Below are 72,089 nucleotides of genomic sequence, written 5' to 3' on the forward strand. Positions count from 1 at the left end.
GTGGTTGTAAGGAGCGGACTTCCCGTATCTGAGAGCCTTATTGCCGTGTTCCCGAGATCTGGATGTTGGTTGTTCTATTCCTCCGTATTCTTTCCTTTTGGCATTTTGACTTGTTGCTTTTCTTGGTATTCTGCAGGTGTGGGGTAGATCTGGAGTGGATCTGAGGTTGATCTGGCGTGAATATCCCCCAACGGAGGAGAAAAGCTTGAAGTGTTGGCGCATAGAGGCGAAGTCGTCAGCTCCTGATGTTTTGCTTTCCCTTTGACCTGCTAAGAAGCAGTTTTTGTATTTGTTTCTCCCTTATCCTGCTAAGCAGCAGTTTGTATTTTGAATTTGAAAATTGGGGATTACGGGTGTACACCCTACTCCCCCCTCTGGTGACATGTGCAATGCTCTGCATGAACATGTTAAATAGCATATGTAATGTAAGAAAGCAATAATTGAAATAAACGAACACAACACCAGGGAATTCCCTAGAACCACATATCTGTTTTATTGATATCATGGCCCCGGACCTCGTTAAAACCCCTGTGGGGAAAAAGAGTATCCGGTCTACAAGTGATTACTCCTGCTAAGTAGCAGTTATACATAGAACTTTTTGAGTGTGTTTATATTCCATGGCCTGGGGAGAGCTCTGCCGTCTGAATCCGACAATGTGTACGCTCCGCCACCCAAGACCTCTGTAATGATGAATGGTCCTTCCCAATTTGCTTCAAACTTGCCCACTGCCTTTAATGCGTCTGCTCTTTTCAATACTAGATCGCCCTTGACCAGCTTCCTTGCTCTGACCCTTTTGTCGTACCCTGCTTTAATGACACTTTTATATTTTGCTGCTCTGATTTGCGCTTCTTCCCGCTGTGCTTCCACAAGGTCGAGCTCAGTTCTTCGAAGGTCGGCGTTATGCTCTGTATCATAGGTGATGATGCGGTATGATTCCAGTCTGGCCTCCGCTGGTATCACTGCATTGGATCCGTATACCAGCGTGAAAGGTGCCTCGCCCGTTGCTGTCTTCGGGCTAGTTCGGTAGGCCCAGAGAACGGTGTCTAACTCTTCCACCCATTTCCCTCTGCTCTGATTCAACCTCTTTTTAATCCCTTCACAGATTGTTCTGTTGGCTAACTCTACTTGGCCATTTGCTTGTGGATGAGCCACTGAGACGAAACGCTGAGTGATGTCCATTCGATCACAGAAATCCGCTATCCTCTGCCCTGTAAACTGAGTCCCATTGTCAGACACAATGATTCTCGGTACCCCAAATCTGCAACAGATGTTCCTCCAAATGAAACGTTCCACTGTCACTTCATCGATCTTGCCCACAGCCTCAGCCTCAACCCATTTAGAAAAATAATCTACTGCCACGATAAGAAAGCATTTTCCTCCCGGTGCTGTAGGCAACGTCCCGACTATATCAATGCCCCATTTGTCAAACGGACATGCCGCGTACATGACACCCATAGGCTCCCCTGGTACATTGATTCGCCCAGCATGTCTCTGGCAAGCTTCGCACTTGCGGACGAACTCTCTGGCTTCCTTGTTGATGTGAGGCCAGTAGCACCCGGCCCGAATAATTTTTCGTACGAGATCCCGAAATCTCGTATGCCCACCACAGCAACCTGCATGAATTTCTTTCAAAGCAAAATTAGCCTCTTCTGGAGATAAGCATTTTAGCAAGGGCTGAGTAAAGGATCGTTTGAAGAGTTGATTAAGCAGTAATTCTCATAGCGAGCCCTCTGATTGGATTCTCTGCTTAGCCGTTCCCCTGTCTTCAGAAAGTGTATAATTGGACCTCGCCAATCGTCCCTGATTTCTACCGAGAAAACCTGCGAAGTCCCCATCTCTCTGGTATCACAGAGTAAAATAATTTCATCATTCCAAGTTTGCTCCACCGCACTAGCCTTGCGCGCCAATAAGTCCGCTTTCATATTTTCCTCTCTGGCAATTTGCTCGATCCTGAATTCCATAAACTTTTCTTTCATTTCACTGATTTTGGAATGGTATGCTCTCATCCGCTGATCCTTGATGCTATAAGTCCCTGAAAACTGTTGGGCAACCAATTGGGAGTCTGTCTTTATGATGACACACTCGGCTTTGAGCTCTGACAAGATGTGAGCCCCTCTGACCACGGCCTCATATTCCGCTTCATTGTTGGACAACCGACAAGTGAATTTGATGGCGAACTGGTATGTCCCATAACCCGGTGAAGTGATATAAACCCCGATCCCACATCCCTCTTTCGTCACGGATCCGTCCACAAAGGCCACCCAAAACTCTGGTACGGGACGACGAGTTGTTTCTTGTATGAAGTCTGCCAATGCTTGCGCTTTGATCGCCGTTCTCGGTTCATACTCTACATCATACTCCCCTAATTCCACAGCCCATTTAACCATTCTTCCCGACAAATTCGGGCGCCCCAAAACTTGTTTGAAGGGTAGAGACGTGCGTACTACCACTCGGTGTGAAAGGAAATAGGGCCTCAACTTTCTGGCCGTGACCATGACTGTCAGAGCAGCCTTCTCAATCTCTGTGTAATTTTGCTCAGGCCCTTGTATGATTCTGCTGACAAAATAGATAGGCTTATGGTGACTTCCCTCTTCTCTGATAAGCACAGAGCTGATCGCATCCTCCCCCACCGCTATATACAGATACAATGTTTCCCCCGGGACCGGTTTGGTCAGAGTCGGTAGCTTGGCTAGATACACTTTAAGATCCTCAAATGCCGCTCTGCATTCCTCTGTCCACAGAAACTTAGTTCCCTTCCTCAGTACTTTGAAAAACGGCATGCTGCGTTCTGCCGAGCGTGATATAAATCTGCTCAGAGCAGTGATGCGCCCATTCAGAGTCTGCACTTCCTTGATTCCTCTGGGCGGTGTCATTTCCATAATAGCTTTGACCTTTTCTGCATTAACCTCAATCCCTGCAGGCGTGACCTTATATCCTAAAAACTTCCCTGTTGTGACTCCAAAGGTGCATTTCGCTGGATTCAGCATAAGCCGATGATCTCTGACCACCTTGAAGATTTCTTCCAGATCAGAAACATGATCCTCTGCCCTGATACTCCGTACAAGCATATCATCCACGTATACCGAAATGTTCTTGGCCAGTTGTTCTTTGAAAATTTTCTCCATCATCCGCTGATATGTAGCTCCCGTATTTTTTAAGCCAAAAGGCATACTTCTCCATCCATATACCCCACAACAGACGGCAAATGCCGTTTTGGCAATGTCTCCTTTATTCATCCTGACTTGGTGATATCCCTGGTATGCATCCATCATGGACAATAAAGCACACCCTGAAGTGGTATCCACCAGCTGATCGATCCTCGGCAGAGGATAATGGTCCTTTGGGTAAGCAGCATTTAGATCTCTAAAATCCACACACATCCTCCAGGTGTTTGTTTTCTTGGGTACCATCACCGCGTTTGAAATCCACTCCGGGTATTGCACTTCCACAATGTGCCCCGCTTCCAACAATCCGTAGACCTGTTCCCTTATTGCCGCGTCCTTCTCTGCCCCAAAATTCCTTGTTCTCTGCTTTACCGGCTTCACCTTAGGGTCCACGTTGAGGCAATGCTCTGCCAACTTTCTGTCAATCCCCTTTAAGTCGGTGGTACTGAATGCAAACACGTCTGCATTTCTTCGAAGACAACCAATGAGTTCCTCTCTGACCTGATCACTCATGGCAGACCCAATCTTTGTCTGGAAACCCTCTTTCCCTGGAAACAATTCTATCATGTTGCAGACATCACTGGTGGACACCAGCGCGGTTTTTTCTGTGCTATCTCTGTCTTTTAATAAATCCGCCAACTCTTGGCGTTCCTCTGCTAAGGCGTGCACCTCGCCCACCTTTCCCCTCTTCCGTGTATCTGATCCCTCTATCACTCTTTCCCTCTTCTGGCCCGATGAGTGTGCAAGCATTTGGACGTGACATGCTTTCGACGCTGTTTGATCCCCACAAACTTCTCCTACTCTTCCCCCCTCGACTGGGAATTTCATTTTCAAATGGAACATAGAGATCACGGCCCTGAATGCCGTCAAGGCAGGTCGTCCGAGTATGACATTGTACGCAGGTTTGGGCATGTCCACAACTAAAAATCGTACCATCCTTGCTCTGCTGCTATTGGCTGCACTGCCGAGGATCAACGGCAGCTCCACATACCCTAACGGCATGACCATCTCTCCCCCGAACCCAAACAAAGGAGCGTTTGTGGGCTCAATGTGCACTTCTATTCCCATGTTTTGGAGGCATTCCTTGTATAAAATATTCACGGCGCTCCCTGAATCGACGAAGACACGGTGAACCATGCAGCCCGCTATTTCCGCCATGATGACCAGCGCATCATCATGCGGGTACATTAGTGTACGTATATCCTCTGCTCCAAAAGTAATCGACGGCTCTTCTGCCGCACCCGTAATTTCCATGACCCTTTTATGATAATACCCTGTTTTTACTGCTCTGACGACCTGCTTTTTAGCCCGATTTGATGTGGGCGTCCCGTTCTCTCCGCAAATCATATGCACTTCCCTTCTGTATGGTGGAGGAGGGGCTTGCCTCTCTGCCCCCTCTCTGCGATTGTCCCGGTTGTCATCAAGCCTACGATCTATGTTGTTCCCCTGCTCTTGTCGCTGATCCCGGTTATTTCTCTGATCCCTCTGATCTCGCTGATCCCTCTGATCTCTTTGATCCCTCTGATCATTCCGCCTCTGACCCTCATTCCCTCTGTCAATGAATTGATCAAGGAGTCCCTGACGCACTAACAGCTCCAGTTGATGCTTAAGATGTCCACAATATTTTGTAAGGTGACCGAAGGCATTGTGATACTCACACAACTTGTTATTGGACCCCTCCTGTGGCGGCCCATTCCGGTAGTTTCCGGTGCCCGAAAGAACGGTTGGTCTTTTATTAGTTGGAAAATTTCATCTTACGGTTTATTCAAGGGCGTGTACTCAGTAAACCGCGTAACCTCATTCACAGTGCGTTGTTGATGGGACGGCATTCCTCCCTGGGGTGGCAATACCCTAGGAGGCAACCCTCTGAATGGGGCCCTATCTTGATGCCTCTGTCTCTCAGGTGCTTCATCGGCTTTCTTGACCCTACGTTTATCATTTTCCACCTTTCTCGCCATCTTGGCATCCTCCAACTGCAGGTAACCTGGCAACCTTGCCATAATGTCATCAAAATCCCTTGCTGGTCGGATTTGCAATTCATCAAAGAAGATCCCCGGCCTGAGTCCTCTGACGTAAGCGCAATTTTTTATTTGTGATTCTGCCTCTGGCACTTCCAGAGCAGCGAGGTTAAATTTCGCTGTATACTCCCGCAACGTCTCACCCTGATCCTGCTTGATATCCATCAGCGAAAGAGCTGACTTTCCTACCCTCCGCGAACTCGCAAACTGACGTAGGAAGCGAGTCCGTAGATCTTCGAAAGAGTGAATAGAATTCGGGGGCAGCATCCCAAACCATAGCTGAGCTGGTCCAGTCAAAGTAGTTGAGAAAATACGGCACTTGATGCCCTCAGTGTACATGTGAAGTGTGACCAACCCTTCAAACCGATTGAGGTGTACCTCCGGATCGGTAGTGCCATCATAATCCAGTGAGATGGGCTTGTAGCTTCTAGGTAAGGTGTCTGCCAAGATATCGTCAGAGAAAGGACTGCGATCGTTGATGGGATGAAACCTTGAAGTCTTAGCCCTCTTGTCTTCCTTATATCTTCCCTGCTCCCTTCTGTCCCTTGGTATGTCTCGGTCATGACGTTTGTGAGCCCGGTGCCCTGGCCTGCCAGAGGAAAACTCCAGCTCCCTTTCTTCTACTCCTTCGGTGTACCGTGATTTTTCCATGCGGTGAGACTTCTCTACTCTGTAGGACCGCTCAGATCTCTGTTCCTTATCTTCCCTCCGGGATTTCTCCCTCAGCGATTCTTCCAGGTTCTCAAGTTGATGTTTCAATTGTGACACTTGTTTTTTCAACCGTGCCTTCCCCTTCGGTCTCTCTTCCTCAAACACAAGGGAGACGGATTGACTGTCAGACTCATCCACCCGTTCTCTCCTGACAACACTGTTAAGCCTAACGCGGCTCCCCTCTGGTATAGCTAGTTCTCTGTCAACAGCGTCCCCTTGCCCTTCTCCAGGCATCACAGCCTATTTGTTGATTGCCAGTATATTTGCCTCCTGGGCAGCGGGAGGTGGGGCCTCAGTGCCCTGCAGGTTGGCTGCTCCAACCGGGGTAGCCACAGTAGGGATGACGGACATCATCGGAGTTCCCAGTGCCTGCCGCATGTTAGCATAGCTGAGCAAGGCCATCATTTGCTCTGCCAGCCCAAAGTTAATCGATCCTCCTCCAGACGCGGGGGCCAGATTTGGCAGATCAGAACCCGGTGTGACCAAAGCAAACCTCTGTGCGCTGACATTCAACCCTGTTGTCGGCGTGGCTGAGATAGCCTGAAAACCCGGTGGCACAGTGAAAGTGGGATTACCCTGAAGGCCAGTGAACAACGAGGTAGGCACCTCAGTAGTGACAGCAGCAGAGTCAAACTCCTTCTCCAAGTTCCGGTGAGCATCAGAGGATCCCATGGTACCTAGTACGGATGATCGGAAAGAGCAAAGTAACGATCGGAGAATTGAGCACGAGGGCAAAATATAACTGTTGTATTCAAAAGCGAATGATAGCGTAATTACAATGCACGAATGCGAGATCTATTTATAGAGTACAGGGAAGGGTAAATTGGTAAAATTGGTGTAAGCGCATGCATTTGGCGTGGTCGGAGGGTATATCAGGAATTTCATCTTCACGTGGGAAGTCTTCCGCGTTTCTGGCGATCCCTCTGATGGAGGTGATCTCTCTGGCGTGGATGACTTCTCTGGCGTGGAGGACTTCTCTGGCGTAGATGACTTCTCTGGCGTGGAGGACTTCTCTGGCGTGGATGACTTCTCTGACGTGGATGACTTCTCTGACGATGATGACTTCTCTGGCAAGAGCCATTCCTCTGGTGGATGAGTTGTCTCTGATGGATGAAATCCCTCTGGTAAGAATGATTCTTCTGACCAGTATAATTCCTCTGGTGAGGATGATTCCTCTGATTTGTATCCTTTCTCTACTCTGCACATATTACTCCTCATCACAGCACAAGAAGTACACATGGATGGAAAATATGAGAGATAGTGAATCTGCCAAAATTTGGATTATAGTGGGGGGTAATAACACTCACTTTATGCATGATTTGATTGCACATAAAATAATAAGAAATTATATATATACCAATTATTTGGAAATTCATATATTCGGAAATGAAATAATATTCTATAGCCAAAAAGTAAAGTACCCGCCATAAAATTGTTTTTCGCCATCAGTAGCCGCGTACAAAAAGAGAGGGCGGCTACTGGCTCCGTTGAACGCTTTTCTGGCGGGTATTGGGTTTTTTGGCAGAAAATATTGTTTTGTGTCAAAATATGTATAATGTTATAATTTTTCGGCTTGTTATGAATGTTTCAATATAACATACGCATTCCTCTTTTGTATTTGTTGTTTTTTTTTTTGTTAATTTTTTAGTAAAAAATTAAAAGTACATACTGAGAAGGTGACTCTGCAAAAAATTTGGTTGTAGTGGGGCATTAATGCTCATTTTATGCATGCGTGAGGTGACATGCAATTATAGATTGAATTGTAGTGAATGAACACTATACTTCACGTGAACTTGTACTAAGGAATCAAGTTTAGTCCTTATAAGGCTGCATTTGTGAATGAGCAAAACACAAATTGAAAAACTCACCCTGAATTTCAGAAAAGAAATTTAAGAATATATACCCTAAAGATTTGAGTGGTTTTGTGCGAGAGAGGCAATTTGTGTTGAATTGCAGCCTGAAAAGGTGATTCTCCTGTATTGTTTGTATAAATTATAGTTTGCATGTTTAATCGTATGTTGTTTTTAACGTTGAGAGCCTGTTTTACGTTATTTTAATGAATTTATTTATTATCTGAAATTTAAAAGCATGTTAGGGAAATATTAAACCTGTTTCTAATATAATTTAATGTTTTAAACACAAAAAATAAAGTAATCGCCAGAATTTCATTATCCGACGACAATAGCCGCCGACCCCACAAGGTCAGCGGCTACTGGCGACGGCTAACAATATTCTGGCGGCTACTTCATTTTTCGTGCTTATTGTGATGTTTTGAACTTTTTAAGCGTATTTTAATACTATATTTTATGTGGTTTTATAGATGGAATTCGTGAGATACATATATGTGAGATACAACGGAGTCATCGATGGTATATACTATGTTGGCGGGGATACGGAAGTCCTTCCCCTCTTAAATGAAACAGTTGCGAGCCTGATATACAGCATCAACAATGTAATGACAACGCATTCGTTGAGCCCGAACTATCAATTGTATTATTTGGCGACCAATCGATTTGGAAGGGAGACGAAATGTGGCTTGATTGACGACGATGATGTGCAAGGCTTGTTGGAAACTGCCGAATATCCCATGGTGTACGTTGAGCACAACAACGACCCGGTCGAAAAAGCGTACATCCCTACTTTTGATTTTGCCCAGGCTTCGGGATACGGAGATGATGAAGCACAATCTAGTCAGTATGAGACGTCGTATCATGGTCGCGAGAGCGCGCCTCCAACACAATACTTTTCATGGGATGGGCAACCGTTGGACGAATCCGCATGGAATCTGAATGAAATATGCGGGAGATTCAACCAGGTGCGGACGGATGAAGCCGTACAACCTGAAGACGAAGCCGAAGAACCTGATGATGATTCTGATGAAGAAGATGAAGAATACGATCCAACGAACGAGTCGGGCACAGATTCTGCCGCCTCTGAGGATTTATTAGACGATGATCTGATAGAGTTCACGGCGACCGAGCGAGCAGGTTGGATCCGACAAAGCAGAACCCGTCACGGAAATCCGACGGACTCGACCGGTGATCTATCTAATTGGATAGTTCCGTTGATTCCAGTGGACGCCACGACTTCGCTCGTTGCTCGCGAGAGTGACCTGTCCAGAGTTGCTGATTTGGGGAAGAACTTTTTTTACAACAGTAAAGAAGAATTGGTCCTTGCTGTTGGCTTCTGGAATATGAAGCAAGGGGCTGAGGCAAAAGTTGGACGCTCAGATCAGGGACGCCTCTATTACAAGTGCAAGCACTCTGATAAGTGCAAGTTCGATGTGCGTGCATCTTGTCACGGCGGAGGGATGTGGGGAGTGCATAAGTTTAAAGAGCACTCTTGCCAAGAAGAATTGAGCATTTTGAAACGAATAAAGGCACATTCGAATGTGGTTGCAGCTTATGTGGAAAAAAGAATACGCGATGACGGAGAGGTCATTAAGCCGAAATCTATTATGGCGGAGTTGTTACGTGAATTTGGCGTCAGAATCAAATATGATGTCGCGCTGCGTGCAAGAAATCTCAGCTTAGAGAAGATATACGGTCGAATTGATGATTCGTTCCTTCTTCTGCCCAAATATTTGTATGCCCTAAGTCAAGCGAATCCAGGCACCGTGATGGATTTGGAAGTAGACGAAAACAACCGGTTCAAACATCTATTTCTTGCTCTTGCGGCTTCCATCTCACCTTTCTACTTTTCGCTTCGACCAGTGATTGTGGTCGACGGCACACACTTGAAGGGGAAGAACAATGGTATTTTGTTCGTCTCCATGACAAAAGACGCAAACGAGCAAGTTTTTCCGTTGGCATTTGGTGTCGGGCCGATCGAGAATGATGAGTCATGAAAGTGGTTCCTGTCAAATGTGAGACAAACTTTTGGTCAGCCCGACAACTTACTAGTTGTCTCTGATGCGCATGTCTCCATTGGTAATGTTGTGAAGAGCGAGTTACCAAATGCTACTCACGGTCTTTGCTACTACCACTTGCAGAACAAAATTAAGGGCTACGGGCAAGCTGTTGTTGAGCTTTTCCGCCAGGCTGCATACGCCTACGAGGACTCAGAATTTTCACGTGCAATGTTGGCTATGGCTCAATTGAAGCCGGCGACGTACGGGAAGTTGATGCGCGTAGGCCCTGAGAAGTGGGCACGATCAAAAAGTCTGGTGACCCGTTATAGTTTTCTTATATCTAATGCTGTCGAGGCTTTGAATGCCCGTTTGTTGTGGGCCAGACGTCTTCCTATATGCTCCATGCTGGAGGCAATCAGGATGGTTCTGGAGCAGTGGTTCAATGACAGACTTGCGTCTGCGGAAGAGAGCAATGATCTTTTTACTCCAGAGGCAACACAGAAGATGAGTGCAGAGATCTCAAAGAGTCGTCGTTACACTGCGAAGAGGACCTCCGAGAGAAAATACAGGGTTCGTGCTGGTGATCGTCGCTTCATGGTTGACCTTCAAGTGAAGAGCTGTGAATGCAATGAATTCGACCTGGACGGCATGTCGTGTTCTCATGCGATCGCAGCCATTACGTATGCTAAATCTATTTTATTAGATGCCTACTAAATATAATCATTCTTTTCGCAGCGAGGCGAAAGAGCCAGTGGAAGATTACGTGGAAGCTTACTACCTGCGGAGTTCACTGGTTCAAACATACTCCGGTTCAGTAAATCACTTGCCTTCCTTAGAGCATTGGGAAATTCCGTTTGAAGTTGCAACTGATATTGTTTTGCCAAACCTTTCTCGGCGACAAGCTGGTCGACCAAGAGAATCTAGAATTCCTTCAGCTGGTGAGAGGCCGACTCAGAGGACTACTACAGCGGATGCATCAAGTAGTCTGGGAAAACGAGCACCCAAAACCTATGGTCTATGTGGCTCGCCTGGCCACACACGTAGAGCATGCAAGGGTACGGGCTGGGAGCAGTAGTTTAATTTCTTGTTATATTATATTCGATGGATATTGATGTGAACAATTCCAGTAATTGATGTGCTGAAGTTGGCAGCATTGGATTCAATAAGTTTCGATGCGATATCACTTGCATAATATATATGAACTAGCAAAAACAGCAAATTTTTCAATACCCGCCGGTAATACATAATCTAGCACCAGTAGCCGCCCAAAAAAAACCTCCGCGGCTACTGGGCGCGGATAATCATTTTATGGCGGGTACTTAAAATTTTAGCAGTTTTTTGATGTTTTAGAAGCTGTTATGTTGTTTGATTTGAAATATTTGAAGCAGAAAACACACGCCTTTAGTAATGACCAACATGGACATGTCTAAACAATTATGAGTTGAAATTATGAATGAGACTTTGGAGAAGTGAACAATGTTTTATATAAAAGTTTAGTTAATAGCATAACATAACCAGATATAGTTGGGTTATGCATTAAACTATAAAATAAGATGAAATATCCAAGTACCCGCCAGAAATTCATTATCCGCCGTCAGTAGCCGCTGACATTTTTTCGCGCAGCTACTGATAGCGGCTACGTATTTACTGGCGGGTACTTGTAAATTTCATCTTATTTCATAATTTTATGTAGGATGCAAGTGGAAACTGATATAAACATACTCAAACAGATACTCCAACATCTAATCAAAACGTCAATGTCCATAATTATCATTTAAAAGTAGAAATACATAATATATTGCTCCGGGGGGATGCAAAACTCGTAGATGCTACTGCCTATCTTGCGCCTATAGTCGGCAGCGTGACCATTACCCCACGCAAGGCTTGGCGAGCCTGATATCAGACGCTCCACATACATGCACGCATAAACACCGAAGCTGCATTGATCTGGCTGCTGAAACTGCTCATTCTCCTCGGCATATTGGATTTTCAACTTTCGCCATGAGAGGTTTTCCAACGGGTTTTGGACAATCTGTGTCCTTTCGAACCACTTGGACACGTCAAGCAGCCTACCCAACAGGCACTGCAGCGGATATAGAGCGACGATCACATCGAAGCGCTTCTGCGCCAGGGTCTTGAACAACTGCGAATCGAAGATGTCGCAATAACCCCTCAGCAAATCCACTCGGCATGTAATGTAACGTCCCAGCACAAATATAGGCAAAATGAGCTGCACACGCAAATACAATTGGTGAAGAGGAAATAAAAAATGAACTACTCCAACATATTTATAATGTAGATATATATGTGTACCGTTGTGGCATGCATCCAATCGCCATGAGTCGAAGAGATTTCATGCCCATACACCAGATACATCTTCTTGGGATGCAGTACCCACGAAGAATAAACTGCGTCGGACCTCGAAAGTCGTCCTTCTGCCTTCGAGGGAAACATAGTGCGCCATGCTGACAGCAACTCCTTGAATTCTTCATCCAAATATTTCTGTAGCAATTAAACATTATATTAAAAGCATATTTGATTATAACAGCATAATATTTAATTAAATGCTTACGAAGAATTTTGTATCCAATATGATAGTGGTCCTCTGATCAACACCGTCTATCAAGTCAGCACGCGCAAACAACCTCGATCTCATCGTCATCATGTACATATCAACAGCCTGCACGTACTTAAATGTTAGTAATAAGTAAACAGACTTACATGATGAAAACTGCTTCATAAATTAACCAACATTGCTCGTGAGGTCAATCCTCGTGTTTTGCATCCCGGTCCAAAAGTTATATGGGAGAGGGTGCTCGCTCTCTGCCATCACCACCGGCTGGTAGTGTCCACGGTAGCTAGCTTCCATCATACGCTCAAACCCGTCAACATACTGTTGCTCGACGGATTTCGGCACGACGCTGTGCACGTATGGTGATCGAAGTGCAGCTGACTCAACCCAAAACACCTAAGGGATTGACTCGCAATCGTACGAGGTCGTCCTAGTGTAATAAGCTAACCCAAGTCGTCTCTCAAGGAAGGCTAAATAGGGCTCTGATCATGCTACGCACAGAAAACAGGAAATAAACCTAAACACTCTAATCGGGTAGTTGGGTCTGACACTCTCTCTCCGATTAACTAATGCGTAATTTAAATAAAACATATAAATCTATCTAGACGAAAGATAGGAAGTAGATTAAGAACGCAGGAAAACCAATAAACCTAGGGTTCTAAACTAGCAATCTAGAAAGCAATAGTTAATTCAATCAATCATGAACAACGATTATCTAGGCGAGATAAAAGAACAAACAATTCATTAAATAAACTCGAAACAACAATAATCTACGCAAAGGAAATAGACTAGCATTCAATCCTATAGAAAACATAAACTAAGTTCTTACAGCGAGTACGATCTAAATCTTCAATCCAATGTAATGAAACTAACGTAATCTTCAATCCACCAAGCCAAAAGATGTTTGTTGATATTTGAACTACTCTAAAACTAGGAAAACAAAGGTAAAATCGCCTGGAGGCTGCTGGGGTCGAAAAGTGGGGTGAAAAACCCTAAAATGGGCTTTTAAAAGGAAAAAAACGTAACTGCCGAACTTCCAGGGACGGCGGCCGTCGTGAGTGGCCTTCGCTGAATCTTCCACGGACTTGCACGACGCGCGCCGTGGGGCGGCGGCGCCGTGAGACGGTGGCGGCCGTGAGCTCCACTTCCAAAAGTGCTCCCAAACGATGCCAAACAGCTCGACCACCCCCGATTCCTGCACACAACAGTAACACCACCAAATAACATCGAGCAAGTGAAGGATGGAGCAAAAAGACACGAAGCATGCTCGAATGCACAACAAAAAGGCCCATAAAAACATCACAAAATAGGGCTAAACAACCCCCCACACTTAAATCCTTGCTTGTCCTCAAGCAACAATCACAACATCGAAGGAAAATCCACAAGCGATTCTTCTCACCAAGCAAAACACCAACCAATCCAAGTCTTCCAAGATATCAATGTCCCCAATCAAGTGTTCAAAGTTAAGGTTTAAAAATGCAACAACAAGATGAAACCACTCAATCCGATCAGACCCAATTCTCCGCTAGGGGTGAATTTCCTAATGCAATTTCCTTTACAATCATATCTCGTTCATTTTTCACATTCTTTCATTTTTTCACATCTCACTTCTCTGTTTTCTGTTTTTTTTTTTTTTTTTTGGGTCAAGTTATTTTGGCTCTTAATAGATAGGCCGTAATTCACGAGATTGAACTTTTGGAGGTGATCCAAAATATTCTCGTGTGGTTTCCCATGCTCATAATGATGCCATCAGAGGAGCAGAGACCCAAAGCTATCAAAAACTCAACAACCAACCATACATTTCAACACAGAGAAAGATATTAGGATATTGCAATGAAAACACTCCCCCTAGCCTCTATCGGACAAATCACATCAAGAGTTGCTCATCAAGGTGTTGCATCCAAACATTAAACTACTTACACCACATTGGGAACAAATCAATCACAAAGGACAAGGACAACAAACCACTCGAAACACAAACCAGAATCGCTAGTGAACCACCATCAACATGCGAGGTGCACTTAAAAACAAACAAGAAATCAAGACAAGGGGACCATTCGCCCCAACACAAGAAAGCCCAAGAACACAACAAGAAGACACCCACAGGATTTACAAATACCAACAAACACCCCCCCCCCCCCCACACTTAAAATCTGGCACTGTCCTCAGTGCAAACAAAAAGAGGGGTGAAAGAGGAAACTTCCCTAAATACCGATCTAGTGGTGAGTCTGTAGTGTCCCACGATGTCTGCCAAGCTCTCATCTATAAAACAAACAGTCCCCGACGCACCAACCTGCACCAAACAACAGAAACACAAACTCAAACAAAACGAAAGAAAAACGAAAACAAGAAAAAGCAAGAAAACATGGGTTGCCTCCCATGCAGCGCTAGTTTTTAAGTCGCCAGCCCGACTTAGAGGATCCCTTAACCAAAATCCGATTGAAGCGTCAGCTGCTTAAGTGCCTGTGTAAACACGTCTTCGTGAATTGCAGCTGCGGGTCCTCCAAATGAGCGCTCCCTGCTCATATCATGAGATGGTCTTCTATCCACACATCCAACGGGATTGAGTGCCCCAACCTCATCAAGCTTCTCTTCCAGTAGTGATATGATCCTTGCCGATCAATCGAACACACGCAAACGGAAGACCTGAAAAACGAACAGAAGATGGAATCCCAAAACCTCTGAATCTAACCCACGGAATGATTTAGGCGAACGGATCCCTAAACCCCAACGTGCAGTTGACGCAGCAACTCGGGGACGCTGAATGACACCCGACGAGAAATGGTAGACTCGTCGTTACGTCGATAATTGAATTCGTCTTGGAATAATCAAGAGGAATTCGGAAATCTCAAGAGAGAAATAAAACTCACAAGTTTATTGATAAAAGTATGCTGATTTTCGTCCAACATGTAGCAGCCATATATATAGGCAAAACTAAACCTAGTCTAATAAGAAAACAACTTAAAAACAAGCCCTAATAAGCCAAACAAGGCCCTTACTACTAAAATTCGAAAATAACAAGGCCCTTTAAACTCATGGGCTGCGAAAATAACAAAGCTAAAATAAATAAATGAAGTCTTTAAAATAAATTAAATCTTCAAGCTTCGGCCCACTCGCATGTAATGAGATTAATTAGACTTGGGCCGACTCCACCATCTCCAATAGGTCTCTTCATCAACTCTTGAGCCCACACTTCTTGAACTAAGCTCATCAAGCTCTCCTTGAACTTCTTGGCTCGTGCTCTTGTAACCGGACCAACAGGAACATGCACCGGGTCTTGCACCAACGAACCTTGGGCTGCATCAAGTAGCAAGGCACACAGAAGGCCTTGCTCTTTATCATCTTCCTCTTGCAGCTTATCTAGGAATTCTTGCTCAATCTCATTTTCATCTTGCAGGTTAGCATGAAATTCTTCCACGATCTCGTCCTCCTTCTGTAGCTTATTAAGAAATTCCTGCACAATACAATCCTCATCCAAAGCATCAAATGTTTCAACATAAGAGCAGTTTTGAATTAAGGAAGTTGGGGTAGTAGGTTTTTTATCAAAAGCTGAGAATGTTACCGCTCTACATGCCCCTACCATACTTACAGTTCCTGCACTCACATCGATGCGAGTATGGGTGGTAGCCATAAAGGGTCGGCCAAGCAGCACGAGATGCCCATTCTCGCCTCTAATCCCTTTTCCCACATCAAGTACAATAAAATCAGCCAAAACACTAATCCCCCTCACAACCACCTCAACATCCTCAACAAGGCCTCGTGGGCTGCTAATGGAGCCGTCAGCTAGCTCTATCTTAATATTCGTGCATTTCAGCTCTTTATTTCCCAATTTCTCAAAAATATCAAGCGGCATCAAATTGACTGCCGCGCCCAAATCAAGCATTCCTAAAGCCTTTTCAACCCCACCTAAGCTAATATCAAAAATAAAGCTACCTGGATCTCCTTGCTTGGGTGGTGGTTGTTCTGGTGCAACAGTAACAGGTGGCAGTGGCTCACTGGGGCGTTGGGTAGCCTTGATTGCTTGCACGGTTTTGCTTCTCCATTTCCCTGTGGTTATTGGGGCATTCTCCTTGATTACCGCCACGGCATGAGCTTGATGCGGCTGTTGGTCCTGGTTTGGGAACTTCCCAGTTGGTTGTTCTTGCTGCAGCTGAATCAAGGCTCCTGTTAGTTGCCCAACTGTAGTCTCGAGGCGCTTGATGGTAGCACTCTGAGCCTCCATCGCCTGTTTGCTAGCTTGCATGAAAGCTTGCATCTGATCTTCAAATAAGGGGCCTGGAGGTTGGTGCTGCGGAGGGAATGAGGACTGTGGTTGAGATGGGTATAACTGCTGCTGGTTCTGATACCCCAATTGCTGTGGAGGTCGGGGGAACTGATTGTCTTGGTTTGATCCCGACCCTTGGCCCGGAGCTTGGTTCCTCCATCCCGAATTCTGCTCATTTCTCCAACCCGAGTTGGAGCTTTGTTGCCCTTGATTAAAGATGGGCCTCTGTTCAAATTGAGGCCTCCCTGGGTAGCCCTGAGCAGCATAGACCTCTGCTTCTCCTTCAGGTGCGAATTCCCCCATTCGATGGCACGCATTGATTCCATGGCCAAATTCGCCACATATGCCACAACCTTCCGTTGATGGTGCGCGAACGGGTGGAGCCTCCACCTGGTTCATCGTGAGGTGTTGTACTTGCCTCATCAAGTCCGCTACCTGCTTCTGAAGCTCATTGTTTGGAGCTACTGCATTCGCTTCAACCCTCCTTCCTCTTACCGACTTTTGTTGAGGTGTCGAAGATCTCCTTGAGCTCATTGGCTGTCTTTCGGGCAATGTTGCCCCCTGCTGTACTGTCCACCATAAACTGTGCCGTCTGTATCAATCCGTCATAGAAGAACTGCATCAACATCACGGGTGCTAATTGGTGCTGTGGGCACTGGCAGAGGAGCTCTTGAAATCTCTCCCAAGCCTCGTGGAGAGGCTCATCAGCTTCTTGCATGAAGTTCATTATCTGGCTCCTAATCTCCTGTGTCTTGTGATTAGGGTAGTACTTGAGCATGAACTTCTCACATGCCTCTCCCCATGTAGTGTTGGAGTTCGGCGGCAAGGACAATAACCACGTTCTCGCCCGGTCCTTGAGTGCATAAGGTAAGCACTTGAGTCTCAACTGATCCTCGGTGAGTTCCAGCAGTGGGAAGGTCTGCACTTGAGTGCAGAAGTCACGGATGAACTGTAAGGCATCCTCGCTCGGCATCCCATGAAAGAGCGGCAGCAGGTTTGAATCGTTGGGCTTCAGATTGTAATTCCGGACTACTGTAGGAAGCACTATCGCTGAAGTGCTAGTGTTCCCAATAACCGGCGTGGAGAAATCTCCCATGTATTGTACATTCTGCTCCGCCATGGTTTCTTGGTCAGGATTGGGCTGAGCTTCTTCTTCTTCTTCAGAATGCACTGAAAGTGTCTCCTCAACGGCTTCCAGAATGGGGTTGGAAGCGATTCTCTCTTCACAGTCTTCCTCTCGAGACTGTGATTCCACAAGGTTTCTCGAACTGGACTCGGACTCCTCCTCCAGGCTTGAAAGAACCTCACGAGGTCGGTGTATGTTGTCGTAGTAAGGTGCAAGCTTTCTCTTTAAGCTTCTGCGTCCTTGCATACACAACACGAGCAAACAAATCAAACACATCGGAGGGAGAAAATAACCGAGTTAAAAGAAAGAAACAAAATAAACACGGAAAACAAATGCAACACAATCAAATGCCTAAAGCCTTCCCCGGCAACGGCGCCAAAATTTGACTCAACCCAAAACACCTAAGGGATTGACTCGCCATCGTACGAGGCCGTCCTAGTGTAATAAGCTAACCCAAGTCGTCTCTCAAGGAAGGCTAAACAGGGCTCTGATCATGCTACGCACAGAAAACAGGAAATAAACCTAAACACTCTAATCGGGTAGTTGGGTCTGACACTCTCTCTCCGATTAACTAATGCGTAATTAAAATAAAACATATAAATCTATCTAGACGAAAGATAGGAAGCAGATTAAGAACGCAGGAAAACCAATAAACCTAGGGTTCTAAACTAGCAATCTAGAAAGCAATAGTTAATTCAATCAATCATGAACAACGATTATCTAGGCGAGATAAAAGAACAAACAATTCATCAAATAAACTCGAAGCAACAATAATCTACGCAAAGGAAATAGACTAGCATTCAATCCTATAGAAAACATAAACTGAGTTCTTAGAGCGAGTACGATCTAAATCTTCAATCCAATGTAATGAAACTAACGTAATCTTCAATCCACCAAGCCAAAAGATGTTTGTTGATATTTGAACTACTCTAAAACTAGGAAAACAAAGGTAAAATCGCCTGGAGGCTGCTGGGGTCGAAAAGTGGGGTGAAAAACCCTAAAAATAGGCTTTTAAAAGAAAAAAAACGTAACTGCCGAACTTCCAGGGACGGCGGCCGCCGTGGGACGGCGCCGCCGTGAGTGGCCTTCGCTGAATCTTCCACGGACTTGCACGGCGCGCGCCGTGGGGCGGCGGCGGCCGTGAACTCCACTTCCAAAAGTGCTCCCAAACGATGCCAAACAGCTCGACCACTCCCGATTCCTGCACACAACAGTAACACCACCAAATAACATCGAGCAAGTGAAGGATGGAGCAAAAAGACACGAAGCATGCTCGAATGCACAACAAAAAGGCCCATAAAAACATCACAAAATAGGGCTAAACAGCAGCCGACGGGTTCCGTTGTCGGTGGCTTCTGCGTGGAACCTCTGGTGCACAAATACTGAGGGGAACAGCAGCTACTACCTCAGAAACTCCCTATAATTCACTTAAAACAACACAAGTTAAACAATGTTGACATAATTTAAATGACTTGTAAATTTAATGCAACGACAACATACCCCACTATACTGCTTCCAATACTCGTGTATCTCTGCTTGAGAATATCCGGCATCTCTAAGGATCGGCATCGAAGAACGAGGCGGCTCAGGCGGGTATGCTGAACTCGTGCCCTGCTCAGCCCACGAGTAGCGTGGCCCACCATAAGAACTCGACGCACCGAATGTGGGCAAGTGGTGGACACCCATGTGCGGAGTCTGCACATCCCCAAAACTAGTCAAGCCACCAAACGGATCATGCTGCCACTGCGGGGTGTGCATGCCATCACCAGTAGTATGTCCCGCCTCTCGTGCAGGAGACTCATGTGCAGGGGATCGGTGATGCGATGGGGCCTCTGAGGATGTACGCTGCGCCGGATCGGACTCGGGCTCGGGCTCGGGCTCACGTCTCCAGTCAGAGTGAGATCGTGGAGCAGGTCTGGGCACATGAACATCAGTGCTATGCGAGCATCGGCAACGCATATCATCCAACTTCTCCTTGAACCAATTCTTAATCCTCGTGAACAGGCTGTCCTCCACATTCCTCGCTATCTGTCCCTCACTCTCGCGCATCATGTGCTGCATGCGCTGCCAATCCTGCTCGCTCCACTGTGATGGTGCAGGAGCTCTACTCTGATCCTCGTGCCTAGGCCTCGGGGCTCTGTGACTGTGAGACCTTCGACCAGAATCTACGGGGTGATCGCCCCCGCTCTGATCGTGATGGCTGCTGCTCGATGAGGTGTCCACTACTTATCCTCTCGGGCACTTGCCAGTATCCTGTCTCGCACTGCGACGCCGTGGTTGATGCTCAATAGTAGGCTCGTTGCGGTCCCCACCACTGTAGCGCGCCCGAGCCTGCCTATGACCAAAGACTCCCGGCTCTGGTACTCGAACCCCTGGCCCGGCATTGACGCCTGCCACCGATAGCCAGTAATGCGTCGTGGCCTCGTACTCATCGGGTCTCATCTCCCATATCTCGTTCTTCTAGAAACAAAAAAAAATGTAGTTAAACATTAATATTCATAAAATAAAATAATATTAACAAATAAACAACTAAATTATTACCTCTGTCTCAAATAAACTCTGTAACCCATCGGCCTTGGTCTTCACGAACGTCCACCTCTTGAATCTAGGGTAAACTCCCGCATTGCATATGGCTATGGCTTTGGCCAAGTCGGGAATAACCTCAAGACCCCAAACGAATAGGGCCCAAGAAGGACCGTAGAAGTGGTACTTGGTCTTTGTATTCTTAATTGTGGTGTTCTTCAACCTGTAGTTCAAGCTCCTATACGCGCACGATCCCCAAGGAAATCTGGAAAAGGCCGTCAAATCATCCACCAAAGCCCAAGTCCAGGGCTGCACGGGTCATCGCACGTCCACTCCTAATACAAATGAGTGTAGCACCAACAAGTGGGCCACACGGAGGTAGAACCCGCCGTCGGGGTCAACCACTCGACTGACCCTGTCGAAATATTTATCCGCCAGCCCCTGCACTGTCACATGCTGCCCCCGGCAAAATCGTGTATATGTCTGAGCCTGGCTCAGATCGTGCTCAACCAAAGTATCAAAAGGATCATCCCCAAAGGCCAATCCTGTCACGAGAGCGAAATCTCTCAGAGTAAATTCAACCTTCCTCCCGTTGATGTAGAAGCAGATCTCATCATCCTCATCGTCTCTCGTCATCTTAAGATGACGAGAGACAATATGGTGCAATGCAGCATTGCACTTCTGGCCCGGCTGCCAATCCAACATCATACCAAAGCACCCCTGCCTGAACGTATTCACCAGTGCAAAACCGTCAATTTCCTCTAGTCTCCCCACTACTGTCGACAGGTACTTAATATTGTAGTACGTACTGATCTCAACTGTTGGACGATTGATCGTATCGGGCCTCGAATAAGGGACCTATTCAATACAAAAAATAACTCAATTTACAAAACATAATGAATTAACAAACATCAACTAATAATAATGCATGATTAACTATTAAATTACTAGAAACATAATTAAAAAAATATAGAACCATAATTAACCAATACCCGCCAGTAATTAATTTTTTTAAGAAGTAGCCGCCGGGTTTTCAAACCCGGCGGCTACTTCTTAAAAAAATTAATTACTGGCGGGTATTGGTTAATTATGGTTCTATATTTTTTTAATAATATGTTATAAATTTTTAAATTCTGAATAACCTAAAAAATGTTATTATTTTATGCGTAATACAGTAAAATTAACCTAATGATCTAAATAGACGATTAAATATATCTAAATATGCTTCAACTAAATAAAAATTCTAACAACACTCAAACTATACTCAAACTTGTAACAACACTCAACTACATTATATCTAACATATACGAAACATATAAATAAATCTAACAAATACTATATCTAAATCAAAATTCAATACTATACAAAACATATAAAAATTCGAAACATATAAATTCTAACATATACGAAATAAAAAATAAATACTATATATCTAAATCAAAATTCAATAAATTCAATACTTTTTCGACATGTGCAAAAAATGTATCTAACACATACAAAACATATATCACTAACATATATATCTAACATTTTCTTACAAATACAAAACAAAATTCAATACTACATATCTAACATATATAGATTCCCAACATATAAATATATCTAACATATACAAAACAAATAATAAATAAACTCATCTAACATAAACACGATGTATTGACCAAACATATACCAAATAATACTTAAAAATGTAGTATTACTTACTTGGTTTGAAGAAGAAGCCATGGCGTGAATGGATTTGAAGAAGACCGAATGAAGTATATGCCTTCCTCTCTCAATTGCCGTCTTTTCCTTCCACTCTCACACGAAAAAATGAAGTATCCGTTTGAAAAAATGATAGTGCGGCTGCTTCTCAACCGTCTACTCTAATTTAACATAAAAAATTACCCTAATGGGCCCTACCCAAATGTTCGACCATATCAAATCTTCAATGTGGTCAAAGAAATCCCACAAAAGCCGTGTCCGCTCTATTCCAATACCCGTGAATTAAATTTTCTGCAAAGCCTATAGATTCTCATCCTAGAGTTGCCGGTTGAATTGTCCAATCACAATCGAATTAGACTTAGGTCTTCAAATTTGAAAAAAATACAACAACTATTAATATGAACTCTAATAAATAAAATTTATGTATATTGTGATATAAAAACCAGTTATAAATGACATGGTAATAATACCCGCCAGTAAAAAGTAGCCGCTAGACGTAGCCGCTCCGGGTTTCTTTCACGCGGATACTTCTTTTGGATACTAAATACTGGCGGGTATGTATGTGGTAGGCTCTCTAATATTTTATTGTTTCATAATATATATTATTTTATATTTTTTTTTATCCAACATTTTCTATTATTTTATGTGTTACGCTATATTAATTCATGTTAAATAAAATAAAATAAAAAATTCGAGACTTATTACCCCACTATAATCCAAATTTGTCAAAATACAAGCCTATTATGTATTTCTACTTCATAAAATATATTTTAAAAAAAGAAATACAAAATGAGGATAAGTTTGTGTATAATAAAACAGCAATACGAGGACGTAAAAAATTGTAATTTAAGTATATTTGGAATCAAAAAACAATTATGAACCTAATTCATACAATACCCGCCAGTAAATCATAGCCTCTCCCAATAGCCGTCGGGATAAAACACTGGCGGCTTTTGCGAGCGGCTATGGTTTACTGGCAGGTATTGTATGAATTTGGTTCAGAGTTTTTTTTTTGTTTCCAAATATACTTAAATTACAATTTTTTACGTCCTCGTATTACTGTTTTATTATACACAAACTTACCTTCATTATTTTCAAACTTAGGGCATTTTAGGTCACGTGGCTTTACAATAATTGCACATTTATCTGGTTTTGTGCATTTTTAACTACCTATCTTACACATTTTCTTACACAATTGTACTTGTGTAAGAAAAGTGTAAGAACTTTTACAAAAAATCAAGCAAGCCATCACCATCAAGTACACTTTTCGGTACTTTTACAAGGGGTGGGTACTTTTGTAAGACATATTATGCATGTGGGTAGTTTTAATTCCAACCCATACAATTAACCCAAAACAAAAAAAAAATAGTAGTATCTTTTTATATATGCGGGCTGCGGGCATATTCATTTATTAGCTAAATTAAGGGATTTTCTTTTATATTTTCAATAACTAAAATGCTACGAATGAAAAGCATTAAATCTGATATTCTTGACGACGTAGATATAACAAAACATTGATAGGAAAAAAAAAAAAAAAAAACATTAAATCTGATATTCTTGATGACGTAGATATAACAAAACACTGATATAATTTTTATTTAAAAAAACTTGAGAGAGAGAGAGAGGGAGAATTGGATTTAACTTTGTAAGCCTTGGCATTTAGTTGAGAGAGATGACGTCTCAGTGTTAGAGGTTTGATTTTACCTTTTTGTTTGTGGAAGTGGGTGGGGTGGGACTATGAATCACATCGCAAAATGTCTCAGCCTATATATATAACCAAGGATTTTTTAATTTTTTTCCCTTGAAAAAGAAAAATTAATTCATCACAGAGCAAGAACAAAGAAAGCGCAACCACAAACTCGTAAGGCTCAATCCACACGTGAGAGTTAGGGAAGAAGCAATCTTTAGATATAACGAAGGATTTGAAATAACATGGAGATTGTAAAGTTAGTATTTGTATTTCAAAAAAAAAAATACCAATTTGAAATTAATTTTGGTATGGCCGTTCGATAAGCATTTAAACTTTTTTTTTGTCAGAGTTAATGTTTAATAAATAAAAGTAGAACATCTTAGTGAAAATAAAATTTATAGATGTTTACATGTAATTCAAAAAAAGGTATTTTACCCCTACGTACTTATCACTTTTTTAGTTGATCTTCTTTACTTTTAACCCAGCGGTTCTGCTCTCTCCTTCTTTTTCTTCTTTTTGCGACTGTTTTCCCTTTATTATTATTTTTTGTCTTTTAAAAAAGGAATCAAAGAAAGCTAGGGAAAAAGTAAAACATAAAAATGAAAAATAAAAATGAAACAGGTAGAAGAACGAAAGTACGAGGATAAAAGCAAAAGAAGAAAAAAGAAAAGCAGATAATAAAAATAGAACATCAAGTTCGCAGGTCTAAAAAAATGAAAATTGGAAGTATTGGAAAGCGAAGTATACACCATAATATTACGAGTTTCACGAACAAAATTTGTTCTTTTTTGGAATATCAAAGTAATATAATCGAATAAAAATGATGATTAATACATTACTTTTGCATGGATTGCGGTTCGGTACACTGGCTTATATACACAGTCTCACAAGAGATCCACTTTTACAAATAACTAAATATGGGCAAAAGTAATTAACATGCATAAACGTAAATCATGTGTTTCTCAAATAATTTATAAAATAACACACACACACTATACATATAGGGAAGCGTTTCAAAAAGATATGTGGTGAGATCTTAAATTGATTTGTAAATGTTGATTTAAACGTAAATCATGTGTTTCTCAAATAATTTATAAAATAACACATACACACACTATATATATATATATATGTATAGGGGAGTGTTTTAAAAAGATCTCTTATATATTGTGAGATCTTAAATTGATTTGTAAATTTTGATTTAATGTATATTTATTTGGAGGGAGATAAATTTTACCAGGGTTATCAATGGTGGGAATAGAATCAATAGGTGCTAGCTAGTTAATGCAGTAACTACCAGAACAAGTTCCTATTTCATAATCAATTTTCTGCTGTGGGAATTCTGAAAAAAAGAAAAGAAAAAAAAAAGTTAAAACGTCTTAAATTTTATTTTACTCTTTTCAATCAATCTTATCTTGAGAATCAACGAATAAAGTTTCAGAATGTAAAAGTGACTACTTTAAAAGAATACAATTATCACATAATTAGCGAATTTCTCTTTAAGTTGAGCTCCACCACAAAGTTTTATTGAAAAGGACCTCAAAAATTTTATTTGCATAGTTTCTGCACTAGTCCATCCACTTTGAGAAAGTTAAAGTTGAGTTGGGTCCATCATAAAAGTAAATGGTTAATATGATGCTATCTTTTTGAGTAATGCCCTTATATCACTAAATTTTATATCTATATTTTTCATTCATATTTCCATGAAAAAAATGTTTGTTCATCTTTTCACAATTATGTCTCGATTTAAAGGAAATAACAAGGATTTTTTTTTTTTTTTTTGAGAATACAACGAAATATTCAAACTGTCAAACGTTTTAACAATTACATTCTCAAATTAGATTTCTAACAGCGGAACTCCTACATGACGCCAAAAGCAGAGTCGGATTTTTTTTACTAAATATTGAAAATTAGTAGACATCAAAACAACGTTATTTTAACATCAAGATGACCTTCAAAGGCTTGATACCAACTTATTTTTGTTATTACAACGACGTCGTTTTGTATGTCAAAATCCAGCTCAGCTTCTGACATGCCACACAGGATTTTTATAACTAAAAATCGAACATAAACACATAATCGTTAAAATTTGATAGTTCGGATAATTTTTTTAGATCACAATGTAATTGTAAAAAAGTTAATGATTTATAAATTAAAATTAAAATTAAAATATAACTAAAACAATTGATCCTAAAGTAAATTTCGAATCCCTAAGCTCATATATATCTTAAACCTCGGATCATAAAATGTGTAATTTTGATCCTCGAATAAGAAATGCTAACTGCAAACTAAGAACCACAAAATTACACATGTCTCCCAAAGAGTAACACAGGATAAAATTCATGAAGGTGACAGTTTCAATTACGTTTGCCAAGATCAATTTATCAAAAAGTTGCAAAAAAACAAAACGAAAAAAAAATAATAATATTAAAACCTTAAAGTTTTCACGTCACATGTCCTACCATAGACATAACATCCATTCATGAAATAAAATACGATATTGAAACGCTGGAAGTGAATAAAGAGAGTGGAACTGTGACTGACTTGCACTAAGGCACAACTAACATGCGATGGCTCCCTCAACGCACAAAAATACACAAGTTTTTCTCAACTGACTTGTTCTCTCACCTAACTCTCCAGTAACACAATGCTTTCATTATTAGTCGAAACTGATAATAATAATTTCTCAGAAAATAAGAGCACTCTTTGGCTGAGAAAATAAATTGAAGTTCAAAAACTTATGAAACATTATAAATGACAATATGAACTTAAACAGGAAAGATGAGACCAAATAAAATGCCTCAACTTAGAAAAAGTCACGAAATTCACACACCTAATGCACTCCTCTTCTCAAACTTCTTCGGAAATGATATACTACAGCGAACTAGACCAGACGTTTTGATCCACTGTGGAACCATCATAATCATGAAAGATAATCCAAAAAATTCATAAAATGGAGAAAAATGGAACAATCTCCAAGTTTTGAATAATTTTCAACTTCTTTTCTGTTCAGTTAGATCTCAAAATAAGTCGGTACCACTTCTAAAAAGACTACATTTCATCTCCTAAACTGTTGAACAATAACACCACCTATAAAGCCAATATGTGTGTCTATAGCCAGAATGAGCTTACCTTTATCTTCTGCATAAGAAGAACAAAAGCAAGAAAGTTTTAGCCCAACTTAATGCTTACGTCCAAATATACGATTGAGTCTGCTATGTGAGTAATAGTTTAGAAAACTACTAGCAGTTTAGGCTTACCTTTAAGTAATTTTGGAGTCTTCATGAATCAACCGTTGAAAGAAGTGACTGAATCCCGAAAACAATGAAAAGAGCTCCCCCAGAGAGTGCAACCTGTAACAACCACGAGTTAGATTGTTTATTGGGAGAGGAAATATAGATACAGAAACTTACTATTTTTTCAGATATTTGAGTTGCTAGACTTTTTCCTCCCAGTACTGCGGCTGTAGTACACAAAGCCTGTCCACTGATACAAGGCAAACCAGTTAAACACAATTTTATTAGATGGTACAAAAGTAATTTCCATCAACTCTATTAGGGAATTCAGATATCATATTTGGTCCTAAAAGACATGAAGCTCTAGCATGGACTTACAGGATGCCACCAAGAACAACACCCAAAGGATTCTCATCTGCAGCCAATCCTATTGTGGCGATCTGTAAAAAGATTGAGATTGTTTGTCCAAGGAGAATGAATGAAACTTGAACATGGGATAGTAATTACGCATTCAGCCTTCTCAACAGATTTACCTGACTCTTGTCACCCCATTCTCCAAAGAAAGTAATTGAAAAGGCCTGCAGGAGAAAGGGAATGATGAGCTTTTCAGAAATAATGAGTAGGAATTTCCTGAAAAATTTTGATTAAGAGAGTTTCATAGAACCTTCAGCAAGATGGGCGAAAAGAATTGAGTAAGAAAGGGCCGATATTGCTTTTTCATGTCATCTGCATCCTAGAACACCATTTCACAGGGAAAAGACCATTCAAGTGGGTTATAGTCAATTGTCAAATACCAGGCTCCAAGCAACAATAATATTGAAACTATCATTTGATCAGCAACCAATTTTGATAGATAGTAATGCCAGACAACTATAAAGAGAATGTGAACCCTTAAATATCAAAATTTACTTCTCTCGAACACAACTGAAGAGAGATTCTAAATCATCTAAAAACAAATGTCTATTATATAGTAAAATTGAGCATAAACCCAAGCCCAAGGTAAACTCAGAGGTATGATAACAGATAAAAGCTCACCTTATTATTCCCTTTGGTTGCTCCACTGTTATTTTTTGCATCAGCATTCTAGAAATCATAAAAGTGAAATAAGTGAACGTAGAGTCACTGTAAGTCAAGTTGTAAGACATTCAAAACCCACCAATTCTTTTTCAACTTCAGCGAATTCTTCAGCTTCCCTGTATGAAGAAAGGAAGGAATTGTGAATCTTAATTAATCAGGAATTGAGTGAATTACATTTCTACAAGGAATGAAGCAAGTAAAGAAGGACAACAGTTCATTACCCTTCCTTAAATGCATCCCACAGAGACCATAGGCCAAACCCCAGAAACAACAACGTTGTGATGTGATGAGTCCACTTACGTGGGATCTGTAAAGAATATTAAATTAGAAACAAGTCATATTGTGTTACAAAACCAATCATCATTGCCAAAAATGCAGAGGAAACATTTCTTTTTTTGGTACTACAGCAGTCGATATAGCAAAGTGGCGTGACTGATATATATGTGTATGTATATATAAAAAGGGAAAGAAATAAAAAGATAAGCATCATTCAGATTACATATGGAGTTCAAATATCTAGAAGGAAACAATGCTAGTCTTCCACGAGAGAGAGGAGGCTTGGCTTTATAATGGATTTTCTGATAAGAAAATGATTAAGTATTACTTAATTGTAAAAGGATAAAATAGATTCTGATTTGCTAAATGAAGTGCTGGAGTAGCATTCCTAGGCAGAATGCAACCCTGGCAGTATAAACCAGAGGTAAGTGAGTACCAGAAGGTAATTTTCTGCTTATTATCTATATATATATTGCATATTTCTTAATATAGTATAAATTGGACAAGGAGCATAATCAGTAGCTCAAAGTCTAATGTCAATATTGATTGTATCTCAAATAGAAGCATTATCCATAGTTGAAGCCACTTACCAGATTTGGAGCAGCCCAGCCAACAACAACTGATAAAATAGTCATAACCTAGATATTAAGAAACATTTATTTTAGAGGCCATGGTGTACGAACAAAACTTAAGAGGATTAAGTCACAGAGAAATGCATCTTACAATCAGTGCTCCAAGGCAGCCTGACAATACAAGTCTTCTAGGGTGACGCATTGCCAAGATCTGAGGGAATGCTAACATTAGAGTTCATCATTATTTCCAAAAGTGCAAAGCCAGGCTATCTTAACAAATAATGTAGTATAACTGATTCTACTTGTCTTTTGTTAGACGAATAAAGTGATATAAGGAGACATACATCTTCCACCCCAATCCTACAGTAACAAATCAAACAATGATATTATACTATGAAGATCCAAGAAATACAAATATTTTGCAAGAAAATGTAATGCAAATGCTGCCCAAAATTGAAAACCAGACTTCCAGACCAGCCAAGGAGATTGAGATAAAAGAAAGAGGTCAAGATCCGTAACCTGCAGGTTCAGTCTTCTTGGTTATAGAGAATACCTTTCCTATTGCCTACTCAGTGTACGCAACGCAGCAAGTATAGTTTTAATTACATGGTACTCAACAGAGATCAAGAAGAAGGTACTTATTGCTTTGTAAGAGAGTCTTTATATAATTCCGCTTCCTCATTACTGGAAATGATTACATAGATAGATAAAGTTCATCGTGCACAATAAATCAACTCTATCAGAAAAATGGTGTGGCACGAATGCACACCTTCTCCCACTCTAATATGATTACTACAGTGTCTGCCTGCCATTTGCAGAATCCAAGAAACACTATCTAGGCCACCCCCTCCCAAAGAAAAAATCAACACAAAGGGTAACATTTGAACTTCGGCATCAAAGTAGTTGTTTTCGAAATTAGTCCAAACTGTCTTCAGTAATCAAGTTAACAGGCCAAGTGAAGTAATAAAAATACTTCCTAGTTGCATAAAAAGAGAACATTGAGCACACATACTTCAAAAATAACACACACGCAAACAGAAGTAAGAGGCAGCAATCTAATAACTTATCAATCAAATGCCACATGAGAAACCACTAGAAAATTAATAGGAATCTTTATGATCCAACTTTTACCACAACAAATTGAAAACATAAAGAAGCTGTTATGTAACCGATAACTACTTAAGTCAAGAGAAAACGAAGTAGAACATAGTTCGAACAGCATCGATCCAAGTTTCCAGAACACTCATAACACCAACGGCCACTAAAATCATCAGAGATCAAATATCTCAACCACTGCAATTATCAACCAATATTCTTATTTTAGAAAACTTATTATCTCTTTCTGCTTTTTTTCTTTGTTTGGATGGGGTGGAGAGCGAGTGCTAAAGTCAGAAGCTCAGAGCATTCCGAACAAACTCAACCGCAAAAAGATATCAAACTAACAACACAACAAACAACAGCAATCAAACATACAATATTGATCAACAATAAGAACTGAATCAAAATTGTCCGTGAACACATAAATCAAGCTTACAGCAGCTGCGAAAAAGGTTTTGTCTCCGATTTCCGACAACACCGTCATCGCCAGAGACTTCGTGAACCCCTGTTTGATTCACAAAACAAGCAAATCAACCATCAAAAAAAATACAAAAATCAATGAAAAAGCATATATACTATATGAAATGAAAGAGCACAGTGCGTTACTTGAAGAACAGAGAGATCCATTTCTCGCTATTCCTGCTGAGAAGGCCGCCTTGACAGATTGAAGGAGCGGAGCCTAGATTTTCGGAGAAATCAAGGACACTCTTTTTCTGGTGAAGATGTTATTGAATTTATAGGGGGCTAAAATGTAATTTATTGCAAATACAGGGTAAAGCGAAATAACTAATTTTTCTCGTAATAATAAGCTTATTTATATTTACACATATTAACAACAACATATTAGTATTATTTTACACAGTGTTAACAATATATTTTTCTTCCTTCAAAAAGAAAACAATATATTTTTCTCCTGTCGATATGGAAATCTTGTGTTTTGAATTATATTTTGGTTTTTTCTGCTATTAAATATTGTCATGTTTTATATCTTTCATGCCAAACTTTTAACGCAAATTCTTGTGTGCTCCATAACACTAACACTAACACTATCTTGAAATGACACTATTTTATTTTACAAATGACACTATCATTTTATAGTGTTAGTGTCATTTCGCGACATTTTTATTTATATAACATGATAGTGTCATTTATAAAACAGAATAGTGTTAGTGTTAGTGTAATTTGTAAAACAAAATAGTGTTAGTGTCATTTCAAGATAGTGTTAGTGTTAGTGTCATTTAATGCAATAGTGTTATTTGTAAAACAAAATAACGTTAGTGTCATTTCAAAATAGTGTTAGTGTCATTTAATGCAAGTGTTAGTGTCATGGAGCACACAAGAATGCCTCAACTTTTAATATGAGGAGATAAATATATGGAAGATTATAAGTGTGCATTATTTGAAATCTAAAATGATATATTGTCCACAATTAGAATATTTCAAGTCATTTTTCATAATTAGGTATGTTAATATGTTTGTGTTTTTTAGCCATCCGGCACCAAACAATTCTATATTTTCTGTATTCTTATAAAAGACTTTATAAAGTTTGATATGTGACGACTTAGATATGAATGACTAATGAGACAATGGGAAATTGAAAGTCTAGATTTTGTATAGGGTTGGTAATTGGTAGACTTCTACATGAGTCTAGGGATGTCAATGCAGCCCGAAACTCGTGGACCGACCCGAATAACCCGACAAAATTAGAGGGTTAGGGTTGAAAAATCGTAGCCCGAAAAAACCTTCAGCCCGATTAGCCCGCACCCGACTAACCCGGAACCCGATAGGGCTAGCCCGAAAACCCGATGGGCTGGCCCGGTGGGCTGACGGAATTATGACTTATGCATCCAGTTACAACTTCTGCTATGTTTAGATCTATGGTATTTGCTTAAATATATATATGTAGTCTCATTAAAAAAAAGTGAAATTAATTAGTTATAATATATATGTGTATGTGTGTGCAAACTCATTAAAAAAAGTGAAATTAATTACAGATTTTTTGTAGAAATTGATTATTAGTATCTCATTAGTTAGAAATTTATTATTAGTATCTCATTTTAAAGTGATACCAATTTTTATTTTATTTTTTTCTGTCAATGAGACGTGCATGACAAATCCACTAATTATTCAGTAATAATCCAAATTGATTCTAGTGCATTGATACTTGTTAAATTTTACTATCTCATTTTAATATAATTTTGTTTATGTAATCTTGAATATCTTATATTTTTGCATTTCATGCTTTGCTATATAATTTATACAGAACCGATCACCTACCCACCGTGGGCATGCATAACGTGCCCACCATGATGTGACAATTGTAATTATAGTAAGATAATTTTAATTAGAGTAAGATTTATTAGTTATCTTTCCTAATTAAAATTGCCACATCAATAGTGGGCACGTTATGCTTGCCCACGGTGGGTAGGTGATCGGTTCTGATAATTTATATCTTTAATATCTATGTATATTTTATACATTATACATTAGATCATTAGGAATAATAAAATACAAATGATAATTTTATTTTTACGCCTTTAACCTGATTAGCCCGATGGGCTAGCCCGAAACCCGAAAGTTTAGGGTTAGGGTTGAAGATTTACAACCCGAAAAAATCTCCAACCCGATTAGCCCGCACCCGACTAACCCGGAACCCGATAAGGCTAGCCCGAAAACCCGGTGGGCTGGCCCGATTGACATCCCTACATGAGTCGGGCAAAAAAAAATTAAGATAAATCCTATTATTATACAAAAGCAAATTGCAAAAATGTTATTTTTCCGTCTCATCTAAAACTTGTGTCTATATTCAATTAATTTTTCAGATTTATCCATGCCATCATAAGCTTCTGGTTGTGAATCTTCGTCAAAATCTTTTAAAACACTAACCACAATAAGGATTCTCTCATATGGTCTATATTATTTAAAATAATTATTTGGTATCAATAAATTATTAATATCGTTGTATTTAGCTATGAGTCTCGATCTATGGATTTGAAAGATGTACAGTGATGTTGATCGGTACAAAAAGAACTGGGTTTTTTTCTTTTATCAGTGAAAAACTGAAAACAAGTGGGTGTTGAAAAGTAGATTGGGCAAATCAAGAGGAAATTTAAGTAGAATTAAATAATAGTATAAAAAAGGCAGTGAGATTTGGCACATTCTTAAAATCACACAAATCCTCCAGTCTGACTATATATATAGGTGATACGGACGAGATCGAAGTTGTGGAACAAACCTAAGCGCGAGTTTGGGCGTGGGTCGGAGCAAATTTGGGCACAGGTCATGAGTCTGAGTTGAATAATTCAAATTAATTATTTTTAAAATGAAATAATCGATATAAAGAAAAGTAATGTTTTTAAAACATTATCGTACTTTATATCAATAATTACTTTTTCTTGTTAAACATAAGCTAAACTCATAGAAAGAGTGATTGTAAGCTTAATTCTCATTGATGAAAAGTGAATGAAGAAAGTTACAACAAAGCTTATATCTAAAGCTAGAATAACCGAAAACTATAGATACAAAAACTGTAAATATCTAGTGTTAACAAACTAGCTAATCTTCAACTGAGAACTTAACTAACTCAATTTAACTGCCTCTGCTGATCGGCACTGACATGGAACTGACTGGACTTAACTTACTCTAATACACTCCCAACAAGTCAACCATTTGAGATATCCATAAGATTTAAAGTTTGGCGGAGGGAGCAAAAATGAGATTCCAACAAAGGCTTTATGAATAGATCTGCAATCTGATCTTCGGATGGCACAAAACCAATGTCCATAGTGCTATCTAACACTTTTTCATGCACATCGACTTCAATGTGCTTGGTGCGAGCTTGAAACACCGGATTATTGGCAAGAGCAATCGCACCACTATTATCACTCCAAAGTTTGTGCGGTGCAGTGAGAGACAAACCAAGTTCGGTGCAAAGGGCAGTTAACCAGACCACATCAGTTGTGGCATGAGCAAGACTGCGATACTCAGATTCAGCGCTGCTGCGAGAGACCACCTTTTGCTTCTTGGCCGACCATGTAATGAGATTTTTACCAACAAAGATACAGTACCCTCTGGTGGAATGCCAAGTTATCCACTTAGCTCGCCCAATCCGCCTCAGTATAACTGACAAGCTGAGATGAGGAAGATGGTTTGAAATGAAGCCGAAGAGTAGTTGTGCCTTTGAGATAGCGAAGTAAACGCTTGCAAGCAGACCAGTGATGATCAGTAGGAATAATGAGGAATTGGCTCAATTTATTGACTGTCAAGGCAATATCTGGTCTAGTGAGAGTTAGATACTGTAGAGCTTCCACAGTACTTCTATACAATGTAGGATCATCAAATGATTAGCCTATAGCTTTGGAGAGTTTAGTGGCAGATGTCATTGGTGTGAGCATGGCTTGCAATTTACCATTTTTCTCTTGAGCAAGAGATCATGCACATACTTATGTTGACAAAGTGAATACTGACCTTGAGAGCAAGAAAATAGTTAACACTGCCAAGATATTTGACTGAGAACTTCGTATGTAAAGTTTGCACCACATAATCAACAGCTTTTTGATCATCACCTGTGACTAAAATGTCATCAACATATACCAGAATTATAGTAAGAGAAGAAGAATCCCTTTTGAAAAATAAGGAGAAGTCAGAGGTTGATCTAGTGAAGCCCATAGTGGTAATCTCATTGTGGAGTGTATTATACCAAACCCTAGGAGCCTGCTTGAGACCATATATGGCTTTCTGTAGTTGGCAGATATAATCAGGATGTTCTAAGTCCTCAAACTCTGCTGGTTGAGCTATATAAATTGTATTATTTAAATCCCCATTGAGAAAGACATTATTTACATCAATTTGCCTAATATTGCATCCTTTTGTAGCAACTAGAGAAAAGACCAATGGTGCATGAGATGAAGAAGAGATGGATGAAGATGAAGTGGATGTGGAGATGGAAGGAGCAGGAGAGGGAATTGGTGTGGGAAGAGGGAAAACCTATAGTGGAGCTATACAAATAGATGGGATAGGTGATAACTCTAGTGAAGCAAGAGTAATCATGGAAGTGTATGGAAATTCAAGTTCATTAAACTTAACTGTATCTGCTATGTAAATTCTTTCTGATGCACTGAGACACTTATTGCCTTTGTGGCTACTACTATAACCTAAGAAGACACATTTATCAGACCTATATTAAAGTTTATGAGAATTGTAAGGCCGAAGAAATGGATAACATGTACAGCCAAAAACTTTGAGATGAGAGTATTCAGGTTGTGAATTGTATAAGGTCCGGTAAAAGGAGCTCATGTTGAGATTGGATGCTGGCAACCTATTGATAAGATACACAGTTGTTTCAAAGGCATGCCAAACATCAACAATATGTTGATGTTTTCTCCCTGCTCTCTCATTTTGTGTGTGAATGTAGGGATATGGACGTTGAAACCTTACACCTAAGTTCTTAAAGAATGACTCTAGACCTATATACTCACCTTCCCAGTAAGACTGAGAAGCTTGGATTTCAGTAGAAATTGACATTTTATCATTTGAAAAAACTGTTGAACAACTTGAGAAGGACCCCAAAGATGAACAATTGGTAAATCCAAGTGAATCTATTATAATCATCCACAAAATGAATGTAATACTTATGCCCTTGCTGTGATGAAATGTGAGAAGGACCCCAAAGATCAGAGTGTATCAGTTGAAAAGGTTTTAATGTTTTAACAGATTGAGTGGTATGTGGTTTTTGATGATGTAATTTCCCTAGACTACAAACATCTCAAAAATCTAGAGAACTAACAGTAGCAAATATTTGATTCAGTTTAAGAACATAAGATAAAACTGAGACATTTGGATGACCCAATTTTTGATGCCAAATGTGAATATCAAACTCAGTTTTTGTTGTCAGATTACTAGTAGGAAGAGAGATATGACTATTAGCTAATGTGGGAGTACATGGAGTTTTATTTGAACAAAGAGAAGATGGAAGAGTATTTCTACCAGTAGACACAAGAAAGCAGTCTTCAGATTGAGGAGTGCTTGGAGTGGAGGAAGCTAAACCATATAGGCTAGACAAATTAAGTTGATAGAGCCCCTTGTGAAGCTTGCCCTTGGGGAGAAGTTTGCTGGTTTTCTTTTCCTTCACAAGACAACAATCATCATGAAATTCAAACACAACATTGTTGTCCTTGGTAAATTGAGAGATACTTATTAGATTTTTGGTTATTTGTGGGACAAGTAGAATATTATTTAGAAATATAGAGGTGGATGGAGAGGGAATAGATTGAGAACCAATAGAATGAATGAGAATAGTCTTACCATTTCCAATAGTGAGGGCTTCAAATTCAGAATATGGAGCTGACATGAGAAGGTTATTGAAGTTGTTAGTGATGTGATTAGTAGCTTCACTGTCAATATACCAAACACCTTCTTCATCATCATACTCCACTTTAACAAGTTGCTGCACATTAGTAAAAATGCTTGACGATTAGTGTTATTGGCAGAAGTGTCTGTGCCTGTGAAATTAACATCAAATCTCTTGTAGCATTTGAGTGCCACATGACCAGTACGACTGCAAAGTTGACAAACAATAGGTGATTTTCCAGTAGTCTTAAAGTATGCAGGCCTGCTAGTGAGACCAGTTCCACGACCTCTGTTACTTCGTCTTCCACGTTGAACAAAATGAGCTATAGGATCTGAGAGAGAATAAGTATTTTGCTGAAGCCTAATTTCATGCGATTGAAGTGCATACGCATTTCTTGGAGATTGGGAGCTTCAGATCTATGAGTGAGATTGACAACCACAGACTCATACTTTGCACCAAAACCAGCAAGAATAAAATCATTGAATTCATCATCTTTAACTAGATGACAAATCGCACTGAGATGATCCGCATATCTACGCATGTGAAGGAAGTAATCATCAACCGAGAGATTTCTTTTTTTCTGAGAGTGCAACATCTTTTTGAGTTGTAAAACTCTAGCACATGATTGAGAGTTGAAAAGTTGTTCGAGTGAATTCCAGATTTCAGAAGGGAAAGTACAACAAACTACATGACCAAGCATTGACTCTCCAATCGAGGAGAGAATCCAACTCATGAGGAATTGGTCATTCCTAATCCAAGCAAAGTATTCTAGATTTGGAATTCGAGCAGCGGTGGCGGGGTGTTGAGGTTGATTGAACAAAGATGGTGGTGAGACATTCAGTGAGATGAACTCATAGAATCCATGGGCACGTATAGTTGTGACAATCTAGATGCGCCACAACGCATAGTTGTTCCGATCTAAACGCATAATCATCGGATGCAAATTTGGTAGAGATGATTAAGCGGAAGCAGCGACCATTTGAGATGTGTGGATCGAAGAAAAAAAACTGAGATTAAAAGAGGAGTGTTTGGATCACGAAAATAGAAGATCACAGAAGCACTCGGGAAGGAAAATCTGCAGATCAAGAACAAGTCATTGATCGAAAAACTGCTCCAGATACCATGTTAAACATAAGCTAAACTTATAGAAAGAGTGATTGTAAGCTGAATTCTCATTGATGAAAAGTGAATGAAGAAAGTTACAACAAAACTTATATCTAAAGTTAGAATAACCGAAAGCTATAGATACAAAAACTGTAAATATCTAGTGTTAACAAACTAACTAATCTTCAGCTGAGAGCTTAACTGCCTCTGCTGACTCAGTACTGACGTGGAACTGATTGAACTTAACTTACTCTAATATTTCTTATAACAATAATTACTTTTATGGCCCACCCATAAAAGTAACTCACGACCCGTCCCAATACCGACATGGTCCGTCTTTTCCATACACTTGATCTCACAGCAGACCAATTTTAAAATCAACACGTAAAGTATAGGGATGTTCTGTCGATTTATAATATATATGAAGATAATTTTATTCATAGCCCCCATTTTAATCACTATAACATCTTAATAATAATAATAATAATAATAATAATAATAATAATAATAATAATAATAATAATAATAATAATAATAATAATAAATTATTAATTTACAATATACTCATTGACTGATAGCCTCCAAAATAAAATAAGGCTATAAGCCTAATTATAGAATAATTCATAAAATAATGATAAATTCCGCTAGCATGTATAATGATAAGTTACAGTTTGTTGATGCAAATCCTTCTCCTATTGGCGGCTTGTAGAAAATCATCTTTATATATATTGTTGGGAACTTAATGAAATACCCTAGCCATAGTTTTGATTATACCAAAATCCTTAAGTTTTCTTTGTAATAGACTAGAACCTTTCGAACTCAAGTGTTGGAGTTCATCCTCTAGTTGTTTAGTGTTCTGAAGACTGAAGGCTGAAGACCGGAGGAATGAAGAATGAAGAACGAAGGACTGAAGACTGAAGAACTCGACTGATGTTCGCGATTAAAGGCAGAGTGAAATACTGATATTTGACTAGAACGAGTTTCTCAACTGAAGAATCAGTTATGACTGATTCATCTAATGCTGGCTACGTGGAATCAGTGGACTGATACTAAAGTCAAGTATCAATTGACATTCTTCCTCGGACTGAAACTCCAACGTTAAAAGGAAGTCACGCAATCAAAGTGCAGCCGCATTGAATGCAGAGATACAGAGGATCGTCCTTTCTCTGCAGAACATTCCTTTTTGGTGATTACCTTTTCAGAGGCGCCTTACCTCCTATATCTGAGTAGCCGTTTCTCACCAAACAAGAAACCTCGAAGATTGAAGCCTCAACAAAATTCGAATTACTCTCCAACGGATGAATTCTTGAAGACCATCTTCGCCAACGGATCTATTGTCACGACCGGTCCTAATTAAGGATAATTAAGCCGGGGAAATCGTGACTATTGGAGGGAGATTAGAAGCGGGGTAGAAAGGGGATAATCAAACAAGGAAGGATCGCAATTCATTATTTAACAAAAGGGATATTTATAATATAACAGAAGTTTAGTCATATAGACTCAAATAACTAGTAAGTTCAGATATCTCTGACTTAGCCAAATAAACATAAAACTTCTGAGTACGCAGCGGAATATGATTCTGATTACATGTATGAAGACATGTAACCCTAGAGTTCATTAATACATAATAAGACAAAAGAATCCCGCTCGTCACTTCATCACCATCGGCAGCTGCTCAACCTGCACATTTAGAAATATATGCAGGGCTTGAGTACAAAAGTACTCAGTGGGCACGTATGCCTAAGTATAAAATACATGCTTCAAAACTGTAAATTGTCATGCCATAATAAACAGTACAGCAAGGGAGTTTTTCGCTAAAAGGCCCAAGCTTACTAAATTCATTTGTGATTCTTAAAGTTTGACTGCAGTCTAAGTTCTCTTGTAATCTATCATATCTGGAACTTTGTGCCGGAGAGGTGGCCACCTCTCACGGTCACTTGACCGGCCAACCCGCTAGATGACTCACGGTCACTGGTGTACACTAGCCCTGGCAGGATAGCTATCAACTGCTCAAGACCCGAATTCGATTACATGATAAAAGTCACATCAGATAGATATCATACTGAAATTTAAATATTTTATGGCAAGACAATATTTGAAATAACTTCAATTAATTTAGTCATGAAATAACTTGCTTGAACGTAACATTTAAACTCATTTGATATATATGAAAGTAATGCCCACCTGATAGAAACTTTCTGTGATACAGTAGCTCCTTGACCGATTATTAATCTCGTGCTTGACCTTTATTACGAGAATATAAATAAGATACTGCTCGAGTAAAATCCTCAAATAATGAGAATACATAATTAATGATGCATGATCCTTATGCATGAATTATTATTCTGAGATAATAATCTGGAAGATTCTATTATAAATCCAAGCTATCAGATAAAACTAAGTCTCGTCTCATGAAACCGGATAATTAACTAAAATTAATCTATTCTCTTCAGGATGTTATACTCCACTGATTAAATAAATCCCGCTCCTCGTAGTCGATAGAAAATAATTAAATAAATACCTCAACTTATTCGTCTTATAACCTCAAAAACTCAATCGGGCTTAATAAATGGAAGAAAGTACTGTTGTAAGTTTAATTAATTAAAAGGCTCGACATAAGGCAGCCTAATAATTAATTAAGTAAAAGTGGGCCCGAATATTTATATAAAAGGGCCCAATTTAAATGAAGTAATAGAGGCCCATCTGAATAAAATAAATTAGGCCCAACTGAAGTAAAATAATTGGTTAGTTGGGCTCAAATAAATAAATCAATCAAGGTCCAGCTCATATAATACAACAGCCCAATTAAAATACAATGTAGTACGGCTTTAATGAAATAAACCATAATAGCTTGCTTTAAAGTCTGAAGTTCAAAACAATAATTAATAAACTGGGCGGCTCATTTACTGAATACGAATCGGCTCACCCACTGATAAATAATTGGGCTCCATCAAAAATTGATACTGCTAGGCTTAGCTCAAAGGAGTAACTTCAGCTCAAGCTTTAAAAGAATTAAAGCCCAACTTAAAAAGTCTTCGACCCAAAACAATTAAAATAGGGGTCCAAATAATAATTGAGGTTTGGAATAATAGCCCATCATAAAATATGCATAAGCCCAACTCCTTAAATAAATCAAGCCCAATAGAATTAATGAGAAGGGCCAATTAAATTAAAGACTGGCCCAGTTCGAATTTAAATGAAAGCTCAATCAATTAAATTGGAAGCTCAATTCCTTCAGAATAAAACAAACCCAAGCTCAAATAATTCAGCCCAAATAATATAGAATCAAGCTCCAAAATAATTAAAAACGAAGGCCCAATTGTAGAATAAAATAAATTAGTCCCAACTTAAATTAAAATCAGAGGCCCATACAGTAATTAAAACCGGCCCAATTTATTAATTATAAGGAAAGCCCAAAACAAATTAAACAAGCCCAAGTTTTAAAAAAAACAAGCCCAAAATTCGGCCCACATAAAATGGCCCAACACCCTTTTCTCCCTTATTTCTCCCCCTTCACAGCCGCTTTCCCCAACATCTCTCTCTCTTCCTCTCTGAAAATTTCACGTCACATACACACGCACGTAGGCAGACGGGCGGCGCTGCCTTTTCCTTGAAACACCGGCGACGGGCGCTGCCATCAGCCATCATCTTCTCTCACTCGAGGTCACCGGTCGAAGTGGCGGTAAGAAGCAACCACCACCGCCTCATCTCTCTCAAAGCTCGGCCGCCGCAGTCTCCCTTCCGGCGAATTCACGGCTGGAAGGCTGCCGCCTCCATCTTCCTCGATCTCCCTCATCAGAACACACACAAGTTACTCCACCCTTCTCCAGCCGAAACCCGCCGCCACGGCTCTCTCTCTCTCCGGCGAAGCAACGGAGTTCGCCGCAGACCCGACGCTCGTTTCCTCTCGCTGAACAGATCCGACACCCCATTTCCCAACTCTCTCTCTGCTCACCACCCAGATCCGCCTCTCTCTCTACTCCCTCGAATCTCCTCCGACCGTGGACTCTGTAAATCCGGCGACTGCTAGTCATCGTTCTTCCTCTCAAATCGGCGACGCCGGTGTAGAGCCTGAGCCCGACGCCATTTCTCATCTCTTCTCCCTTCTGGAAGCTCCGGGAACACGCACACACACACCCGAGGCAGAGGTCGAGCCCTGGTCCTCTCAGCGCACTCTCAATCTCGCCGTTGCTGCTGCATTCCTCCCGGCGGCAGGTGAAGGCCCGTCGCCTCCGTCGTCCTCCGAGCTCCGTCGCACCGTCCTTCTTGGTTTCAGAGCAGAGCAGGGCAGTGGCCCCTTTCCTCTTCTAAAGCTAAGTTTTTTGTTCTATCCTCTGTTATTGTATTTCGATTCATGTCGCTACATGATGGGAGTTCTCATGGCTTTGGTTCTATGTACAGTGGTAATATCTCAATGTATTAATCTTACTATTTCTGTTGAAGGCCATAAATTATATACGCATATGTGATTTGCTGCCCCTCTGTAATATACTTCAACCTATATTTCTGAACTTCTAATACATGATGCGTGGGGTGAAATGTATATGAAGATAGTGAACTGAGATAGCATAAAATACCTTGAGGTATAAGTGTTGGTTGGCTGCTGTGGGTGGATTGTGTTGGTTGGCTGCTGTGGGTGGATTAAATGGGAGGATTCTGAAATAAATGATATAAATCATACTTGTTTCTTTCAATAAATGCAGGTTGCAAATGTAAGAAGATGAGGGATAAATGCCAAGGTTTACCTTAGAGCTTATGGCAGTGTATCAATGTTCTTTCTTACTCTTGGATCTTTGGGTATTATCTGCACTGGAATGGCTGGAACAAATTTGCGTTGTTACTTTTGTAATTGCAGGTGAATAATGAAGGAAGGTGGATGAATGAAAGCCAAATCTCACCTTGGAGTTTCTGGCAGCAGCTTAGACTATTTACTTCCCTTGGTTTGCTGGTGATTAAGGGAGTGTTTTGGCTGAACTTGTAGGCTAGGAAGGTAAAGGGACGATGGAGTGCACTTGAGTGATGAGTGGTAGGAAAAATGATGAGTGATGGGGGAAAGTGATTGGGAAAGAGTGAATGGTTGGGGTGAAAAATGAGTGGTCAAAGATTGATGGAAATAAAAAGAAAAAAATAATAGAGAAGAATTAATGATGTATTTTCTATGTCTCGGTGATTCCGTAACTGAAATAAAATACTGGCTTCGATTCTGCTTGATACTGTATTTACATAAATCTCGATTTCGACATGTGATATCTCGCTAAAATCGATAAGTTATATAATGAATCAAAATTAAATCCGTAGATTTAATTCGTTCGTTGTTCTAATATATAAATTAAATCCGCAGATTTAATTAATTCACGAGTCGGAAATAATCCACAACTTGAGTAAAAATAAAATCTAATTCCATCTCGCTTAAATAAATAACGTGACTTTGCTAAGTCAGTTATAACTCTGAAATAATATCATTGACTGCTTAAACAATATAAATTCAGGATCATAAGCTGAATTCATATCAGAATAATAACCATTTTCATTCACTGATGAACATAAATAAACACTCATTACTGGATTTAATATTTATAAAAGAGCGGGTCACTACATCTATTCAAGACCTCTCCTATAAATAGAGCTCGAGGATCACTTAAATCTTCACCGATTAAAATACACAAGCTGAAACGCTGCCGAAATTGCAACTCAGCCAATCAAAGCTTTCCAAAGTTTGAATCGAAGAAGAGAATCACAAAGCCAAAATCAGTCCATTGCTCATTAGATATATTCTTTTAATACCTTAGGCAAATATTGTTTATCCAAAGCCTAAGTTACTGATTACAGAGAGTCTGTTCTCTGTGATCTAGTTGGTAGTTTTCGAACCTCCTTTCAACTGAGCGAAAAGAGTGTTTGAGTAGTGTGGAGTTCAGACCAGTGTTTTGACTCCAGAGAGATCTTAGTGCCCAGTGCGCGCTAAGTGTGTTTGAGAAATCCAACCCAGTGTGTTGGTGCTGAAACGTGTGTTTTCAGTTCAAGGTTTGTTGTGCACCCGTAAGCATAAGCCCAGAGTGTTTGTCAGTGTGATCTACTGACCGTGGATGTAGGAATTGGATTCTGAACCATGTAAAAATCCATTTGTCGTTTATCGCTTTCAGTTTTTCTTTCTTATCTATGCACAAACGTTCTTAACTGAAACTGACTAATCACAAAGTGAAACATTAACCTGACAACGTGTTTCTAAAAGGCTTTTTCAAAAGACAAAGTTTTCTGTTGCGTGTGTTATTAGTCTAACTGATAATTCTTCAGATAGTCAGTAAGATTCATAACACTTTTCTGTTCAATCCAAGACTGAAGCTCTACAAGTGTATCAGTTAAAGTGTTGACTTTGACTGATATCTTTACTGAAGTATTTTTCAGTATCAGTCTTCAACCTTTCATTAACTGGTTCATCAGTCATACTTTCTGTATCAGTTAACTGTTAAAGGTTGTATTGTGTTTTGAAAAATTGCCTCTAGGTGTATTCCTCCCTCCCCCATACACCTATTCTAGACCTTCTGGGACCCAACATATATATATGGGTTGATTATAGTGAAAACATAATTTAAAATGAGAGCTGAGAGCATTGCACTGATGTATAAAAGTATTTTATTCATTGTGCATTTCACTTCACTCCTAAAAATAAAAAATAAAATAAAATTTTCGCTTTCTTCATAATTCGAACTTAAATGATGAATTTATCAAAAAAAAAAAAATACATACACTGTGTCTGTGATTAAATAATATATTTTCGTGATATAAAGACTATTTCGTTATTATGAATTTATGATCATACATAAAAATGTAAAATGTCTTTTCGTCAAAATTTAACGCATATATGTTTTCTCATCATTCCTTTGGCATACTTTTATTAACGCGTCTTGCTACTGGTAGAGTCGTGCTACGTAAACTAATAATTTAATTATTAAAATGATAATAATGCACCAGCATACCAAGTCAACAACCAAGAAAACAAATAACAATTGAGCAGCACGTCACAAACACTGAAACACATACAAATATAAATAAACACAGATTGTGGACAAATCACAGCCATTTTTAATTTTTAATCAATGAAAGATAAATACAAAAATATTTAACAAACATACAAAACTCAATTCGTTTTCGTCACTCCATCATGAAAGCAATACTGAGTCAACTACAATAGTAATATAGTATGCGAGCAATATTATTATTCACATAAATCAGGACTCAGAATTTTAATAATAAATAAATATTAAAAAAAAATTAAAAAATTAAAAACTATTTTGAAAAAAATTTAAAAAATTTAGGAGGGGAGGGGAGGGGAGGGGAGGGGGTGGGGTGGGTCAGCGGCAAAAAAACCATATTTGTCGAAAAATGCAATACATTTTTTGTACAATTAAATGTATTTTTGTGTGTAAAGTTATGCATGTTTATGTGAAACATTATGTATGGAAAATATGTCGATTTCTAATATATATATATAAATTTTTTAATATCCAATTTTTTTCAAATTTACCCCTGCGCGGGTTTTGCCTTGGAAAGTCTCTGCCACGTGTCACAATCTTGGTGTGCCACATGAACAAAATGTGTGGTCAAGATTTTGATCTATCTATTACGTATCTAAGGGAAGAGGTTCTATATGATCTATTCTACTATATATATAGGGTCAGTTACTAGTGAGATTGCTATTTTTCGTGATATGTGATATTAATGAATACGTCGGTATATAGTGATGAATGAGACAATATATAATATTGAATAATGATATTTAAAAAATTAGTCAAATTTTTGTTCCTGCCAAGATTCAAACCCAGATAAATATTTTCCCCGCTCCTCAAAATAAATATCTATCATAGAATACATTAAATCAATACCTACAAATCAATCTAAGATCTCACCATATATGAAGGATCCCATTGGAAGCATTCTCTCTCTCTCTCTCTCTCTCTATATATATATATATATAGGGTTGGGATCTATGAAGAAGTAACTATATTTCGATCTGAATAAGTCAATAAATTTACCGAATAAATCACGCGACCACGAATAGTTATTTTACTGAATAAACACGTACATTTTTCATTCATGCGCTCGCGTGATTTATTCAGTAAATGTATTGAGTTATTCAGCCTTCGTTGTTTTCTTCTACATTTAGCATTCTTCATTGATCATTTCCCTATATATATATATATATATATATATATATATATATATATATTTGGGAGAGAAAATTGTTGAACGAAAATTTATTTATTTATGGGTTAAGTATCAAATAAACCCTTAACGTGGAAACCCTTATTACATTGCCGACCCTATGGCAAATGGGGTATCAAATAAACCTCTATCGTAATTAATTTTGAACAATTAAGCCCCCCGACTTAACGGAGAGTTAACACCGCTAACTCTCTTTTATTTTATTTATTTTTTTAATGAGCAAATCGTCGAACATCTGGTAGGCGCAGCTGGACGGCTGGTGCACCGACATCACCACCGTCTTCCCCCTCGCCGCGAGGCCCCCCAGCGCCGCCATGAGGCGGTAGGCCGCCGTGGCGTCGAGCCCCGACGTCGGCTCGTCGAGGACCAGCAGGCTGGGGTCCACCAGAGGTCAAAACTGGAGGCGAAGGGGAGGCCCAGCCACGCGATTTCCGGCGAGGTTACCGACTATTTTCGGCCTTGACCCCCTGTTTCGATCTGTTAGGAGAGGTGAGAGAGAAAGTCGGGAAGAGAGAGGGAGAGCGTCGACGACTTTTGCTCTTGTTGCCAGAGATCGAAACTGGAGGCGAAGGGGAGACGGCGATCGCTGAGCTGGGGCTGGGGCGGTGCGCGGACACAATCATTGGGAACAGCTTCGTGCGCGGTGTCTCCGGCGGGGAGCGGAAGCGGGTGAGCATCGCACACGAGATGCTGGTCGACCCTAGCCTGCTGGTCCTCGACGAGCCGACGCCACGGCGGCCTACCGCCTCATGGCGGCGCTGGGGGGCCTCGCGGCGAGGGGGAAGACGGTGGTGATGTCGGTGCACCAGTCGTCCAGCCGCACCTACCAGATGTTCGACGATTTGCTCGTTAAAAAAATAAAAAAAATAAAAGAAAGTTAACAGTGTTAACTCTCCGTTAAGTCGGGGGACTTAATTGTTCAAAATTAATTACGATAATGGTTTATTTGATACCCCTTTGCCATAGGGTCGGCAATGTAATAAGGGTTTCCACGTTAAGGGCTTATTTGATACTTAACCCTTTATTTATTTATTCGAAAAAAGACGATTGCCAAATTTTTATAATATGATTTTTTTTATTTTTTAAATTAATTGGTGCGTGCACTGCACGCCTTACTTTTCTTTTCTCGCACTTTGATGTGCTAGTGGTGTGCGGCCCTAGGCGGGCGGTTCGATCTAGCGCTAGCCATCCACTGGAGATGCTCTTACAGCTATAGCGATAGCCTAAAGAGTGATAGCTATATCAATGTGTAACAAACATGATTCCAACAATTTAATAGACCAAATGATTTGAATTCGATAATTTAGATCATGTTAAATTTGAGTTAATTAATAGGCCTTATTCCGACGATAAATTTGCGATAATCCTACTTAGGTTCAAATAATCGAGTATTTGTGGGAAAAGTAAATTTACATAATCTTCTTTATAATAGGATTAAGTCTTAACTTAGGTGGCATCCCTCATATCTCACCATTTGCAATTATTCCTACTATAAACATTCTAATTTTAATTTTTATTTAATAATGCATTTAATTAAAACACCACATTAATTAATGTGCTTATATATTATTATGTCCATAGTCATTTCTATTTATCTTAAGTTATCATTATATACATTCCTAATATATATATATATATTATAATGAATAATTTCCTTAGGTTTCATTTTCTTTTATTCTAAAGCTATGTTTCAAGTTCAATAATTATTCTCCATGACTGAACATAAATTAATTATTCATATCCTCTCATTTCATTGCTAATAAAATTAAATTTTGATAATTTTTTAATTCGAATTACTCAAACTACATAAAACACGGGTTCAAAATTCAAATAATGATTTCATCATCATAGTTTTAACAAGTAAAACAATGAATCCATGAAACTTCAAATATTTATTTTGAAGAGCGATTCCTCAAATTTTCAATATTTAAGTAGCAAATTTTTGTTATTTACAATAGAAAAATCAAGCTTACCTATTTGTTTTTTTAGAATTCAAACATTTTAAAATTTCTTTAAAAAAATATTTTCCTCATCTCATAAAAATATAGTACTATCACTTGAAAAAATATCATTGATAGAATATGCTTACAAAAAATTATGTTTTACGTAATTAATATACTATGTTATATTATAATAGAATGATAAAAAATGATTTGAGGTTATATACGTTGCATTTTATGCAATGTATATGCTTTTTTATAGCTCTAAACGAGATGATTCTCAAAATTCACTTTTGGTTATTCAAACTCCAAATGTGATAATGTAAAAATGTCAGAGGTGTTCTATCAAGCTTTATATGAGACATACTCAAATTCAATTTTGGCTCAAATAATACGATGCTCGCAAGTTAAAGGTGGTTTGTGAAGCTCTCCAAATGAGTGACGCTTAGAACTCAACTCCGGTCTATCAGACTATAACTAGATGATGCTCACAAGTCAATTATGCTATTTCAAGCTCCACACGAGATGATGCTAACAAGTCAGTTATGGTCTTACGAGCTCCAGTTGAGATGTTGCTCACAAGTCAGTTTTTATCTTTGAAGCTACAGCTGGGATGACGATACTCATAAGTCAAATCTCATATAATAAGTTTCATATATGATGATGATTAGAAGTTCGACGTACAAAAGTCAAATGTAATATTTCGAGCTACAAACAAGATGATGCTTAAAAGTCTTGTAAGATCCAGATGAGATGATGTTCATATATAAGATGCGGCCTTCAATTTTATCTGTTAATTTAAAAAAATTATACTTAACATTAGTAACTCTTTCCTATATATGATTAAATATACGCTTAAATCTTTTTCTTCTTATTTTTCTAAAATCTCTAACCTTACATCATCTTTTTATGAAATTTTATCAAATAAAAATTTATACTCCATCCGTCCACGATATCGTATTCACATTGTGAATGACACGAGTTTTAATAAAATAGTGGATAATAATTGATAATAGTGAGTGGAGTTTGGGTCCCACTATAATGTGTGGTAAAGTGTTATATGGACCATATTGTTATTTTTTTTTTACTTTGGGGGAGGGGGAGCGGTGGGGTTTGAACCCTGATCCTCACTGTTCGTAGACAGAAGTTCACACCGCTTAGTGTCCATTTGGGGACAGACCATATTGTTATTGATGGAAGTGGAAATGATCTTGTAGCCAGATCAAAATGGCAAAAATTGAAACGATATCGCGAACAGAGAGAATATATAAATACAATCTATTTTAGCTCTCAACAAAAAATTAATAGTATATAATTTGAAAAAACTATTGAGATTATTATAGTTTTAACTGTACCATTTTGGTCAAATAAAAATAATAATAAAAATAATAAATATAAAGACTATTTCATACTCCCTCCGTCCACTAATTCAAGGCCTTCTTTCCTTTTTGGGACGTCCACCAACTCAAGGCCTATCCATTTTTAGTAAGTTTTTATTTATATTTAATTGGTGGGTCCCAAAATAATACATTTTTTCTCCACTCAACTAATAAACAATACATTAATTGTGGGCCCCTTTCTCCACTCAACTAATAAAAATACAATTTTTCTTAAAACCCGTGTTTTGCTCCTTAGGTCATAAATTAGTGGACGGAGGGAGTATAATATAGTTATAAACAATATAAAATAATAATTATAATGTAAAGTAATTTCCCGTCGAATGTCGACGGGTTACACACTAGTTTCTATAATTTGAGTATTGACTGTACGTTTACATAATTTAGGAAAGAATTTACATAATTTCTATAATTTCTATAGCCAAATTGAGGAAAGAATTAAAAAAAATGGTGATGATTGTTTTGTAATCTTCTTATTATTATTTTTTTTAATCAGAAAACGGTGATGGTTGTTAGATACATTTCACTATTTTAAATAAGATTGAGATTCAAACAAATTTTTTTATCTAAAATAAGAATGACGAATCATTCTCAATTCTTCAATTATGAAGATCTACGTTAATGTATCATTTTGATTGATAAATGCCGTCAATAGCAGACCCAGACTTTTTAGCCAGTAGGGTCCAACTAATCATAGTTTTATATTTTCATAAGAAGATTTTTTAAATAAAAATTGAAAACAAATAACAATATACTATATTAAAAAAAATCAGTTAAACACGCACAATCACCTCATAGTATATCTCTCATATTCTTTATGTTTGGACAAGGTTAAGTTCATTAATGGTGAAGATGAAACATATAGTTTGTATAAAATCGTTCCATTTATCTAAAATAATAACAAAATTAAAAGTGACGCCTACGGCCTACCTAGTTTCCAATCTTAAGCTTCTAAATTGGGAGGGATGAAAAAACTGTGAACATAATTTCACTAAATTTGAATTTCAATTTCTCATGTGCAAAGATATAAAACTAAAATATATTTTTAATGTATTATTAAAATAGGATTATATTAAAAAGGAGAAGAGAAAAAAAACCTAAACCCTTGAAAGCACAGAGAGCAAACTAAGGGCCGAGCCTCGTTAAAACCTCAGTAAGAGGAAAAAGAGTACTCGTCTAAAAAAGAAAAAAGTGTTTAGAAGCTGAAATGGGATAATCTCAGAAGCTCCGGCCGTACCATCGCCCCTAGAAAATCCCGGCTTCACAACACAAGAGAAAACAAAAGGAACCAAAGAAACCCCAAGGGAAAAAAAACGAACCGGCCGTATCGACGTCTGTCATAGAAGGGTCCCCGGCCGGTAATACGCCGTCGCCGAGGCCCTCCTCCAGCCATCGATCAACCCAAGAAGAGGCACCAATCAAGCAAAACGTCTCAGAAGAATTCGTCGCCTCAAAACAACACCCACGTACTGTCAAAGAGAGAGCCCCGGCCGGTGATACGCCGTCGCCGAGGCCCTGGAATAAACCTTCATGAAGGCTGAAACCTTGCAGCAGCCACCAAATCCACGTGGTGCGAGTTAAGAGAATCTCAGCCGGTAAGTCGCCGTCGCCGAGCTCTCTCACCTCAGGAGAGATAGTCAAGACGGCCGGTGAGATGCCGTCGCCGAAGACTCTTCCATCCCAACACCAGCCAACAATCATACCCGAAAGCCAGGAGCTTAGCTCCATCCAAAAATCCACGAAACAAAGCCCCAAAATCGCCCCCCAACTGTTTGAAAAATTGCCGCTGAACAGCATGAAGCTAACCAACCGACGAAGCCCAAACCGCCGCACACCTGTAACCCACTTCACGTGAACTGGCCACCAAACGCTGCAAATCAGCGAAACATCCGCGAAAGAAAGATCAGTCGACCTGCTCGACGAAAGATCAAGAAATCTCCTCAAATGATGATAAACCAGACGACCACCTAAGCTCCACCACAACGAACTCACATCACCCAAGTCCGTACCAGCTCTCCACATCAAACGCCAAACCAAACCAACCCCAGCCCAGATCCCACTAACAGCACACCAGCTGTTCGACGAAAAGCAGCAGAGGAACCAGCCCATTATTTTACCATCCTTGTATGGCTATGCGTTGCCATGTCCAAGGCCACCGCCTTCTTGATTTCATCGATAGGGTATGGCCACCAACCCTCAGTGCGTTCCCCATTTGCCATAATGTCCGCCGGAGAGTTACCTTCTCTATAGATGTGAGTCACCATGATATTAAACTCCGGCAAAATCCGCAACACAGATTTCCAGGACGCTACAAACCTCCAAGGGACGTCTTCCGATCTGGAATTAAGAAGATTAACCACATAAGACGAGTCCGACTCAACCCATAAGAAACGCCAGCCCCTAGAATGGGCAATATTGATTGCCGTGATTACCGCTAAAAGTTCAGCTTCAAAAGCAAACCCCAGACCGCCTTTGACGTGGAAACAACCTCGGACAGCCGCCCATTTATCACGAAAGACCCCCCATCCCCCGCAGAGATACTCCCCGGAGCGCCGAGGGCGGAACCATCAGTGTTAACTTTCATCCAATGATTGATCGGAGGCCACCAATGAACGTCGACGAAATAAGGAGGAGCCGCCGCTCTACTCTGCACTCCAAGACGACGAGTGATCAAATAGTCCGTCCAAGAATTATTTGTATTTCCCAACCGAGGAAACTCCACATCCATCTCCTTAATAGCCGTTTTAACAAATGCAATGATCGCCCTCTGCTCAAACCGTCCATGCTCAAAGATAATTTTATTACGGACATCCCAAAGCTTCCAAAGAATATTGATAATAGTCGCCTTCCAAAGATTATTGATTTGCGAACTGAAGTTGCTATTCCAAGCTTGAACCAACAAAGTATGAATATCTAAGCAATGAGTAAGCTCCTCCTTGCCAAACCAACCCAACACCTCACGCCAAAGAGGAACCACCTTCTTACAACTCCAAGCAATATGAGAAATTGACTCTTCCGCCTCATAACAAAAAGAGCAACCATTCGGAGTAATCAACCCTTGGCGAATTAAAATATCCAAAGTGGGAAGACGCTTATGAATCATACGCCAACAAATCAGTGAACGTCTCACCGGAATAAAATTTTCCCAAACCCAATTCCCCCATTTCACCGAAGGGAAACGATGACAAGCATTAGGGAACGCTAAAGCAGCAGACACCTCGCCTTTCACGGATTTTTTCCAAAACCTGGTGTCCTTCTCATTCCCAATGTGAATAGAAATGATATCCACCACAATATTCGGGTAAACTCTCACAAAGGACTCCGAAAAGTGCCAAACCCCGTCATAGAAATAATCCTGAACAGAAAAATTCAAATAATCCCACATGTAATGAGGAATATTGAGTTTCTCTACCAGTTTATATCCAAGCCAATCGTCTTTCCAGAAATAAGTGCAGTCTCCACGACCAATATAAGCATAAGAGTCCTCCACCAAAGCCTTCACTTCGTCCTTAATCCCCAGCCACACCGGCGAATTAGCCACAAACTGTTTGGCATGACCAAAGGTGTAACGTGTGCGAATAATCTCATGAGAGGGTTCCCCACCTTTAATTAATTTCCAAGCCAGCTTCATTAAGAAACACTTATTCATCAAAGTAAAAGAACGAATACCAAGACCCCCTTCTTCCTTGATTGAACACACTTTATTGCAGCTCACCGGGCAATTAGGCTTCAAGTCTGTCCATCCCGTCCAAATAAAATTCCTACAGTTCTTATCCAAATTATGCAGGAGGGATTGTGGCCAACGGTAAATCATCATAGAATGAGTTATTGAACTTTGAATAACATATTTCACCAAACAAATACGCCCCGCCATGGACAGCTGTAAACCTTTCCAACGAGCGAATTTTTGAATGATACGGTCGTGAATAGCCATGAAGTGAGACGCTCTTGGCCTACCTGTAAAAATAGGCACCCCCAAGTACGTGATCTGTTGGATTTGTATACTGAAAGCAAGAACGTTTTATGCTTGTATACAATGATTCCTGTGTTCACTATTTAATTTCCTATCTGATTGGGTTCATGATTGCATATGTATGTTCTTTATCTCTATATAAGTAGATTATATGGTGTGTTGTAGATCACAGAAGACCATATAATTGGATTAACCTTAAGAGATATAATATGATCACAACCGAAATAACTGTAGGACAAGTTATTGGTTTAGGTTGCGGTATAGATGGAAGTAGTTTGTCTTGACTACTTATCTATACTGGTACGTTATACGTATTGATAGGACCACAGTGAGATATATTCTTCTATCTGACTTAAGTGAAGAATTAAAGATCTCGGTGACTTATAAGATCTTAATACTAATAAGTTGTCAGATATATATGTTGATTCATTTATCACTTTGACTTACTATGAGCGAGAGTTATATAGTAACTTGAGTACTCTGTATCTTGGGTGATAGCGGTTAATATATGATATCTGATTATCTGTATTAGTACTCGTATCCGGTATAGGATAATGACATCCCCTTAAGGAGCTCAATAATGTTTATTGCGCTAAACCCTGCAGGTTGATTAAGTTCAGGCGCAATAATAAGGTTTGAGTGGTACTGCTTAAGGATTACAAAGAGATTAATTAATTTAGGCTGTCAGAGCTCTAATTAATTAATGGATGTCGGATATTTTAAATACGAGGATTTAATAAGTCTAAATACAAGCCCCGACTCATCACCGGCAATAAAGGGGTAAGTCAATATTGGTTCTCTAGTGGAATGAACTGATATTTATAAATTAATTATGGTCTGGGCCGACCATTGATAAATTAATTTATTTGAGGCCCATCTTTATTCCTTGTATCTGGTCCCTGGACTGGCCCAATGTCTCCTAGCCCAAGTAGGGCTAGAAATCGCCCCCTACACCATAACTGGCGCCTCCCCCTCTTTTCAGTATTATAAAATACAGCTGTCAGCTATCAGGAAACACACACTGATAATTATTAGGGTTTGAGAGCTGAGAGGAGGCGCATGAAACGTGGGAGCTTTCTGCCTTGGGATTTTCACAGTTCGTTGTCCATCCAACGGTGAAAGTTGAGCGGGATACAGTCGAGAAGATCAGAACTAGAGTCTTTCGACACGATCATCAACAACCTGTGCATCCGATTTACAAGTAAGTAATTCCTAACACCTATGTGCAGCTGTGTCACGACCGGACCTAATTAAGGATAATTAAGCCGGGAAACCGTGACTAATGGAGGGAGATTAGAAGCGGGGCAGAAAGGGGATAATCAAACAAGGAAGGATCGCATTTCATCATTGTTAACAAAAGGAATATTTATAATATAACGGAGGTTTCGTCGTATAGACTCAAATAACTAGTAAGTTCGGATAACTCCGACTTAGCCAAAATAACATAACACTTTTGAGTACGCAGCGGAATAAGGTTCTGAATACATGTATGAAGACATGTATCCCTAGAGTTCATTAATACATAATAAGACAAAAGAGTCCCGCTCGTCACTTCATCACCATCGGCAGCTACTCAACCTGCACATTTAGAAATATATGCAGGGCTGAGTACAAAAGTACTCAGTGGGCACGTATGCCTAAGTATAAAAATACATGCTTCAAAACTGTAAATTGTCATGCCATCTTAAACAGTACAGCAAGGGAGTTTTTCGCTAAAAGGCCCAAGCTTACTAAATTCATTTGTGATTCTTAAAGTTCGACTGCAGTCTAAGTTCTCTTATAATCTATCATATCTGGAACTGTGTGCCGGAGAGGTGGCCACCTCTCACGGTCACTTGACCGGCCAACCCGCTAGATGACTCACGGTCACTGGTGTACACTAGCCTTGGCAGGATAGCTATCAACTGCTCAAGACCCGAATTCGATTACATGATAAAAGCCACATCAGATAGATATCATACTGAAATTGAAACATTTTATGGCAAGACAATATTTGAAATAACTTCAATTAATTTAGTCATGAAATAACTTGCTTGAACGTAACATTTAAACTCATTTGATATATATGAAAGTAATGCCCACCTGATAGAAACTTTCTGTGGTACAGTAGCTCCTTGTTTGATTATTAATCTCGTGCTTGACCTTTATTACGAGAATATAAATAAGACATTGCCTCGAGGAAAATTCTTAATTAATGAGAAAGCGTAATTTAACTATGCATGAATCTGGTATGCATGAACTAATACTCTGAGCGATAATCGGGAATCCTACTATTAATCCTCGTTAATAGATTTAGCTAATTCTCGTCTAGCGCGGTCGAAATAAAACTGTGATTCTTCCTTCCTCATCGGAATATTCTAGTCGTGAAATAAACCTTGCATTTGTACTTGATTGAAAAATGACTAACTCGGCTTTAAACGAGGTGTGACCTTGTAGAAATTATCGGGCTTTTCGATAGAAGCATCATTACTAGCGTAACCTCAAATAATTAATAGGCTCAAACGAGAGTAGCCAATTAATTAAATAAACCAGTGGCTTAAATGAAATAAACAATAATGGCTTGCTTTAAAGTCGGAAGTCCAAAAACATTAATTAATAAACTGGGTGGCTCATTACTGATAAATAATTGGGCTCCATCAAAAATTGATACTGCTAGGCTTAGCTCAAAGGAGTAACTTCAGCTCAAGCTTTAAAAGAATTAAAGCCCAACTTAAAAAGTCTTCGACCCAAAACAATTAAAATAGGGGTCCAAATAATAATTAATGTGGACTGAAAAGAATTAATCTTAGCCCAAAAAGGCAATTTACTCGGCCAAAATGATGAATTAAACTGGCCCAACGAAATATAAATGGGACTAGAATAATAGCCCATCATAAAATATGCATCAGACCAACTCCTTAATTAAATCGAGCCCAATAGAATTAATGAGAAGGGCCAATTAAATAAAAGACTGGCCCAATTCGAATTTAACTGTGAAAGCCCAAGCAATTAAAATCAAGCCCAAATCTTTAAAACACAAGCTCAAAATTTTCGGCCCAACTTAAAAATACAAGGCCCAAAGCTAGAGCCCAACCCAACTCATCAATCTCTCTCTCATTTTCTCTCACTGTCGGTCCTTATTTTTCTCTCTCTGTTGGAGCCGATACTCTCCCAACAGACGCTGCACAAGACTTCTCCCTCTCTCTCGCCCGTCCTTTCTCTTCGCGAGCTTCGCCGCGAATTGCTCCGACCGGCGTCGGCTGCCGCCGAGCCTAGGTCCGGCGTGGCCGCACCTGCCTCTTCCTCCTTATCCTCTCTCTCTCTCTAATCTCTCCTAAATCACGCTTAGCCTTCTCCTCCCTCGATCTGCCTTCAGTCGAGGCGTCCGCCGCCGCCGTTTCCTTCTCCGATCGTTCCAGCTGCCGGCGTGGCCGGCGTTCAGCCGTTGAACGCGCCGCCTCCTCGCCCTAAACCCCTCTTGCTGACAGTTCGTCCAAGGCGAGGAGAGCGAGCCCTAATTCACGAATTGAAGGTCGCCGTCGCCGCTGCAATTGGGTGCCCGACGAACGGCCGTCGTCTGCGTCTCTGAGGCCGCCGCCTTCGCTCGTCCTCCCTCCTTCCTTGATTTAATGGGAAATCCCCAGGTGAGGAGCCCTAATTCTCTCAAATCTGGAAGCGTCGCCGTCGCGGTTCTCTGGCCATCAATCGACGGCCGACGTCGTTTCGTCCTCTCCTCCGAGCCATTCACGTCCCGACTCAGATGTCAAGGTGGGCAGGGAGTCGAGCCCTGCTTCTTTTTCGCCTCTGCCGCCATGGTTCTGCCGCCATCTCCCCCGCCCATTTCAATCGGCGGTTCAGCGTCGTTGCTCCATTCGCGATGCTGCTGTTGCTGTAACACGATTTCCGCCGAGGCAGTAAGAGCTGCGGCCATCGTCGCCGTAGTCTTGGCTCGACCGAACAGGCAGCCGGCTTCATTTCCCTAAGCTAAGTTCTGAATCTCCGTCTCCTTTCTCTTCGTTGCGTGATTGAGTTTCGAATCGAACATAAATTACCTCGAGTAAGAATCTAGTACTTAGCACTCTACGTGTGTGTGAGCATGCTGTAGCAGGGCTAAACTCTATTTATGAGCTAAGGTGTTCTCTTTCTTTTTGTCTGTGAAGCAATACTTATGCTATGGAATTCTACATGAATGAACTGATCATGCTCTGGTGCGAATGCTTGCTAGAATAGATATTCGAAATAGAATTAATACCTTGGGAATGACTGTTGGTTGGCTGATTGCCGTTGAGTTTAACGAACTGGAATGATTGAACTGAACTGAAATAAATGTTCTTTCCATTAATGTAGGTGAAATCTTGGAGGAGTTGAAGAGAGTTAAAGAAGTTTACCTCCTCGCAGAGAATGTATGAAGGCCCCTGCTGTCCTGAACTTTCTAAGTGTGGAATGGAAACAAAATGGAGATTAATAGCTGATGAAGTCTGGAACAAAATGAAGGTGTTCGGGTGTGAAATGCACACTTGTTTTAGTCAAAATGTGCAAACTGGCTGGAGTCAAAAAGATACAAATAGGCGGTGGAGCATGCTAAGTAATAGGGGAGGGTGTAGTGGCAGGGGAATTGGAACAGTTGTTGAAAAGAAAGGAAAAATGTAGCTGCAGTAGATGTTCCTTGCAGCACACACGTTTTATCCTTCTCATTCTTTTCTTTCTTTTCCTTTTTCTTTAAGTGCTAGATAGTGAATAGTAGTGTAGAAATGATTGTTGATGGTATTTGTTGGAGAGCATGCGTGTAGTATGCAATAGAGTAGGAAAGAGGACTATGATTGTAAGTGTTTGAAAGTCTTGAGGTGACAAATAGAATCCCATAGTAGTTTTTGTATCAATTGAGGATCTGTAAATCTAATTTTTTTTTTTCGGATTCTACTTATCTTTATAAAGCCTCTGCGAATTAAAATATCTAATTTAACTCGCTCTATTAGTCGGGATTAAATCCACGACTGAGTAAAGTAATAGATAGAAATAATATTTCGATTACAAATAAAATAATAACTCGACTTCGCTAAGTCAATTATCATTCTGAAATAAATCATTGACTACTCAATAATTCAATCGTGGTCATCTCAGGTAATGGCATCTAATTCAGAACTCTGAGCTGAATTAACTGAATATTAATCACTGGATTAAATCAACTAAAAGATGTAAAAATAAATATTGCATTTGTTGCTCTTAATCATAAAATAAAATAGCGGGCTACTACAAGCTGTTAAATTCATAGGAGCATGTTAGGATTAATCGTTGTATGATAAATTAATAATAACCAAGAAACGATCATCGGGCAAAGCGGAACGTTAATTCAGTTTAATATTCCTTCATGATCGGCAAGCTAGCAACCGGAAAACTCAGAGCACGACTAATCCCTCTCTGCATAGCGATGGAAACACCTTTTCCAAAGTAAATGTGGGATTTTTCCGAATTGCAACTCTGCCCAGAAATCCTCCCATAATAATCTAAGATCTCCTTGATCTTACGAGCATTCCTGACAAAGTAAATGTGTTATATTTTTAATGTATAACACATCACAAAATAAGGATCAAATCTATATATATATATATATATATATATATATATATATATATATATATATATATAGATTGGGCATAGGCATGTATTTTATTTATTTATAACATTTAGTTGAAGAATATCTTTTCTAAACAATGAATTGACATTTGAATTGATTGCTTTTCGTGGATTAATTTATTGGTATACTTTATTCAAGTTTTAGTCACACTTTGAACAATCTCAATTAAGTGGGTATAAGGATTCCTATTCTGGATGCCATCATTTTATTAAGTTAAAATTTTCAAGTGAATGAGAATTGAGGAAAATTAAAATGAAGTGATTATACGATGCCACATCGAATAAGATTTATTTTGCTATAATATATGTAGAATTTATAATTAAATAGATATGTTGGATTTATCTAATAGTTTTATACAATTATTTAATAGTACATATTTTATCTAATAGTTTATACGATTATTTAATAGTATAGAATTTATCTATAAATTTATATGATTATTTAATAGTTTTTAAATGTAAAAATTGATTAGAAATGTATAAATAAATAAGAATGAATGAGGATTGAAGAAAATTAGAATGAAGTGATTATACGATTGTTGATGATAGGTTCGAAATTAGATATATAGAAATTTGTTGATTAAAAATTTAGAAAAAATAAGAATGAATGAGAATTGAGGAAAATTAGAATAGAGTGGTTCTATTACGCCACGTAGGATAGAGCTTATTATAACATTTAGTTGAAGAATATCTTTTCTAAAAAATGAATTGACATTTGAATTGATTGCTTTTCGTGGATTAATTTATTGGTATACTTTATTTAAGTTTTAGTCACACTTGGAACAATCTCAATTAAGTGGGTATAAGGATTCCTATTCTGGATGCCATCATTTTATTAAGTTAAAATTTTCAAGTGAATGAGAATTGAGGAAAATTAGAATGAAGTGATTATACGATGCCACGTCGAATAAGATTTATTTTGCTATAATATATGTAGGATTTATAATTAAATAGATATGTTGGATTTATCTAATAGTTTTATACAATTATTTAATAGTACATATTTTATCTAATAGTTTATACGATTATTTAATAGTATAGAATTTATCTATAAATTTATATGATTATTTAATAGTTTTTAAATGTAAAAATTGATTAGAAATGTATAAATAAATAAGAATGAATGAGAATTGAGGAAAATTAGAATGAAGTGATTATACGATTGTTGATGATAGGTTCGAAATTAGATATATAGAAATTTGTTGATTAAAAATTTAGAAAAAATAAGAATGAATGAGAATTGAGGAAAATTAGAATATAGTGATTCTATTACGCCACGTAGAATAGAGCTTATTATAATATTTAGTTGAAGAATATCTTTGCTAAAAAATGAATTGACATTTGAATTGATTGCTTTTCGTGGATTTATTTATTGGTATACTTTATTTAAGTTTTAGTCACACTTGGAACAATCTCAATTAAGTGGGTATAAGGATTCCTATTCTGGATGCCATCATTTTATTAAGTTAAAATTTTCAAGTGAATGAGAATTGAGGAAAATTATAATGAAGTGATTATACGATGCCACGTCGAATAAGATTTATTTTGCTATAATATATGTAGGATTTATAATTAAAGAGATATGTTGGATTTATCTAATAGTTTTATACAATTATTTAATAGTACAGATTTGACTAATAGTTTTATACGATTATTTAATAGTATAGAATTTATCTATAAATTTATATTATTATTTAATTGTTTTTAAATGTAAAAATTGATTAAAAATGTAAAAATTGATTAAAAATGTATAAATAAATAAGAATGAATGAGAATTGAGGAAAATTAGAATGAAGTGATTATACGATTGTTGATGACAGGTTCGAAGTTAGATATATAGAAATTTGTTGATTAAAAATTTAGAAAAAATAAGAATGAATGAGAATTGAGGAAAATTATAATAGAATTTTGCTATAATATATATAAATTTATAGATAAATAAGAATGAATGAGAATTGAGGAAAATTAGAATGAAGTGATTATACGATTATTATTAAATTGAGGTTTATTATAAAAGAAAAAGAAAAAAATCCCTTGAGAGCACAAAACGCAGACTAAGGGCACGAAACTCGAAAAGAGATCGTTAAGCTAAGAATCCTGAAGACACTAGCAATCCCATAACTCAGGATAGTCGTCCATCTCATCTGACCAACGTCTATTTACTATATTATTCATTGCCCTCATGCTATCACTATTGCTACAATCAACTACAAAGTCCCTCGGCTTGTAGCTCATTTCACCCGCATTCCTGAGACGACCTTTTATGCTACCTTCCGGAACCGCTTGCATCGGCTCCTTTCCCATGCCCTTTCTCGTGCCCTTTGGGCGGCCACGTCCCCGCTTGGTCGTCTTGTCCGAGAGCATTTGCATCCCCTGATTAACCTGCTCTTCTAACCGACTAATTCGACTAGCAATATTGTCCGGGCCAAGAGCAGACAAATCCTTGTTACCTTCATGCGAAACACTCCCTCTTTTGTCCAAAGTTGGGTCACGTTCGAGATCAACAACTGTGTCGTCCATAATCGGGCTGTTCAAACCCGCGCCATTCGGAGCCTCCATCTCCAAAGTTTCCTCCACATCCGACTCCTCCTCGTTAATGACTAAGTCACTATCTTTAATAATCACATCTTTAACCCCCTGAACCGGAACCAGGATTTTTTCCAACAAATCCAGGCCAGATAAATGAACCCCGAAAGACGTTCCAGAAATAGGATCAACGCCCATATCCAAAACAGTCTCCGCATTATTCTCCAAGTCAAGAGCCTGAAATGCGTTCCGCGTCTCAACAGCCTCTTTCTCAAGAACCTGAACAACAATATGTTTTTTTACCGCCTGTTCGGTAACCTTTGACCAAGCCGCAACAGGTTTAGCAGCCATGTGAGCTTTAGGCTTAACCTTCTTGCTCTTGTTTTCATTATCAGTAGCAGACTCGATCAAAGCTTCTTTACTGTCCTGGCTGTCCTTCCGCTTAAGCTTTGTACACTTTTCCACCTGATGTCCAGTGATGCGGCAATTCGAGCAAAAGAAAGGCAATTGTTCATAGCTAAACTCGACATAGAAAGGATGTTCACAATCTATAAGCATCGATTCCTGCAATGGCTGAGCGAGATCCACTTCAATTAGCACACGAATGAAATGGCCGACCTCTCCATGAGTTGATACACCATCAATTTTTATTGGAAAACCAATAATTCTAGCAATTGCTGTTATTACCTCAGGATCCCAAAACTCATTCGGAAGGTAATAAATCCGAACCCAAACTTGACAAATAGAAGAGACTTCCTTGTAGGGATTGAAACATGGAACCCAATCGCGGAGGCGAATGGAACCCGCAGCCAGATCCCAAACAATTTTAGCTTTCGCAAGTTTTTTATCTTCAAGATTAGAGAATTTCATGGTGAAAAAACCCTTACCCAGAGTGAGAAGCTTCCACTCTGATTGAATACCCCACAAATTGTTGAGTTCAAGCTTCAACTGATGTGTCGTCTGTGGCTTGCTTCCTTTCCGTAGTAATACCCTTCCAATAACAGAGAATTCGAATTCAGCAATACGTTTTTGATACATCTGTTTCGGAATGGTGAGAGAGAACCCATCAGCGAGTTTCTCAGCCTTAAGAGCTGAGAATTTATGTGCTGGTAAATCTGGAGGTCGATCAACCCGTTGTTGCATGATCGAGGCGTATGAAACCCTACCCTCTGGTGGCGGCTGCTTTGTGAAGTTAGGCACCGAAGCTGTTCCTTTAGACGGAATTGTAGAGGTAGTTCCAGATCCTGATTGATTATCCGAAACCTCGACAAGTTTCAAATTCCCCTGCTCCAAATCCCTCGGCTGTTGATAAAAGTTGTTTGAGATTTGTGGCAGGCGAAGGCTATCAGGTTTCTCAGGAAATCCACGGGCTCCTGAAGCAGTCGGCGATAGAGATGAAGCAGTTCTCTTAGCGGCGCCGGAGAGCGGCGTCGGCGAAAGAACCATGGCTGATCTCAGACGAAGACGGCCTTCCGGAGGCGGAGCTGATTTGGAGATGCTGCTCCGCCGTTGCCCGGTGGCCGTGAGAATCAGATCAGAGGTGGACTGGCGCCGGCGTCGATAGATGAGCACCGGCCTCACCGGTTCCGGCGTGCGGCGAGCAACGCCGGGGTGGTGGCTTGCAACGTAGTCAACTCCCAGCTGGTGGCATCATCTTTCGCCGCGCTGCTGCTGCTGAAGCACCGGTCGCCGCGCTGATGCTCTGCACCGGTCGTCGTTCTGCAAGTCGCCGCTGCTGCTCTGCCGGTCGCCGCGCTGCAAGTCCCGCTGCTGCTGGATCTGCCGGTCGCCGCTCTGCTAGTCGCTGCTGCTGCTGTCTGCCGGTCGCCGCTGCTGCTGGTCTGCAAGCTTCAGGAGTAGTTCGCCGGTCGCCGCTGCTGCTCGATCTGCCGGTCGCCGCTGCTGCCGATCTTAAAGTTGTTCTTGCATCGGCTGAAAGAGGACTCAACGATGGCGGCTTGGTCAAAGTTTCTCACTTGTATTTCATAGAGGTATCTGAAGTGATTATACGATGCTACTTATGATATGATTTATTTTGCTATAATGTAAAAATTGATTAGAAATATATAAATAAATAAGAATGAATGAGAATTGAAGAAAATTAGAATGGAGTGATAATAATTAAATAGATATGTTGGATTTATCTAATAGTTTTATACAATTATTTAATAGTACAGATTTTATCTAATAGTTTTATACGATTATTTAATAGTATAGAATTTATCTATAAATTTATATGATTATTTAATAGTTTTTAAATGTAAAAATTGATTAGAAATGTATAAATAAATAAGAATGAATGAGAATTGAGAAAAATTAGAATAGAGTGATTCTATTACGCCACGTAGGATAGAGTTTATTTTACTTATATATATATATATATATATATATATATATATATATATATATAGGGGAGGGCTAAAATAAGAGCATTTCTTAAGATATAAAATAAGAATCATTTTCAGCTCTTAGATCATCAAGATCTACGGTTGATTCCTAATTCTGTTTGATGGATTTATGGTCCTGAGTTCAAATCCCAAAGATAGCAAAAATTTATTTTTCACAATTCATACATTTTTACAGCGAATTCATACGTGTTCTACATAAAATTCATACATTAAAAATTGCTCTTATTTCTTATTTTAAGATGTGCTCTCACGGTAGCCCACCCCTATATATATATATATATATATATATATATATATATATATATAATAGCAAAATAAATCATATCCTACGTGGCGCCGTATAATCACTCTATTTTAATTTTCTTCAATTTTCATTCATTCTTATTTTTTTTTCTAAATTTTTAATCAATTTCCATATCTAAAAAAGATTTATATTTGTATTTTATTTTATTATATAATAGTTTAAGTTTATCACATCATACTGACAATTTAATATGTATATATATAATACATTTATATATAGATGTATTTACTTAAAGGGAAAAGTATCAAATAAGCCCCTGTCATGGTGGCCCTTTTCACGTCTGGCCCCCTATAGTTGAAGGGGTATCAACTAAACCCCTGAACTAATTAAAATCGAATAATTTCACCCCTTGTCCTAACGCCTAGTCTAACGCCGTCTGTGTAATTTAATTTTTTTTTTTGGGCCCCTATCCCCTATGACAGCCTACTGCCTCCTCCGCCGCCACAAACTGCCGGCGTAGATCCTCTAGTGCAAATGCAGGTAACACAATTTGGTTGCGGGAGATTCCTGATGGGGCTGAAATTCTGCCACAGCATATGCGACGTGCTCGGCGCGGCGCAGTTCCTCAACGTGGTCGGAGAAATGGCTAGAGGGGCTGAGGCACCGAGCACCGCGCCAGAGTGGTGCTGGAATTTCCTCCCACGATCGCCGCCATCAGCGCCACTCCCCCTAGCTATTCTCGTCCCGGACTACCAGCTGGAGCCGACCATAATCGATGTATCCATTGATGAAATCAAGAAGCTGAAATAGGAATTCCAACAGCGGAGCGGGAAGAGGTGCTCCACATTCGAGATGGTGGCGGCAATACTGTGGCGGCAGCGCACAGAGGCGATCGGACTGGACGAAGAGACGGAGGTGAAGCTGGTGTTCTTCGCGAACTGCAGGCATGTGGTGGAGCCGCCGCTGCCGGAGGGGTTCTACGGCAACTGTTTCTTCCCCGTGAGCGTGAGCGCGAGGAGCGGCGAGGTGGTGGCGAAGAACGTGTACGAGGTGGTGGAGGTGATCAAGGAGGGGAAGGCACGGCTGGCGGAGGAGTTTGGGAAGTGGGCGAGGGGGGAGATGGGAGACCCATTCGCGCCGCCGCTGGGAAGGCTGGGGTTCATGGAGGTGGACTACGGCTGGGGGAAGCCATAAAAAAAAAAAAACACCACGACAGACAGCGTTAAACTAGGCGTTAGGGCAAGGGGTGAAATTATTCGATTTTAATTAGTTCAGGGGTTTAGTTGATACCCCTTCGACTATAGGGGCTAGACGTGAAAAGGGCCACCACGACAAGGGCTTATTTGATACTTTTCCCTTACTTAAATAATTAACTATATATATATATATATATATATATATATATATATATATATATATATATACTCCCTCCGTCCATAAAGAAGAGTCCCATTTGGGGTTCGGCACGGGTTTTTATAAACTTCATCAAATGAATATTTATATAAAAATGTATTTCTATTATCACAATCTACATTTAATTGGCGAAAGTGATTAAGATTAATATTATTTCAAATATTGTATTACTAATTTAATTTGATCATATCAAATTAATTAAAGAAATAATTTATATATAAACTATTTCATATGTTATAGTAATAAAAATAATTATAAATAATGACATAAAATAAATTCGACGGGTTAGACGCTAGTATCAGAGTACGTAATATTATAATATACAAAGCTTAAATGAGAATCCAATCTCATCTATATTATACTTTAGGATATCAATTTATCATATCTGGGGAATGAAAAATTACAACTTTTGCACACAAATTAAATGAAAGTTATATTGCTCATACTTATATTATAGAAAATTAGTTCTAAATGTAACTTCAATAGCACACTAGATCGTTTTACTAGGAAAATACAATTCTAACGATAATCAACTCATTTAGCATATGTAGTATATAAAAGTGTTACTTGGAGGGTTTTCTTTAAGTGGTTGGCATTATTAAGCATCTAAGGGTAGACGTATTTTTTTATTTTTAAAATATATACTCCATCCGTCCCTGAAATAAGTTCATCTTTTTTCTTTTTGGGACGTCCCCCAAAATAAGTTCCTCTTTCTTTCTTTCCATTTTTGGACAACTACCCCACCACTAATAATACTTTATTTATTCTTACTTTTCACTTTTTCACCACTCCCATTACTAATTATAACATTTTTTTCACATTTTCACCACTCTCAATACTAACTATAAGGCCATCCACTATGGTTCAAAAAAAATGGATAGTTGTTGACGTGGAAAGGAGAGAACCATAGTGGGCGTGAGTATTTGGGGTAGCAAAATTCCAAAGATAGCAAATTTGCTACCTTGGTAGCAGTTCAGGCGGTGGGCCCCCAAGGCAAAGAAGGCACGCGCGTTTGGCGTTAAATCGCTGGTAGCGCGCACAGCTGGAGCGCGTGCATTGCACGCGCCCGCTGTGCGCCTGCGATTGACGGACCGGGCTGGCCCACTTCTTTTCTCTTGTTTTCGTCCGTTTTCTATATATATTGTTTTTCATTTTTCCCATCATTTTCCTATTTGTTTTCCTTCCATTTTCCAACTCTTTTCAATCAAACAAATAAATTTGTCAGAGATTGACATATCTATTCATCTATATTTGATGTGATGATACGAAGCTACTATTATATTTGATGTGATGGTACAAAGCTACTACAGTTTTAACGTTTCAATGGGTTGAAAGGGCATATTTAATAAGGGTATTTTTTTCCCTATATATATCTTCATGTATCATATGATTCTTACCCCAAAATTACTCTTCATCTTATTTATCATATTTAGTTCTTCTCCAAAAAATTTAGAAACATCATGAGTGGATTTCCAAATTGGTTTGATCCATATGGATCAAATTCAATTTCACAAAATTCAAGTTCTCCTTCACAAAATTGCAACGATCCTTCTCAAAATTCCGGCATTCGCCCTCCAAATTTCTCTTGGCCAAATATGTCTAATCCTCAAATATATCCCAACAATCCCATGAGTCAATCAGCCCCTTCATTTCAATTTTCATCCCAAGTGCATCCATCTCAGGGATTTCAGCCATACGGATATCCTCAACAATGGTATCCCCCTCCAGGATTTTTCCCACAAGGATATCCTTCACAGGGGTTTATGTTTTCTGACTCTTCTAGGAGGACCAGTGTAGATGGAAGTGGTACTGATGGAGGCACACCATCTTCAGGAAAGGCAGTTCAAGGTTTGAAGAATATAAATCTCTCTGTTGAGCCTTCATCCGACGACGACGAAGAGAATACCAACATGCGCCGTGTGTTTTATTCAGATGCGGAGTGTGAAGTTCTTGCGCAATGTTACATCGATATTAGCATCGATTCAGTTGTTGAAAACGAGCAAAAGATGGACAAAATGTGGAAACGCATTGCGAAAGCCTACAATGAAAATCACCCTGCCAACACTCCAAACAGAAAGTTTAAATAGCTGAAGGCTCATTTCTACAAGATGCAGAAACAGGTGAAATGGTTTTCTGAATGTTACAATAGGATTGCAAACATCTGGAAGAGCGGTGCAAATGATGCTGATATTATGGAGATGACACAAACATAATACAAGCAGCATCACTGTCGCAGCCCGATTCCCGACGCTAGTAATAGTGGGGTACGAGTATCGATACGACTATTTTTAAAAGGATAAAAGATAAGATGAATAGGTCAAACATCAAGCGGAAGCTCGCATGAAAAACTGCTAAGGAAAACTCCATAAATCAACTCCAAGGGTATAAACGTCAACTTCGTCATAACTTCGTAATTATCAGGAATTTCAAGAACAAAAACAAAGCGGGTATAGTTCATTTTTCATAAGGAATCATAATATTCAGAGTATCGCAGCAAAAGGCGAATCGATTATATGTATGAAGACATATAACCGCGAGTACATTGCTTGATTCAAAAGAAAACAAAGTATCTCATTCATCAAGACTTTATCGACAAAAAGGAAATGCGATAAAGTAAATACATCAGCTAAACAAATCCCCACCAGCACCAGACCATTCTCGCTCCTCGCTTAGCCTGCACATTTAGAAATACATGCAGGGCGTGAGTACATAATACTCAGTGGGCAAACGCCGAAAAACAAGAAAGGTGCTCTTAGAGCTATAGGTTTGAAACTTGCCACATCTCAGCAATACACAGGAATAAAGTTTATCGTAAAAGAAACTGTGTAAGCAGTTTTAATAAACATGACATCATAAAGAAACGACTGCAGTCAAAGATCTCAACATGTATGCACCACATCTACAACACAACAATATCAAAGGTACTGAGAAGTAGGCCTCCCTCTCAAGTACCGTGACCGGCCGACCCGAAGACGGCTCGCAGTCACCTCTGTGCACAAAATCCCGCTTGTGGCAGGACCGAATTCGTCTCATCAGTAGAGGGTAACACACAAGTCATTATCAGCAAAAATCGGCAAGTCAAACAGTTCTTAAACATCATTTATCTCAAAACATTTGATAAACTCATAACATCATCAAATCATTTTAGAAAGCTCGTATGATAAAAGAATACTCAAAATATTGCCCACCTGACAAACTTAGCTTACTCTCGTAGTACTTGGGCGATCTTACCTCCGTCCTCTGCTCGTATCTTCGGATGTCACAACGTTGGAGTGGTTCATGGAATAAGATAAACCTCAGTTAGAAACTCATTTACTAAAACCAAACTCGTCTCAAACTATAACTTCTCACTCAACGTCTATTTACCCAATAAAACTCAATCCCTAGGTATACTCAACTTCTAAGGATTCACAAGTCCTACTCTCGACTTAACACTCAACTCAGATCAAACTCATAGCAATCAAGCAATTAAACAAGCATAAACACATAAGCATATCACATGTCACAAACAAACTTCATTCTGCACTGACACGACTTCAAAACCTCACCAGACTCGGTAAAGAACTCCACTGGAGTCGTAACCTATACCAAATGAAACCTCTTTGAGTCTAGTTGCATTAAAAAAAAAAGTAGGATTAAAAACTCCAAGTATTTTAGGAGATATGACTGTTTTACTACAGTCTACCATATTCGGTAGTTTTGAGCAATCGAAAACTTTGAATTTTGAAAAATAGCAAACGTTTTCGAAAAGGTCTGAAATTTGGTGGGTACTTATCTAAGACACTCATGTCTTAACAATAAACATTTGGGCTCCAAAACGTTATGGAAAGATACTGGAAAAGGTGACTCTATTGGCTACTCACCGAACATTTCGGCAGAGCGTAGCAGTTTTGGTTTTCCATTTTATAAAAATAGTAAACGAACTCAAAATCAAACTCATAGCAATCAAGCAATTAAACAAGCATAAACACATAAGCATATCACATGTCACAAACAAACTTCATTCTGCACTGACACGACTTCAAAACCTCACCAGACTCGGTAAAGAACTCCACTGGAGTCGTAACCTATACCAAATGAAACCTCTTTGAGTCTAGTTGCATTAAAAAAAAAGTAGGATTAAAAACTCCAAGTATTTTAGGAGATATGACTGTTTTACTACAGTCTACCATATTCGGTAGTTTTGAGCAATCGAAAACTTTGAATTTTGAAAAATAGCAAACGTTTTCGAAAAGGTCTGAAATTTGGTGGGTACTTATCTAAGACACTCATGTCTTAACAATAAACATTTGGGCTCCAAAACGTTATGGAAAGATACTGGAAAAGGTGACTCTATTGGCTACTCACCGAACATTTTGGCAGAGCGTAGCAGTTTTGGTTTTCCATTTTATAAAAATAGTAAACGAACTCAAAATGATATGAAATTTTATCGATGTGCTCAAGACTCTCAAATATACTTACCATAAAATTTTCATAGTGTTTGGGTAACACAAACCCCTCGAAAACAGTAGGTCAGTGCGTCATGAAAATGACTCCGACCTCAATCACACAAGCAAACATGCTCAACTCAACATTCCTTCAAAGCAAACTCATCAAAGCTCATTTTAAACACTTAGAGCACTCAAAAACATTCAAGCACAACATAATACTCATCATAACTCAATTTGACTCTCCTCCTACATCTTAGACTCAAATCTCAAGGAAAACGTTTCAACGAACGCATCATTTCAATTCTCTTCTCATTTTCATGCTCAAAATTTTCTCAATCATTCATAAATGACCTCATACATCATATAACTCATTATATACACATAGATCCTCTTTAATCATACAAACTAAACTAAGTCCAAATTTTACTTAGCCAACAAAAGACCTAATCAAACATAATTAGACACTAATATCATGCTCAATTACATATATCTTAAGCCAATATCACTTAAATAACACATAGGCAAAAAGTCCTAATTTTTATTAAACTAAACTCTTTGAAATTTTATAAACACATATGAAACCTTAATCTAATCATAGATCTATCAATTTTAACCATTTAAACTCACATATAAACCATCAATTTACAATTTATGGCATAGATACACATATCCCTAATTTTATTAAACTAACTCACATCAAATTCATCAATTGACATCATATACTCAATCTACTCCATCAATCATCATCATAGACATCTCATATACTCACTCTCATCATCAGTTCATCATTTAAACCATCAACTCACAAATTCCCAATTTTGGGTAAACTAAACTCAATCAACTTTCACATTTCTACGCATAGCCTTTCACAACAAACATCAATCATCACCAACATCACATAGATCTCATTTTTTTCACCCCAAATCAAGGAAAGAAAAGGAAATTTTTTTGAAGGGTAGAGACCCATGATTTTCGAAAATTTCAAGAACAAAGGGAGGGGGTGATTTCTTGCTTCAATCTTCCAATAATACTCACATATAACATCATACAAGTTAGTTCTATGGATTTGAAGATCACTTACCCAAACTTACACCAAATATCAAACTTTCTCTTTCTAGCTTTGAACTCAAACTTCAAGGATCTTCTTGGATTCAAGTAGATAGAAGGTGTTTAGGTAAGATTTAGAAGGTGATTCATGCGTTTGGTGTGATTTTGTGAAGCTTCGAAGGTTTCATCAATGGTTGACAATGGTGGAAAGTGAGAGTTGAGGGAGAGAGAGAGAGCTCGAAAATGGGTGGAGGGAGAGAGAGAAATATTTTGCAAGATTTGTGAGGATTTGGTTGATCTTTGAGAGATTTGAAGATCTTAGCAAATATTTGGCATTAAATGCCTTGTTCTCTCTCTAATCTCTACACTCTCTCAAGCAATCCACTTGGCAAGTAGGTAATTAAGCACATGCTCAAAGGGATAAAATAATAAGGTGAGAAGGGTGATTAAATAATAACCATAATAATTATGGAAATATTACTCATTAATAAAATACCATAGCATAATTATTCATGTGCCCAAAATAAAATAATTATAGCACTAATATTAGTGCACTCACTCAATTATAATATTCCTCATCATAGGAAAAATAATTTGAAAATATTTTGTTTGGAAAAATTTCTATAAACCGGCATTCTTTGATTTCTCGGTAAAAATAAACCGCAATTGCTTTGGAAACTTAATCAAAATTCCAAGTGCTAATCTCTCAAATAAAAATCATAATAATTTGCTCATAAGACACGTAACAAAAATCACATAGTCAACTAGTCACGTAAATTTACATAATATCACGTCAAAGCAGTCGGCAAACACAGACAAACTAGACGTCTCTCAGACTGACTCTTTTCATCAAGGGTTCTCACTCTTTCTTTCTCGACTCTATTTCCAACTCATTATTCCTATTTTGTTAATAGGACAGTCAATCTCTGATAACTCGGTATCCGGTAACTCTATTCCCGGTAGTCAGAAATAAAATAAAATCTCAACTCAATTCAATCAGCATCTCTAACTCAACTCATTTCTCAAATCTCATCACTCTAAATCTATCATTGGTTTATTCACTCATATCTCTATTTAAAAGACAATCTGTCATATCTGGTCATAAAAAAAAATCTAGCATCTCGAAATCTCAGTACTCTCAATAGTGTTAAGACATTATTTCTAAATAGGGAAAAGTACGGGGCGTTACAATCACGGTACAAAAGGTTTTAAATATGTTGGAGTTTAGAAACTGTTGAAAGAAGTTCCCAAGTTTGCCGAGGTGCAAGAAAATGTTTAAGCATCCAAGAGAACCAAAAATACAGAAGGAGGCGCCTACACATCATCTTCTACAGCTGAAGAAACTCCCACGAGTCGCCCAATGGGGCATAAAGCGGCAAAGAGAAAGGAGAAGGGGAAGGGGGAAAAAGATGACCTCGATGCACTGCGTGAAGTTGCTAAAGAACATTAAACCAATGCAGCAAAATACATACATATAATGGAAGAAAATACGCTTATAAAAAAAATGAACAACTTCTAAAAAAGGAGGAACAACGTCTGAAGGA

General features: G+C 39.1%; 3 protein-coding genes, 1 long non-coding RNA gene and 1 other non-coding gene across 6 annotated transcripts; 2 read left to right on the forward strand and 3 right to left on the reverse strand.

Annotated features, from left to right (window-relative positions):
- Positions 1-9,086: 9,086 nt before the first annotated feature.
- Positions 9,087-10,818, forward strand: LOC131025959 (uncharacterized). The gene is made up of 3 exons (XM_057955739.1): positions 9,087-9,329; positions 9,780-10,423; positions 10,479-10,818. Exons 1-3 carry the CDS (start codon positions 9,087-9,089, stop codon positions 10,816-10,818), a joined length of 1,227 nt encoding a protein of 408 aa, XP_057811722.1.
- Positions 10,819-15,398: 4,580 nt separating this feature from the next.
- LOC131024653 (uncharacterized) lies at positions 15,399-22,883 on the reverse strand. Of its 2 annotated transcripts, none has more exons than XM_057954162.1 (4): positions 21,933-22,883; positions 20,247-21,086; positions 19,206-20,162; positions 15,399-19,122 (listed from the first exon to the last, which is right to left on the reverse strand). In XM_057954162.1, the coding sequence occupies exon 4, from the start codon at positions 17,111-17,113 to the stop codon at positions 15,413-15,415; it is 1,701 nt and encodes a 566-aa protein (XP_057810145.1). In that variant the 5' UTR covers positions 17,114-19,122; positions 19,206-20,162; positions 20,247-21,086; positions 21,933-22,883; the 3' UTR covers positions 15,399-15,412. The 2 variants fall into 2 exon arrangements, with proteins under 2 accessions (XP_057810145.1, XP_057810144.1); XM_057954161.1 differs by having other exon boundaries at positions 19,206-20,165.
- Positions 17,218-17,323, forward strand: LOC130987306 (small nucleolar RNA R71). The gene has a single exon (XR_009089694.1). It is a non-coding gene; the product is annotated as a small nucleolar RNA R71 (small nucleolar RNA).
- Positions 22,884-26,548: 3,665 nt separating the features above from the next.
- On the reverse strand, positions 26,549-30,664 carry LOC131024654 (GDT1-like protein 5). The gene is made up of 13 exons (XM_057954163.1): positions 30,488-30,664; positions 30,318-30,386; positions 28,935-28,994; positions 28,802-28,849; positions 28,157-28,242; positions 28,015-28,051; positions 27,894-27,941; positions 27,523-27,591; positions 27,392-27,436; positions 27,237-27,298; positions 27,036-27,108; positions 26,883-26,975; positions 26,549-26,763 (listed from the first exon to the last, which is right to left on the reverse strand). The coding sequence occupies exons 1-12, from the start codon at positions 30,506-30,508 to the stop codon at positions 26,904-26,906; spliced, it is 690 nt and encodes a 229-aa protein (XP_057810146.1). The 5' UTR covers positions 30,509-30,664; the 3' UTR covers positions 26,549-26,763; positions 26,883-26,903.
- Positions 30,665-67,516: 36,852 nt separating this feature from the next.
- LOC131024655 (uncharacterized) lies at positions 67,517-70,829 on the reverse strand. Its single transcript, XR_009101969.1, has 3 exons — positions 70,580-70,829; positions 68,257-68,318; positions 67,517-67,742 (listed from the first exon to the last, which is right to left on the reverse strand). It is a non-coding gene; the product is annotated as an uncharacterized LOC131024655 (long non-coding RNA).
- Between the last annotated feature and the right edge of the window lie 1,260 nt (positions 70,830-72,089).

The sequence above is a fragment of the Salvia miltiorrhiza genome, chromosome 5 (assembly GCF_028751815.1).
Source record: "Salvia miltiorrhiza cultivar Shanhuang (shh) chromosome 5, IMPLAD_Smil_shh, whole genome shotgun sequence".
In the NCBI taxonomy this organism is placed as follows: domain Eukaryota; kingdom Viridiplantae; phylum Streptophyta; class Magnoliopsida; order Lamiales; family Lamiaceae; genus Salvia; species Salvia miltiorrhiza.

What these genes read in the sequence shown, in the direction of transcription:
- LOC131025959 (XM_057955739.1), top strand. Translation starts at nt 9,087, where the DNA reads ATGAAGCAAGGGGCTGAGGCAAAAGTTGGACGCTCAGATCAGGGACGC. An exon ending in GAATACGCGATGACGGAGAG is followed by an intron (nt 9,330 to 9,779) that starts GTCATTAAGCCG and finishes ACTTTTGGTCAG; the next exon opens with CCCGACAACTTACTAGTTGT. An exon ending in CATGCGATCGCAGCCATTAC is followed by an intron (nt 10,424 to 10,478) that starts GTATGCTAAATC and finishes TTCTTTTCGCAG; the next exon opens with CGAGGCGAAAGAGCCAGTGG.
- LOC131024653 (XM_057954162.1), bottom strand. Translation starts at nt 17,113, where the DNA reads ATGAGCTCAAGGAGATCTTCGACACCTCAACAAAAGTCGGTAAGAGGA.
- LOC131024654 (XM_057954163.1), bottom strand. Translation starts at nt 30,508, where the DNA reads ATGGATCTCTCTGTTCTTCAA. An exon ending in GCTGGGCTGCTCCAAATCTG is followed by an intron (nt 28,243 to 28,801) that starts GTAAGTGGCTTC and finishes TATTCTTTACAG; the next exon opens with ATCCCACGTAAGTGGACTCA. An exon ending in AATGGGGTGACAAGAGTCAG is followed by an intron (nt 27,299 to 27,391) that starts GTAAATCTGTTG and finishes ATCTTTTTACAG; the next exon opens with ATCGCCACAATAGGATTGGC.